This window comes from Sminthopsis crassicaudata, chromosome 4 (genome assembly GCF_048593235.1).
Source record: "Sminthopsis crassicaudata isolate SCR6 chromosome 4, ASM4859323v1, whole genome shotgun sequence".
Lineage (NCBI taxonomy): Eukaryota > Metazoa > Chordata > Mammalia > Dasyuromorphia > Dasyuridae > Sminthopsis > Sminthopsis crassicaudata.
Genome location: NC_133620.1, coordinates 211,451,883 through 211,523,971, shown reverse-complemented (window position 1 = coordinate 211,523,971; position 72,089 = coordinate 211,451,883). Strand labels below are relative to the sequence as shown.

The window sequence follows — 72,089 nt, the reverse complement described above, 5'->3', positions numbered from 1 at the left end:
AAACCAAGAAAAATTCAAAATGGTACCCTCTACATATGAAGCTCTTAGCTTGCTAGAACCCTAACCCCACCAAATTATCTTGTATTTATTTGCATATGTACGAATTTCCCCTGATCAGCTAGGGAGAAGGTTTCTTTCATTTTTATCACTCTCCTTCCAGCCTAGCCCAATGCTTATCATAGTAGACAATAAATGCTTATTATTTGTTTTCAGTGCTTAGATAGGTTGATCCTCAGACAATCTATCATTGGGACTTTTTCCGTTTGGTAACCTGCTGGAAATTGTCCTCAATTGGCACAGCAATCCAGAACTCTAGATCAGCTTCATATCCCATTTAGGCATTGATAATAGGACTTCTGTGGAGAAATACAGGAGAAAAGGGAAATGGACAGAAGTTTGGACTGAAAGGATACCCTTTTCCTCCATTAAAAAAAATTTTTTTTAAAAGTAAAAAACCCAGGCTAAGAATATAAAGACACTCTTGTCACATGTCATTGCTTACCCCCACACACACTGAACACCAATATATTTGGCTTCTATTTAATCTGTTACTTAAAATGTGCTTCATATCTTTATTCTGAATCATTCAATCTTCCTAACTATAATTCAGTTTCATCAAATGTTTTCAATATACCAAAGTTAAATTTCAGTGAAGCCCCACCATCCCAGTTTATTATAAACACAATTCCAGGATACTTGAATATTGTAATGCCAGAGAAACTGAGGCAAGACAGAGATTGGTTTTCAGTATTTTTAATGTGGAGAGTTTTTTTTAGGCTAGCCAGCTGAACAGAACTCATGTTCAAAAATCATTTGGCCTCAAGGAATTGAGGCAGACAACTTTTATAGCTAACTAGGGTTTGCAAACAGAATAATCTGAGTATACAATCTTATAGGGGAAACAAAAGCAGATAAGGGAGGCAAAGACACTGGCTGAACAGACAAGCCATAATTCCAGGAAAGGATCATAACTTAATCCTGACAGGATAAGTAAGGGTCAAGATAAGAAGACTGGGGTTCCTGGAGACAGAAAGGTGAGGAGCAATACTCAAACTGAGGAGGAATTATCCTAGAAAGGTTTGAGATAATGCACCAGGATTTTATTCTACAATGGAATGTAAAGTATCAGGAGCTTCAAGCTTTTTCCTAACTCATTTCTCAAAGTCTTAATGGCAAGGAAAAAGGCGGGGGTTATAATCTTATTCAGGGTATAAAAATATTTTTCTTTCATTAACTGTAAAGAAAGGACTTGCCTCATTCTTACTATATAGATGAGAAAATTGAGGCTAAGTGGTTATATTATATAGCCTCCTATCCTAAAGCCCAGTAGTATAGGAATCTTATCAATGGATTATAAAGCCTTTGCCCAGTGTGAAGGAGAATTGGTAAAAGGTGAGAGCTTCAGTTCTCAGCCAGTTCCCTTTTGAGGCCTTTTCAATCTGATATTCCTGCCTTCCAACTTTGAGAAAAGATGGAAGAGAACAATTCCTCTTGAGGTATCTGAAATATAAGACATAAGAGAAGTACGCTGTCTCCAACATGTCCCCAGTCCCAGATTGCAAACTTGGAGACTTGGGGGTGTTTGGGGTATTTTCCCATGGGTTAAATCTAGAATACTCTCTTTTGGTTCAGTTGTTTTCTCACTCCTTTTGGGAAAGCTTTTGGGAGAATTTCATCTGAAGAGGATAAAAGGAAATAGCCCAAGATACAAATAATTAATAGGAAATTCCTGTCTTAGGAGAGGTTAAAGGAGATAAATTGAGACACAAATGATTAATAAAATTTTATATCTTTAAGAGAAATTCCTGTCTTATTTACAAATATCTCCGGAACCTCTTGGATAACATCTCCATACAAACTTTGTTTTATGACCCTTATTATGTATAAAAAGAATCCCCAAAATTCTATTTCTGGCACTTGGTTTTTCCTTGTACCTGCCAACTTGTTCTGGCGTCCTGGCCCTTTCAGGCTAGTTTGACCTTTCTCAACCTAGAGGCCAAATACCTGTCTATTTCTTTACTATCAATAAAGATGTTTTAACATATTTTTGTTTTAACACAGTATTGAGTAGAGAATTCATTCACTAACCGGACCTGCCCTTTGGTACTTGGGAGAAGAAAGCATTGAACCATCTTTCCTTTTTGAGCCTCATTTTTTGTCCTCATCAATTCTATATTATTTAGCATTTATTCTCCTATGTATACTTCCTCTGGTTTCTGTTTTCCTATGATTTGGATAGAAAGGTTTTGGGTTTTTTGTTTTGTTTGGTATTAACCATGTATATTCCTTGTGGAACTAGTCTAAGATGACAAAAAGGGCTAAGCCTTATATATAAAAATTGTGATCCTCCTCCCAAAATGACAAAGTGGTCAAAAGTTAGATGTAATACAAACATATTCCCTAGACAAATATTTAAGGAAATAGATGCATATGCTTCCAGGGCTGGGACCCCTTCAATCTAAGAAGAGCCAGATCGTAGACCACAGCTCTGCTATGGGAGCAACCTGCTAGTGGCTGCTGGGGATCTAATTCTGACCAGCAGACTAGGTCCCTTCATATGAGAGGATAATAACAATACAAGGAAACTGAGAGGCAGTTACGTTCTCTGACCTCTCTGCTTTTCCCTCTTGCCTCCAATTGATTTCATTCCCAATTCACAAGCAACATCTGGGTCAGTAAAGGCTAATTTGCAATTCCTTCAAGTATATTATTGATGGGATGAACTCTGAAACTGTGTCCCCTTTGATCTGTAAAAGAAGGGAGATTTGGGGTCTTGGACTCCAGAGAGTCTGGGAGAGGGCATACTTTCCAGACAGGCCTTTTCTAAGATAAGCAACTCATTCAATTGGATCTTGAACAAATAACACCCCATTGATCTTTTGGGGTAGCCGGATCCCCATTCAGGAAATTCCAAATTCTGGAAAAAGCCTTCACAATGATTTCATTCAATTAGGAAATCTTGATCTGATGATCAGCTCAAACTGCCCTCAAACTGCCACGATTTGCTCATAAAATAAGTTTCTATTAACACATTCTTTGCAAATCTTCTCAAGAGATTTGTCTGCTAAGAGAGCTTCTTAAGCAAAAAAAAAATTAAAAGTTCCTTTTGCCATTCAGATTTTGGGTTCCTGAATTCTTTGATGTTGGACCTGAGCCTCCGACCGGTTTCTCACATCAATTCTCAACTACTAGAACTGCATTATTATGATTCACAGTTGTGGGGACTTTTAGAGAATCGTCCTGCCCCTTCACACTTAAGCATGGTCCTTAACATAGCTCCAACCTTTTGCTTCCCTTTCTGGCAAGAATGAAAGACTTCCTTTGAGAAGGGTGGAGGAAGGTTTTCTGCCTGCCTTCAAGCCCCACACAAGGACAGTCTCCTTGCAACATATGGATCTTTCCATACATGGGGACCACACATTTTTGCTAAAATTACAGTAGATACTCATACAATTAAAAGAAGTAGAACTAGAATCCAGACAACCTCACACAATGGAATAAAATAAGAAAAATCCTAGACTTAGAATAGGAATATATACATCTAAATATCTCTGTTTATATCTATCTACATATCTCTTAATGTCTATATCTGTCTTATCAGAGTGAACATGGTATATAGAGAGCTGTCTTTAAAACCAGGAAGATCAATGCTCAAGTTTTCCTTCTGACCTATGATGGTTTAAATCAGTCATATAAAATAGTCTTAAAGTCAGTTCTTTTAAGATTATTGAAGACAGCATTGGTAGAGGGAATTTCCTCACCTAGAAATTTGTTAAAACAATGAAATCACATTTGGTTTTCTCCTTTAGTTACTACCTTTATTCCATGCCTTATGTCAATATACAGTCATGGAATTCTTCAGTTCCCCAGGTGATGGGACTCCCCAAATTGTGGTAGGAGCCCTCAAAAGGATAATTTCCTGGGAGGACTCGTTTCTGGGCTCAAATGTCAAGATTTCCTTAGGACCTGCTGGAGAAGATGTAGGAAGTGAATAGTAGGGACAAATCCCCCAGTGGGGAGCCCCAGGTTGGATTCTTATCCTGAAGGAATTATTCTAGTATGACTGCCTAATGAGCAGTGTCACCTAATCAGCCAAATATTTCTATCACACAAGCAGAAAAGTAATTTAAAAAGCAATGTTGTACCGAAGAAGTCTCAAGATTTAGACCAGCGCATGCTACCTTTATTATTTTATGCTAGTTATGTATATGTAGGTGTGTGTGGGTATGTGGGTTTATGGTATATGGGTTTCTGGGTACAGGTGGATATGTGGGTAGTTTTCAGCCAAAACTTTTAATTTATCCATCTGGTTGAATTCTCCTTTAGGGATGTCCTACATGGGATTTGCTATTCACAGTGTGTAAATATATTTGGACAGGGAGTGGTTGTTCAGCTGCAGAGTGGGAGTTAGCTCTTTACATGTCACAAGACCTAAAGAAAACAAAGTGACGCTAAATTCATGTTTCTCCCACAGAGCTGAAGTTGGAGGATACCCTCAAACATCCCTGGCAGCCTGATCTGCTTCTTTTGGATTCAATGTATGTATTTGTTGGAGAAAGAAAAAAAATCATGGTATATAATATATTCCTAATCTTTCATCCTTTCGTAAGACACAGTGTGAAGCTGCTTGCATCAAATGTGAGTCTCTGGGTAAATTCTTTCCTCCCTTGTTTGTGGGGTACCTGAATTGCATAAATGTTGTTTAAAGTATCAGACATCTTCACGAGATTTCAAGAACCACTTGGCTGGTTAAAGAGGTATAAATCTGAAGTTTTCTATTGTAAAACTAAGTACAGTAAGACATTGTGACCAATAGCTGCTTGCTGGCATTTAGTGTACTCAAAAGAGATCTCTATGTGTGACTTTTATTGATTCTATGAGGATGGGACAGCATAGCTTATAAATAATGTTTTACAGTTGTATTCTGAGTTCCTGAAGTGGTCCAACATTCTAAAACATGCTATCTTTATCTAAAAATCAACAGGGATTTTGGATTTCTCTTTCATTTTCCTAAATGAATGAATCTATCTTCTAGTCAAATTGAAGTACCTCAGGGATAGTAGTTATTTTTTATTATTGTATTATCAAAAACCTAATGTGATATCTTGTATGTAGTAATGCTTAATACTTACTATAAATGTAACTTTCAAGACTCTTAGAAAATACAACAGATTTGAAAAAAAACCAAACAAACTTGTATGTGTCCTGTCTTAAAAAAAAAAAAAAAAAAAGTTATCCAGCATTCAGAAATTCAAAATAATGAAACTGTTAGTAAGCTTGAGTTATATTTCCAGAGAGGTTCTGTGATCTGATATTCCATGGCCCATAGAGACAAAAGCTACTCCTACAGTGATAATTCTTGAAGCAAAGAATAAAGCAACTTATGTGTGAAAAGATCCATACCACACATTTCAACTTCCTCCTCCACTCTTTGAATCATATACCTCTTTTCTATCTTATGATCCATCTTAAGGCCAAATATAACTATTTCTATTTGTGCTTTTAAAGTGTGGGAATAGCACAAACATTAATAAAATGTAGATTTGCCATAAATAACGAGAGTTATTTGAGGTATGAGTTGATACGCTACGATACTGGCATTTCCTTCATAGGCAAATCTACAGAAAGTAATTGACTACATAACTATTGTAAGTGTATGTATTAGGCAAGATAACAACATATTTGTTGTATGCTTAAAGCTAAAACCCAAATCCCTTGATTGAGAGGAAAAATTTGTATATCTATTCAAATTTAGGCAGAAACAAGGGACTGGTTTCTTAACGTAACATCACATCACTGACATTTCTGCCACCTCACTTTGTTAGCTCTGCCAACATTGTGGTAAGGCAACACTTTGTGTGTGGATTTTAAGTTTAGTAGGTTAACTTCCTAACATAACATCAAGAGTAATTCTGTTCAGGAGTATTGAAACAGAAAGAATAATGTTTTTCAGTCATTCTAAACTTATGGAAAATCATTTCTTTAGAGAGAGAAGAGCCAAATACTTTGTTGCACATTGGAGTGTCAAAGTCAGATGTCATTTAAATCAGCTTTCATTTCAGTGCCTTCAGTGATTTCCCCTCTTATTCCCCTCTCATTCTTTTTCCCAATATTTTTCTTAATTCTTATACTTGCTCTATGACTTTGCCTGGCTACTATAATATAAACTTAAGCCTTTGAGGACTTCCTATTCACCCTACAGTTAAATTCTCTCATATAGGTCATCTCTAAATGTGTGAGATCCTTGAGGAGCATAAATTTGTAAATTTGAGGACTCAGTTGGAGAACTTGCATGACTTTATGTAGTAGAATTCAGCAACGTGGGAGAAGAAGCCAAGAAAGTGGATCATATGAATGACCTGGGGTTTAGGATGGGCAATGGTAATAGAACAAAGAGTGCAGAAATGTCTATTTTAAGGAGAATTCACACACGGCAAGGATTCATGAGAAAGTTGGAAGAAGCAATGCAAGGACATTTTGGAGGGCTCTTTGAAAAACGTTGGAATCACTTCTATGACATAGGAGACATTGGTAAGAGATAATCCAGCATGGGATGCTCACATCAAAGAAGGCACTGTGCTCTATGAGTGAAGCAGAATTGTAGTAGCTCAAAAGAAATTAAATGTGAAAAGTTAGAGACATCTCTACACCAAATATTTATGTGGATTACATGTGCTCGATCTGTGTTATACATACATACCATTCTTCCAAGATGGTATTGATATGATCAGCCAATCTGAGGCTGTATCTTGACTCCAATACAATGACAAAGTGACAGTGATGTCATTTGGGTCCTCTTGGAGAACTAAGTACAGCAACCAACCAACTAACTATAGAACAATGGTTAAAAAAAAAAAAAAAATTAAAGGGCAAATGACCCCAGAAAATGATTGAATTCTTTGTTTTTCCTTTTTTTATTATAGCTTTTTATTTACAAGATATATGCATAGGTAATTTTCCAGCATTGACAATTGCAAAACCTTTTGTTCCAACTTTTCCCCTCTTTCCCCTCATCCCTTCCCCCAGATGCAGGTTGACCAATACATGCTAAATATGTTAAAATATAAATTAATACAATATATGTATACATGTCCAAACGACATCCAAAATGCAGGCAGACAAAAATAGAGGGATTGGCAATTCTATGTAGTGGTTCATAGTCATTTCCCAAAGTTCTTTCGCTGGGTGTAGCTGGTTCAGTTCATTACTGCTCTATTGGAACTGATTTGATTCAAATGATTAAATTCTTAATGATAGGTCAAGATCCTTTTAGAGACGAAAAAATTCTTTTCTTTGTTTGCAGCGTGTGCTGAAGTAGCTACATTTTTCAAATGTTTCTTTTACATATCAATTACCTTGAATCCATTAATGTTGTTTTCTCTGGAGAAAAAAAACTTTTAAAAGATTCATTTTGATATCAGAAGAAAGACTGAGAAACTGAGTGACAAATCAAGGGACAGGGATTTAAGTACTTTTACTATATCCTAAGCGCTTTAAGTACTGAAGATACAAAGAGAGGAAAAAAATTAGTTCTGCCCTCAAGAAACTCAATATTTAATGAGAAAAACAATATATAAGTAACTCTACAAACTAGGTACAATACGAATGAATTGGAGATAATCAGAAGAGTCAAAGGGGTGCAGGAGCTAGCTCAAAATCAGCCAATTGTTCATTTTGCAGTATAAGCATTTTACACGTTGGCAATCTGTAAACACTACAAATTAGAATTGGGTTTATTATTTGGTTGATGTCTAGATTTAACAAAAGTGATGGAGAAGATGTTAATATGCAATTAAATTTAAAACTGTCATGAGCACACTTTTTTTTTTCTGTAGAGCCAATTGTCAAACATTCACTGTTTACCAACACATACTTCTAAAAGGCATTAATGATAAAAACAAGACCAGAAAATCTTCTGGTTGAAGATAAGCTTTTAGTTGGTACTTGGAGGAATACAGAGAAGTAAAAAAAATAAAAAAAGTTATTGGAATAAATATACTATAGGCATAATATAAATATTAGATATAAACAGATAGAGGAAATAATTGGAATTAGGCATACAATGAAGAGACTTCAATTAAAAATAGGATATAAAGACCTGTTGGTCAGTCTGTAAATATATTGAGCAAAAAAAGATGATTTTTGTTGTGTACAACTTGACCTACATCATCTTAATGACTGGCAATTATTCAGCCCAGCTCACTTTGGAAAAGAGTTCCAATAAAGGAGATGGACATACATGCTTCATGTGATGTGAAGTTCAGGTTAAACCTTTATATATCCATCCTTTTGCCAACAGTTATTTGCCTACATTAAAAATAACATAAAGTATTACATTAAGTGTGTAAAGCTACACCCTGAATCAGCTCAAATCCAAATTTCATATATGTTAGCAATAAAATGTTTTGAATTCACCAAAGAGAGAAGACCAGAATCTCAAATGAAAGAGTAACCTCTTAGGAGGGCTTCATTTTCATTATGCTGACCTGGCACTAATCCATTTTGAACTCAACTTGGCTGCTACTTTAGCAATGCTTTGAGAAATTCATTTCTGCCTACACGTTGTTAAATTTCTACATACCAAAAAAAGGTCATGAGTTATGTTTTCAGCAGGGAGTTTTGTACTCATAATTTTAGAACTAGAAGGACCTTCAGAGATTGTCTAATCTTCGTGTCCCCAAGTTTCCACATCATATAATTCAACATCAAAATTATCTTTACTATTTGCATTTGCATTGTAACTACAATACTAAAGGGGAATCTAGGTGACAGAGTAGAGTGAGTGCCTGGCCTATAGTCAGAAGACTAATCTTAGTGTTCGAATTTGATCAGATATTTATTAGCTGTGTAACTCTGATAAGTCACTTAATCCTGTTTGACTCAAATTTCTTCATCTGTAAAATGAGCTAGGGAAAGAAAGGGCAAAGTAGTCCCTATCTTTGTTAAGGAGACTCTAGATAGGATCATGAAGACTTGTACATGTATGAAAAATGATTGAACAACAAAATTATCTACCCACATGGTTTAATCTTGAGCTTGTCCTCCATCAGCTAGGACTTGACACCTTCATATCTACTGGAAAAAAATCATCAAACACTAAAGAGAATCTGGACATTACTGGGTCTTCAGATGATTGATTAGTCACCAAGTCATGAACTTTCGTGCTTGTACTGATGACTCTAATAATTTTTCTGTATTCCTATAGTTAGAAGGAAAGTCAGATTCCCAGTGTAAAATCTTTACAACTCCATTTTATATCTCCTACATGAAATTGTCCTCATCTTTAAAAAAAAAATTGTGATCAGTTTCAACCATATGACCATGTATTTGTATCTTAACTGTTGTCTTATTGGCTAAAGTAAGTCTAGTTTTAATTCAAAGATTGATTTCTATTTATTCTAATTGCCTATTTTTCCTTCCCTTTCAATTCAATTCAATCTTAACAAGCTTTTATTAAACACCTACTGTGTAAAAGATACTGTATAAGGTGCTAGACATTCAAAACTAAACATCCTTAATGAGCTTTATATTTTGTTGAGGATGTAGTATATAAATAGATAAGCATATAGGTGTTAATTTGAAGAAAAAAAGAGGGTACTGACAACTCTAGTTCATATAAGAGACCCCATAGCATAGTCTCTGAATTGAGTCTTAAAGCCAGGACCTGTTAGAGACAGAGGTGAGGAGAAGAGAAGTGAGTACATTCTCGACTTCAAGGATACACCTAAAGGGAGTCAAAATTCAAATCAATGAGCATAGATCAGTTAGACCTTATCTTACAATTCGTTTTCCATCATTAAAGTAATACAAACTTGGACCTTTCATAAATTTAGGATTTACCTTCAATCTTTTTTAAAGCAACAATTTAGATAAAATCACATGGCTTATTTTTAAGGTAGAAATTGTTAAATTGTTTTAATAGTATTTTATTTTTCCAATTACATATATAGTTTTAAACATTCATTTTATAAAATTTTTAGTTCCAAATTTTTTCTGATATAAGTTATACATATATACTCATTTTGAAAATATTTCCATATTAGCCATGTTGTGAAAAATCAAAACAAAAAAGGGAAAAAAACATGAGAAAGAAAAAGTAAATAAACAAAAAAAGTCTCTATAGTTAACCATCTGGATGTGGATGGTATTTTTTGTCCCAGGCTATTTGTTTCTGTAGTCTTAGACCACTGAATTGCTGAGAAAAGCTGTCTATTATAGTTGATCATCACATAATGTTGCTGTTACTATATACAGTGTTCTACTGGATCTGCTCACCTCATTCAGCATTAGTTCATATAAGTCTTTTAAGGCTTTTTCTGAAATAAGCCTGCTCATTATTTCTTATAGAACAATAATATTCCACCATCTTATTTAGCCATTCCCCAACTGATGGGCATGAGAGGTCTTTTTTTTTTTTTTAAATAAAATAGAAGTTAGATAAAACTAATAATTCATTGACTGTAATAATAGTGTTTCTTCAAAGATCTCACAGGCAAATTCTCTCCTAATTTGCATATAGTTTCATTCTTTATATCTAAATCATATCATATTCTAAACAAATATGAGAATTTTTTGATGAATCCCCATGGGTAGGGATAGCAATCATGGTCTCAGAAAAAGCAAAAATAGACAAAAATTTTGCTGAACAATATCACAGACATTAAACTAATATCAGTACAAAATCTATATACACCAAATGGCATAGCATTGATTGTTTTTTTTTAATAACACTTTTTCCCAATTATACATAAAACAATTTTAACATTCATTTTTAAAAATTTTTGAGTTCCAAATTATCTCCTTCCCTTTTTCCTTCCTCTCCCCACTCAGAAACAATAGCAATCTTATATGTTTTATATGTGCAATCATGAAAAACATACATTAGTCATATTGTAAAAAAAAAACAAAAAAAACCCACAAATACCAAAAAAAAAAAGAAAAAAAGAAAGAAAAGAAAAGGAAACAGCATAAAAAATAAAGTGAAAAATTGTATGTTTTAACCTGCATTCAGTCAGTCTCTTGCCAGTTTTTGCTCTGGATACATAGGATTTTTAATCATGAGTCATTTGGATTTGTCTTAGATTATTATATTGATAAGAATAGAGAAGTCATTTATAGTTATCAGCATGCAGTATTGTTATTACTGTGTACAATGTTTTCCTGGTTGTATTTGCTTTAGTTTGTATTGGATCATGTGAGTCTTACTAGGTTTTGCAGAAATCTGCCTGTTCATCATTTCTTATAGCACAATAATATTCCATCACAATCATATACCACAGCTTATTCAGTCATCCCCAATTTATGGACATCCCCTCAATTTTCAGTTCTTTGGCACCACAAAACTGCTATAAATATTTCTGTATATATAAGTCCATTTCCTTTTGGTTTGATCTCTTTAGGAAGCAGACATAATAGTTCTATTGTTGGATCAAAGGGTATTCTCAATCTTAGAGCCCTTTGGATATAGTTCTAAATTGCTCCTAACCAGAATGGTTCAATCAGTTCACAACTCTTATCAGCAATGCCTTAGTGTCGCAATTTTCTCTTCCAATATTTATCATTTTCCTTTTCTGTCATATTAACCAATCTAATAGATATGAGGTGGTATTCCAGGGTTGCATTTTTCTAATCAATAGTGATTTAGAGCATGAACTATGAACTGTGCTAAGAAGAAGATATCCCCATAACATCTGGTCATAGCCAAGGATGACACAGCGCCTTTCATCTCACTAAGTCATGAAGTTTTCAAATGTTATCAGCTAGCATTATATTTCAACTATGAAAATTTGAGACATTTCAATATATAGACATTTCAAACATATTTCTAATAAGGGGGGAAAAGCAAACTTTTTATAGCTTTGAAATCAGAGAGGAAATAGAAAATGTTGACAGGCCCTTATCTCAATAGTCAGAATAAAATATAGATGAATACTTCTCTCATCAGCTTGTTTCATAAATTCAAAGAAGATGATCACAAAACAATAGCCTCCAGAATACACATCAGTGTCAGAATATATGAAATTCAATATATTATACTGTTAGACTTGACTGTGTTGTATCAGAGGAGAATTATGTGATATGTGAAATCCTAGTTTATCACTCCTATTTAAGTGAGAAAAATTTTCCTAACAAACTTGTTTAACTCAGGATGTCATATTTAGAGTTTTTGACAAAATGTAAATGCCCATCACTTCGCCTGTGTGTGTGTGTGTGTGTGTGTGTGTGTGTGTGTGTGTGTAGGGAATTCGTATCTAGGTATTGTCTTGCATTCTCATTGCCAACGACTGCTGAGGACCTTTTATCTCTGGGAAGGGAAACTTCTACATTAGTACATTTGAGGACAATTGAGCCATGGCTAGTCTTAATGCTGAACCTATGGCCTTGGATTTAGGCTTTACAAGGGAAATGAAAACAGACATAAAGAAAGCAGACAAAAACTAAGAGAACTGATAGAAGGATTACATATAGAAACTAAGACTTATGTATCAAACCTGTAGGAGGTTGTTCTAAAGAGTCATAACAGTATGATAATGATAACAGTAGAAACCTTAGAGCCCAGAAGGAAATAAGCTACACAGTTTTAAAGATGGTGACAGAATGAGTGGTAAGAAATTCCCAGATTATCCCAAAAACTGAAGTATGGTGGCAATAATGGAGTGACCATGAAGTATCAATAAAAATGAAGAAATTCCAGGATCAAGTCTCTGGGATCCAGAAGAGAAATTCCTAAACCTACCAAATTCCTAGACCAGCAGTTCTCTAAGCATGATTTTGGGAATTTGTAAGGTTCCCTAGAATCTTTTTTAGAGGTTCTAGAAGGCAAATGATTTTTTAATACCACCAAAACATTTTTAATTTCTAATATAGTAAATATCAATAGATATTAACCATTATTAACAAAACGTTTTTGGAGTCCTCAATAATTTGTAAGGGTTTTAAAGGGATTCTGAGGCCAAAAATTAGAACCACTGTTCTAGACCAAGCTTCTTAGAAATACTAGTATAATGTTGTCTAGAAACTGAGATAAAAGTCTTATAGATTATGAGCCTGAGGGACTTCTTAAAGGTCCTCATGCCTAAATGGATGAAGAAATTGAGGCCCAGAGAAGCTAAATAACTTTGGTAAGGTCATAATGATAGCAAAGTATGCAAGTTGAGAACTTGAAAGCAAGTCCTGAATATCTATATTCAGTACCTCCCCATGGTATTTTACTGCTTCTACAATTACCTATATTATACAACAGTAAAAGTTGTTCTTTAAAAAAAATAGGTCTTAAAGAAAGTCACTTTTATTTGATTTCTCAAATTTGAACCACCCAAAGCAAAGACTATCAGCTAAAATTATATTTGGTGTGTATGTGCTGGATTTTGACTTTCTATAATATAATTCAATGTGGCCTAAGCTATATATGTCTTCAAATCAAGGGGAAAATTAGATTTGTGTTGTTTTCTTGTTATAGAAGTGAATATGACCATTAGAATTTTAATTTTACCTAAACTATGTAGGAAAATTAACCTAAGTAAGCTGAGGATTTTTATTTCTTTTATTGTTCATTTTTGGGAGGTGATATTAATAACAGCTAGCAACTATGTAGTACTTTAAAGTTTGTAGAACTCTTTATATGTGTCATTTTATCCGTACAATAATCATGAAAAGGAGATGCTATTTTATTTCCAATTTTTGGATGAGAAAACTGAGGCCGCCAGAAGCTAAATGAATTGCTTCTGGGTCACATAGCTAAGAAGGTCAGATTTGAACATTGTTTTTCCTGACGCAATACCCATGGACCACCTGGTTGCCTCATAATAAATCATAAATAAGGATCCAATCAGTTGCCTTCTCTAAAGTCTAGATTTAGCTCTGTTCAGCTCCATTCCAAACTCAACTTTTTTTTTTGTGCTCTAAACTCAATCTTTTATCACTTTGCCCTAGCCTCCTCTTTTCACATTTCTCTCATTACTATTTAATACAGTTATTTGCACATATTTTCATAGTTATTTGCATGAATACCTATGACTTTACATAACTCTAATTTTCCATCTTATCTCATATTTTTAGACAGGGGATCTATATTTCAACCAAAATGAACTACTTGTCATCTTTCTTACACCTCTTATCTCCATTACATGCTTTTCTTCCTGTAAAGAATAGCACATGCTATTCCCTTTGCCTAGAATATCCTCTCTATTACCCTCCCATTCAACCAGTTAAATTTTTACCCCTCCTGTAAAGGCTATCTCAAACATTACCTTCTTAAAAGCCTTCTTTGATCTCCCCAGATCAGAAATAACTTTTCTACACTTAAATCTCACATTGTTTTTATGCACTTAAATATAATCATTATTTTTATAGATGCCATATCCACTTATCTAATTGTTAATTCAATAGCAGGCAGTGATATTCTGTCTCCTCCAATAACTAGCACAGTACTATATATAGTAGATATTTAAATACATGTTTGTTGAATTTAATTAGTGATTTTAGGAATACTCCATCTCAAAAAGATTGCATTGTCTCTGGTCTACATTTTGGATAACTGCTATTAAAAAAGATATAAGAATCAGTGAATTGCTCCAAAAAACAAACAACAAGAGTACGGAAATATAGAAGATATGATCTGGGAAATCCGAAAACTGGATAATACAAAATTAACTTCATCAATTAAACAATCCTTTACTTTATAAGCTTTATTGGAAAATTATCTTCTTATAAAAGAATCATAGTTGGTACAAGCCTCAAGTATTTTAAAAAAATTAAATAATCTTATTTTGTTGGTTTTAAAAATAAGAAACTTTTAAAAACATAAACATTACTTATGTATATTTTCATTAAGCATTTCCCTCTTGAATTTATTTCCAGTGCCAAGCAAGGTTAAAGCATATGGGAGGCACTTGAAAGGGAGGAAGATTAGCCCCATGATAAAAGCACTAGCTCTATACTCAAAGGATATATGAATAAATTCTTTCTGAATGTTTATTACCTTTATTATTTGTGTTACTTTGAGCAAATCACTTAACCTTCCTTAGGCTTCAGTTTCCTTATATGTAAAAGAAAGAGAATAAAATCAATTGGTCTCAAAAATCCCTTCTAGTTTTAGAGCTATGAATAAAATCTTGTTGACTGATTGAATTGCAATGTATCTTTATTCTCATAAGTTATTGTATCAATCTCTGCAAAGAGTATACCCTGTATTATTTCAGCATCCAGAGAACAAATTAACCCACTGGAAAGCCACAGTCAGCTGCATTATTTCATGGGAGAACTGTTTGTCAACTCCCCAGAGAATCTGGATTTGAATGTTCAACATAAGACATTCAGCTTCCAACAAAACGGGGCCAGTAAAATATATCCCTTGAGATTAATATCAAACATTCCACTCCAATTCTCTGATGCTTGTTTTAGGTTATTTTGATTGATGGTGGAATTAAAAACTCAAGTTATTTTTAAAAGAGGAAAACAGCCTTCTCTGTTAGTATGATAAATACAGATACAGAACCAAAAGTCAATATTCCAAAGGCTGCAGCATCTCAGAACAAGAAAAAAGGACCTGGGGACCATCTAATTCAACACACTTATTTTACAGGTAAGGAAAATGAGATCTGGGGATATAAAGTGATAGAGGCTACTAGATGGCATGGTAGGACTGGATCTGGGATCAGGAAGAAGTGAATTTGAATCTTGCTATGGATGCTTATTATCTGCTCCAGCTGGGTTTTAAGTCTCTCAGTATGTATACTGGTATCTTTCCTTATCTGTAAAATGGAAATGTAAACATCAGTTGTTGTGAAGATCAAATGTGATTATATATACAAAGTGTTTTACAAATCTTAAAGGGTTATATAAATGTTAGCTATTATTATTATTAATACCCAAGGTCATAGAACTAGTTATCAAAAGAACTTGAGTTAATATTCTTGTTTTCTGACCTCTAGTCTCTTTCTCTTTCTGATAGAACCAAATGATTATGGCTTAGAACCTAATTTATCTATGTATGGATACACTCATAATCACATTTGACCCTCACAACAATTCTGTGAAGGTAGGTAGAGTGCTATTCATGTCCTCACTTTACTGAAAAAAAAGCTCAATAATTTACTCAGAATTAACTAGGACTAGTAGTATTAATATCATTTTACAGTTGGGGAAACAGATCTAAAAAAGCTAAGTTATTTGTTCAGGGTTAGACAAAATAGTGTCAGACATTGGACTAGAATGCAAATTTTACTACTAATCTAGTGCTTTTAGCACTACACTTGCTTATTCTTGTCCTATTTTTTTTTCCCCATTTATAAGTGTGTAGGTTTAAAATGTTTCTCTTTGTGCAAAAGAAATCTTTGAAAGAATATGAAAACAATTTAAGGTCCTCCATAGATTTGAGAGAAGCAAACCACGGGAATTCTGTTGGATATGCATCCCAACTAACTGAATTCTCTTCAGTTTCACCAAATTTTCTTAAACTTTTTTTTTTCAAATTTCAAAGATCAAATCTTTATTTTGGATTTATAACGTTTCTAACATTGAGAGAGGGGAAGGAGGAAAAGGTAAAAGAGGAGAGAGAAAGCAAGAGGGGAGAGAGAATAAGGGGGAAGAAAGGGAGAAAAAGGAAGAAGGAAGAGAGAGAAACAAGGACAGTCAGAGACAGAAAAGAGAGAGAAAGATCTCTGAGAGAGAGAGATCTCTGAGAGAGAGACAGAGACAGGTCAAGGGGAACAGGAGAAGGAACAAACTTTCAGGGAAAGTGATACTGTATAAGGGATAGAGAAATGATCTCAGAATGTGGAAAACCTAGGTTCAAGCCCTACCTTTGAAAAACATAGTGGGTGTATGACCCTGAGAAAGAAAGTTATTTAAATTCCCCAAGGCAACTTTCTAAGACTTATTGCCAATCTTCTTTGGTAGAATGAGTTTCCTAATAGGGAATTCCCTATACCAGTGAATTCACAAGTCCAGACAAATGTAATATAAATGTAAGCCCACATATATGCACACAAGCATGTGACACATGTTATATACTGTATATTTTATGCATGCCTACATGGGCACATATATAGGGATGTGTGTGTGTGTGCGCCAAGTATATATGTGTGTGTGTGTGTATATATATATATATATATATATATATATGCATATGTATGTATATTTATGCTACTTGGTGACACAGTGGATGGAATATTGGGTCTAGAAGCAGGAAGAATCATCTTTCTGAATTCAAATCTGGCCTTAGATGTGTACTAACTGTGTGATCCTGAGTAAATCACTTAATCCCATTTATCTCAATTTCCTCATCTTTATGTAAAATGAGGTGGCAAATCAGTATAAAAATAAAGCCCAAATGGGGTCACAGAGACTCAGACCAGAGAAAAAAGCGAACAATAATGCATACACACACACACAAATACACTTAATAATTATACATATTATGTATATATGTGTATTTACATGGATTGTTGGACTTTATTTGGCTTTGAGACCCTTCTGCCATTTGACTCTTTCTAATCTTATCTTCTCACTGCACAGCAAGATGACTTGCTAGTTATTTCCTGAATCTGTTACATGGTTTCTCATCTCTATGACTTAGCTTACATTGTTTCCTCTGGCTAGAGTACTATATTCCTATAAGACAAGCTCTGCTTCTCAATTTATACCATCTTTTAAGAATTAGATAAATTCTTCCCACATCCTGCAGAGGAAAGATGCTTAACCTTTTTTGTGTGTTACATAGTCCTTATCACAGTCTAATGAAGCTCTCATCTGAGTAGTGTTTTTAAATAATTGAATTAAATAGCTAAAAAGTGTCAGTTAGGTATTAGTGAAAATAAAGATATATTTATTTCCCATTCTAACTCACAAAACTCTTGAAATCCATTCAGGGACTCCAAGAGGTCTTTGGTCCCCAGGCTAGGAACCCTTGCACTAAAGTAACTCTTGTTTTACTAGGCTCTTCCACAGAAACCATTTTATCTTTAAGATATAAATGGAATATTATAGAACGAATGATTTGGTTGGAGAGTTTTAGCTATTATTTCAGAGAGACTTGTCATGCCAGTGAGACAATTGAAAATACTTGTCATATTTGTGAGAAAGTGAAAAAGAAAGAGTAAGTAAATATTCTTTAAATTTATGAAAAAGCCTTATAAAGAAAATTATATGAAAAAGAGACTAGTGAAAACATTGTTTTCCTCTCAAGGATGGAGAGAAGTTAGGGAAGATAGAAAGATGATGGAGAAATTTTTCTGGTGAAGCTGTTTTGAATGTATGAATAAACAAAAGAATGAAAAATAACATTTAATAAACACTTAACTATGTTCCAAAAACCATAGATAGTTTCTGCTCTCTAGGAGCTCATACCAGTGAGGTGGGAGGGGACGGGAGAGAGACAAGATTAAAAAGGAATTTCAGCTGCCGGGCATATAGAAAGGCTCTGAAAACTCAAGGATTCAGCAACAAAACTGATAGAAAAACCAGATGATAATGCCCAGTAGATGATGGGCTTTTTGAGCACATTAGATTGCAATGGCAGGTGAGATAAGACCTTTTGGCTCTTCATCTTGTTCCACTGATATGAGCAGTAAAACACTTTTAGAGAAGAGATGGAGGGAAAGGAAAGGTAGAGGTGCTCCTAGTTGTTCTTTGTTGTTCTTTCTCAAAGAGGACCATGACATCAGAAAAATGATACCATAATCTGCAAGTGAATTGGATTTAAGTGAAGGGTGCAAAATTAACCTGCCTCACTTCCCCCTCCAAAGCCATCAGGATGGTTCAATGACCAGGTTTTCATTTTTACCTTTAAAAAAGATTCTTGAGGAAAGACACCAAGTAAATTTTTTGTTGTTGTTACTGTTGTTTTGTTTTGAGGAAGTAATTGGGATTAAGGGATTTGCCCAGGGTCATACAACTAGTGAGTGCTAAAGTACAAATTTGACCTCAGGTATTCCAGACTTCAGGAATGGTGCTCTATTGATTGAATCACCTAGTTGCCCCATATCTTGAGAGAAATTGAATGGTTTGGGATTATATTTTTATAAGTAAAGTTAGCTATATTTATTTTAATGGTTTGAGTTTATTCTGGCTATGACAGTTCTCACAGTTAAATCATTGCAGATAATGATTTGCCTTTGTGTTATCATTGGTTAACGTTGTTAATAAACTGTACAGCTAGTATTTTTGATGTTTATTTAAAACTTAGATTTTTAGGGGTTTAAAACACATAAAGATAAATGAGCAAATTACAAGAATAATTTTCTTCAGTGTATTAACTAAATATCATTTAATAAACATGGTAGTTTAGTTGATTGAATAATGGGAAAGATGTTGAAAATCAGTAGTTACTGTCAATGCTGTAAAATCACCCATGCATATATCTGGTAAATAAAAACTATTAAAAAAAGAAAAGAAAAGAAAATCAGCAGTTAGAGGCAGCTAGATGATGCAGTGGATAGATTATGGGGCTTCAAGTTAGGAGAACAACCTGAGTTGAAATTCAGCTTCAGACACAACATGTCCTAGCTGTGTGACCCTGAGCAAATCAATTTATCTCATTGCCTTGCAAAAGGGAAAAAAAAAAAAAAAAACAGAAATTAGCAAGATACTAATCCTTTTGAGATAAAAAGATAAAATGAATAAAATAAAATCACTCAGCTATTGTGGCAGAAAGCCATAATAAAGGATAGGAAAATATGTTTCTACTATAAAGATAGTTCATTAAAAAATACTTGCCAAATAGAGTAGAATTGAAACTTCACAAAAACACATTAAGTATGTTCTATATAGATTGTGATGATGTGGATGGAAAAGAATAACAACATGTTATTATATATGTAATTTTAGTTATTTAATTCACTTATTTAAAAACTACTCAGATGAGAGCTTCATTAGACTGTCTTAAGAACTATGTAACACCAAAAAAGTTAAACATCTTTCCTCTACAGGATGTCAGAAGAATTGAAAGATATAAATTGTGACAGAAGAGCTTGCTTTATAGGAATATATATAATATATAATAATATTTATAAATATAATTGCTAGCACTTAAATAATCCCTATTTTACTGTTCTCTTTACAATTTTTACAATTTACAATCTTTACAAATTTTACAATTATTATCTCATTTGATTCTCACAAAAACTCTGGGAAGTAAGTGCCATTATTATCCATATTTTACACACCAGGAACCTGAGACTGGCAAAGAGTGAATTGCTTTTCCAGGGCCACCCACTTAATAAATGTCAGAGGTTCTCTTTGAACTCAGTTCTTCCTGATGCCAATCCTTATCCATTGTGCAATCAGCTAGAAAGCTGACTTCAAAATCAATAATAATAACTTACCTTTACATAGCACTTACTATGTGCCAAGCATTGCACTAAAGACATTGCAATTATTATCTCACAACAATTCCTGAAAGGTAGGTCTCTATTTTACACAAAAGTGAGAACAGAGTTAAATGATTTGCTCAGGGTTACGCCACTAATTGATATCTGATGCTGGATTTGAACTCAGGTCTTCCTGACTTTAAGGTCACTGCACCATCAGTTAAGGAACTGACTTCCAGAGTTAAGAACAACTATATCAAAGTTCTATTTTTGACTCATTCTGATTGTGTAACTCTTGACAAATCTAAACTGTTGAACTAGAAAATTCTCTTAAGACAATATACTTCAGAACATTTACCAATCTGCATTTATTAGGAATTTCTGAACTCTCTACCAATGAAATCACACCTCTGAACTGAAAATAAAATATTCAGGTCCAGGTTCCCTTTTTTTCTCCTAAACTCACATTAAAGTAATAGAACTTTTCCTGCCCATTCTCTGGGCATTCCTTTCTAAAATGCCTCATATTTATTATATTCACTCCTGCTTAGAGTATAATCCAGGGGTTTTCAAACTATAGCCGGCAGGCCAGATGCTGCCCGCCCACGAAGGACGTTTATGCGGCCCACTAGGTTATGGCAAATTGGCTGAGGGGCGGAGACAGAGTGTGAGTTTTTGTTTTTACTATAGTCCGGCCCTCCAACAGTCTGAGGGACAGCAAATTGACCCCCTATTTAAAAAGTTTGAGAACCACTACGAAGTATAGTGATTGTTTTTAAAAATAAAACAAGTATTTCCATAACATAGTAGGAGGAAAAAAATAATTATATGTGCAAATCTATTATGTACAACTTGCTATGCCTTTTAAATATATAATAAAAGTTATCATGTAACTTTCTTTTTCCCTTTTTTCTCCCTTCTCTCCCCCCACAATTGATGATGGCCTACCATTAGACATAAATATATGTATATACACACACATGTAAAACTATTCTATACTTACTTCTATTTACCACTTCTTTCTCTGGGTAGTGTCTTCTTTCATATGTTCTTTATTATTAATTTAGGTGTTTATAATAATCAAAATGATTTGGTCATTCAAAGTAGTTCTTAATATCTTTAGCACTTAAAATAGTGCTTGACACTAAGAGCTAAATCAATGCTTGTTCCATTTTAAAGATATTCTTCATAATCTGGCCCCATTTTATCCTTATCATATATCATACCCCATAAGGTTTCTATATTCTAACCAAACTAGATTATTCACTATTTTTTAAATATGTCCCATGCTTCCTTATAGCTGGAATGATTGTCTGCCTCAATCTTTCCATGCTAAAATCCTTCCTAGCTTTTAAGGGACAATTACTATATTATCTTCTCTATGAAGTCTTCTTAGAGCTTTCTTCATCTGGCAAGTAGACTTATCTATCACCTAAACTCATAAGGATACTGTTTATATTCTATCTGAAGTTGCCTCAGACAACTCTGTTAGCTTGTGTAGTTGTTTTGTTGGGTTTTGCATTTTTCTGTTAATTTTTTTTTATTTTAAAATTACATACAAATGCTAAAGAAAACAATTGCCATCCATACAACAGAACTTAAGAAAGGATTCAATATAAAACAATGAATCTCCATGTCAAAAAAGCCTATATGATAAATACTGCACATTATTTTCAAAACTGCCCAACTTCTCTTTGCTTTCTTTTTGGTTTTCTTTTGTTCTCTGCTGTGCACTTTTTACTTTATTTTTTCCCTTCTTCCTCCCTCTACCAGCCTAAAGAGGGCTACAATTAAGTGTGGATACATACATATATACACACATATATATGCATACACATACATAATATTTAAACACACACACAGACATATATATTCATATAAATATAGATAGATAAATAGATAGATGTGGAAAATATTAGCAGTACTCATAATTGTCATCATTATTTGGGTAGTTTAAAAGAAATATGTGGGGCCGACTGACCGTGATGAGATGGTAAAAGTTAAATGCAAAACCATTTTTCCTGGAGATTTATATCAAATAATAAGTTCTTTTCCCAAAAGTTTGGATCTTGGGTTGTCAAACAGTAGATCACTATGCCCATTTACTACTCTTTCTTGTATACCCAATGTAACTCACTGATCCAACACTATTTCTTTGCCAGTATCATATTGTTTCAATGATATTCATTTTATAATACAGTTTGAGACTCAGTTACTTCTACTCTACCTTTGGTCTTATTTTTTTCATTAGTTCTCTTGATATTCTTGACCTTTTGTTCTTTCAGATGAATTATGTTTTTTTTTTTTTTTCTAGTTCTATAAAATGATTTTTGGGTAATGACACTGAATAAGTAAATTAAGGGAAAATTGGCATTTTTATTATGCTGTCTCAGTCTCAGTTCCATAAGCAATAAATGTTTAAATCTGTTTTTATATATATATAACATGCTTTGTAATCATGTTCATATAGTTACTGGGTTTATCTTGACAGATAGACTCCCAAGTATTTTATATTGTCAGCAGTCATTTTAAGTGGAATTTCTCTTTCTATCTTTTGCTGCTGGATTTTGTTAGTAATATATAGAAATGTTGTCCATTTATATGGTTTACTTTACATCTTACAACTTTGCTGATATTTGCAATAGTTTTTTAGTTAATTCTTTAGGATTCTTTAGGTTTACTGTCATATTATCTGTGAAGAGTGATTGCCTATTACAATCCCTTCATTTTTTCTTCTTTTAATATGATGGTATTTTCAGTACTATGCTGAATAATAATGATGATAATGGGCCTACTTGCTTCACCTCAAATCTTATTGGGAAGGCTTCTAGCTTAACTTCATTATAGATAATGCTTTCACATAGTTTTAGATAAATACTACTTATATTAAGAAATGGTTTTTTTTTTTTTTGGGGGGGGGGCAGCACAGCGACCCAGGATGGTATGACATCTGCATGCATTAGAATCTATTGGGAGGCAAAATACAGCAGTATTAGCTACTCTATCCTAGTTACAAACCAGTGCATCGGCAGATTAGCAATGAGACATCCAATGCAAATACTATAAGCAAACAGTGAGCCTCTGAATTCCAGAATAATGGTGGATCCAGCACAAGTATAAAGTCAGCAGCACTGACCCACAGCGGTTACTGTTGCTTATACAGGAAGTTTGGGACAATCTCCCCTTTGCCCTAAGAGCTGACCTCAACCTTTAAATAAGAGCAAAAAAGCAAAAAGAACTCTGATCATAGATAGCTTTTATGGAGAAAGAGAAGAACAGATCTCATACCCTAAGGATCTTAAAGGCAAATCATCTCCAAATGAATCCCCAAAGAGTGATACATGTTGGTTCTTATCTCACAAGGCTCTTTCGGAAGAATTCAAAAAAGTCTTAAAAGAAAATTAAAAGAAAAACAAGGAAAGGAAATAGAACTTTTCAAGAGAGTTTGGAAAAGAAATATGGAAATTATCTGAAGAAAACTCTTTAAAATATATTTAGTGAAATGGAAAAAATCATATAGCTCCTTACAAAATAGATTTGATGAAATGAAAAAAGCAAATAACTCCTTACAAAATAGATTTGATGAGATGGAAAAAGAAAACAACTCCTAGAAAAACAGATTTTGTGAAATGGGAAAAAAAAAATCTAATGAACAAAACAATGCACTTAAAAGTACAATTGGCCAAATGAAAAAGGAGATAAAAAAGCTAATTGAAGAAAATAATTCACTAAAAATTAGAATTGAACAAGTGGAAGTGAATGACTCAATGAGACTTCAAAAATCAAACAAAACTAAAAAAAAAAAAAAAAAAATAGAAGAAAATGTAAAAGACTTCATTGAAAAAACATACCTTACCTGGAAAATAGATCTAGGAAAGACAATTTAAGAATTATTGGACTTCCTGAAAACTATAATGAAAAAAGTCTAGACAACATCTTTCAGGAAATCATCAAGGAAAACTGTGCTGATATTCTAAAACCAAATCATTACCTGAAAGAGACCCCCAAAATAAAAACTCCAAAGAACATCATAGCTAAGTTTCAGAATTATCAGATGGAAAAAAATATTTTGAGCAGCCAGAAAGAAACAATTCAAATACTAAGGAACCACAATCAGAATTATCTTTCACTCAATGAAACAGGTGAATTTCATTCATTTCTGATGAAAAGACCAGAGCTGAAGAGAAAATTTGATCTTCAAATACAGAACTCAAGGGAGGCATAAAAATGTAAAGAGGAAAGAAAAAATGTTTCTTTTAAAAGTTAAAAAGCTTATATTCCTATATGTGAAAATAACATCTTTAATTCTTGAGATCTGTATCTCTGTTATGGGTATACTTAGAGTTTTGCAGGTATAATCTTATTTTATTGTAATGATATAAAAAGAAACTAGAGGAAGAAAGGGGATTTTACTGGAAAAGAAGGAAAATTGAGTTAAAATGGGGTAAATTACATCTCATAGAGAGGGATAAAAAGACCTGTTATAATTGAGGGAAAGAAGGGGAAGGGGGGATGAATTGTGTGAAACCTTACTCTCATCAGATTTGACTCAAAAGGAGAATATCAAATATATTTAGCTTCACAGAGAAACTTGTCTCACCCTATAGGGAAGTAGGAGGGGAAAGGAGAAGGGAAAGGAGGAGACTAATAGAAGGGAGAACAGAAATAGAAGGGGGAAAGATATAAGAAATGGGGAAAGGCTGTAAAAGGGGAAAGCTATTTAAGGGAGATATAGTAGTCAGAAGCAAAATACTAGGATAGAGGGAAAAGGGGAAAGGAAAAAAAAGTATGACTTGGGGAAAACAAGATGGCAAAAAATACAGACTTAATAATTTTAACTGTGAATGAGATGAATTCTCCCATAAAAAGGAAGCAAATAACAGACTGGATTAAAAGCCAGAATCCTACAATTGTTATTTTCAAGAAATACATTTAAAGCAGAGTGATACCTTCAGAGTAAAGGTAAAAGGCTGGAGCAGATCTATTATGCTTCAGGTGAAGTAGAAAAAGTAGGGGTAAAGATCTCAGATCAAGAAAAATCAAAAATAGAGCTAATTAAGACAAAAAAAAGGAAACTACATCTTGCTAAAGGGGTACCATAGATAATGAAGTAATAACAATACTAAACATATATGCATCAAATGGTATAACATCCAAATTCTTAGAGAAGTTAAGAGAACTGTAAGAAGAAACAGAGAGCAAAACTATAATAGTGGGAGATCTCAACCTTGCTCTCTCAGAACTAGATAAATATAACCACAAAATAAATAAGAAATTAAGAAGGTAAATAGAATTCCAGAAAAGTTAGGTATGATAAACTTTTGGAGAAAATTGAATAGAGACAGAAAGGAATATGCTTTTTTTCTTGGCAGTATATGGAACCTATGCAAAACATGATCATGTATTAGGGCATAAGATCTCAAAATCTCAAAATCAAATGCAGAACATCAGAAATAGTAAATGAATTTACATGTGAATTCTACCAAACATTTAAAGAATGATTAATTCCAATATTATACAAACTATTTGAAAAAATAGAGAAAGAAGGAGTCCTACCAAATTCCTTATAGTGCTGATACCTAAACCATTAGGGTCAGAACAGAGAAAGAAAATTATAGATCAATTTCCCTAATGAATATTGATGCCAAAATCATTAATAAAAATATTAACAAAGAGATTATATAGCAAGTTATCCTCAGGATAATACACTATGACTAAGTAGGATTTATACTAGGAATGCAGAGCTGGTTCAAGATTAGGAAAACTATTAGAATAATTGACTTTATCAATGATTAAACTACCAAAAATCATGTTATTATCTCAATAGATGCAGAAGAAAGCATTTGATAAAATTCAACACCCATTCCTATTAAAAAGACTAATATGAATAAATGTAGTTTTCCTTAAAATGAACAGTAGCATTCATTTAGAACTGTCAACAAGCATCATATGTAAAGGGGATAAACAAACTAGAACATTCTCAATAAGATCAGAGGTAAAACAAGGTTGCCCACTGTCACTACTATTCAATATTGTATTAGAAATGTTAGCTTTTTCAATAAGAGAAGAAAAAGAGATTATAGGAATGAGAGTAAGTAATGAGGAAACCAAATTATCACTCTTTGCAGTTGCAGTATGATGGTATACTTAGAGAACCCTAGGGAATCAAATAAAAAATTACTAGAAACAATTCACAGCTTTTCGCAAAGTTGCAGGATACAAAATAAATCCACATAATCAGCATTTTTATATGTTACTAACACAGTCTAGCAGCAAAAGATGCAAAGAAAAATTCTATTTAAAATAATTATAGATAATAAAAAATATTTGGGAGTATACCTGCCAAGAAAAAGTCAGGAACTATATGAACACAATTACAAAACACTTTCCACACAAATAAAGTCAGATCTATTCAATTGGAAAAATATCAAGTGTTCATGGGTAAGCCAAGCTAATATAATAAAAATGACAATACTATCTAAATCAATCCTCTTATTCAGTGCCATGCCAATCAAACTCCCAAGAAATCATTTTACAGAGCTAGAAATAATAATAGCACAGTTCATCTGGAAGAATAAAAGGTCAAGAATTTCAAAGGAATTAATGAAAAAATGCAAATGAAGGTGGCCTATTTGTACTAGATCTAAAACTATATTATAAAGCAGCAGTCATCAAAACCATTTGATGTACTGACTAAGAAATAGAATTGTTGATCAGTGGAATAGGTTAGGTTCACAGGACAAAATAGTCAATGACTATGGTAATCTACTGTTTGGCAAACCTAAAGATCCAGTTTTTGGAATAAGAAGTCACTATTTGACAAAAATTACTGGGAAAAATTAGAAATTAGTATGGCAGAAACTAGGCATTGACCCAAACCTAACACCCTATCCCAAGATAAGATTGAAATGGTATAGATTAATTAAATTTTTCCTTTTTGATCTGATTTTTCTCATGTGGCATGATATTTTTGGAAATATGTATAGAATAATTGTACATGATTAACATATATTGAATTACTTGCTATTTAGAGAAGGGGTGGAGGGAAGGAAAAGAAAAAAAAATTGGAACACAAGGTTTTGCAAAGGTGAATATTGAAGATTATTCATGCATATATTTTGAAAATAAAAAGCTTTATGCTTTTTAAAGAAATGATCCCTTTATTCCTATGCTTCTGGTGGTTTTTTTTTTTTTTTTTTTTTAATTAGGGATAAGTATTATATTTTGAGAAAGGTTTCCTTGGTCTTTATTCTTGGTCTTTAGGGGTAGAAATGAAAAGGATGGACGCAGGATCTCCACAACCTTCCTTCTCCTCATCTACGCCAAAGTGACCGTGGCTTATCTTACTCCACCCCCTAATCCCTCCTACAATTATCTGTATTCACCAAAAGATTGAGCCAGCACAGAATAGTGGGAAGGGCCATATTCCAAGCATATGCTAATAGAGTATTGTCCAATCGGTAATTAGCCTTACACGCTTGGTTGTCTGATTCCAGTGCATCAACTAGAGTTTCAGCCCTTTACAATGGAGTAAGGTATTTATGCCCTTGGTCAATTTTCATGAAGGTGTCATATACAACTAAGTAAAAATTATGCTCCATTCTAAAGTTATTCCATTTTCTCCAGATATTTATTATATCTAAATTTTTTCTCTTTTCTCTTCTTTCTTGTTTATTTTATGCTTAGATTTATCTAGTTCTGAGAGGGTTCCCTTCTATTGTGGGTCCACACTATTATAGTTTTATTGTCTCTTTCCTATTTTAACTCATTTAAATTTTCCTTTAAGAATTTGGGTACTATGCATTTGGGTACATATATATATGATACCAATATTATTTCAAAATGTACCTTCCTTCCTTATCTTTTTTAATTAAGTCAATCTTTTGCTTCTGCTTTGTCTGAGATCATGATTTCTACACATGCTTTTTTTTTTTTTTTTAACCTCAGCTGAAGTATATAATAGATCCTGCTCTAGTACCTTATTTTAACTCTGTGTTTGTGTCTCTGTTTCAAGTGTTTTTCTTATAAACAACATATTTTTAGATTCTGGTTTTTAATCTGTTCTGCAATCCACTTCTGTTTTGTTAGTGAGTTCAGCCCATTCATGTTTATGATTTGTCATTGTTGAGTCATGTTCTTTTGTGTCCAACTCTTTGTGACCATTTTTGGGTCTTCTTGGCAAAATACCGGTTTGTCATTTCATTCTCTAACTCATTTTACAGATGAGCAAACTGAGGCCAAAAGGATTAAGTGACTTAGTCACATAGAGTTTCTAACTTCTGATCACTGCCTCCCTTAATTTGTCCTCTGTTTCATCAGCTCCCCTTTCTTAAATCTCTTTCCTATTCTCCTTTCTTGTAGAGTAAGGTAGATTGCAATTGTGTAAATTATTCCTTCATTGAGCCAATTCCAATGAGAGTAAAGTTCAAGTATTACCTACCATGACCTTTTTCCCCTCCACTATAAAAAGTCTTCCTTTAATGCCATTTTTATGTGAGATAATTTCCTCTGATCCTTTCCACCCTTTTCCTTCTCCAAGTGAATCCCTCTTTCTGTTGAGGATTTGCAGGCTTTTGATGAGACAAGGCACGGGTGAAGTAAAAGAATTTACTAAATTAAAAGTAAAATTAGAAGTAAAAGTTTATTATAAATCATCAAGAGATGTCAGTGGAGCAGAACTCTTGGATGGAATTAGAGTTCTGTCGTTTCTGCCCACCTGCCCATTCTTCCCACCCTCATATATATGATTTAAGACAATACAGAGCTATTGGGTTTGAATAGGCTTTAGTAAGGCTATAGAAAGTTTGATTAGTGATAGTTCAAATTATATAGAGCTTAAGTGGTGGTACTTAACATTAATTCAGTTCTATTGAAAATTAAAGTTTGATTAGTGATAGTTCAAATTATATAGAGCTTAAGTGGTGGTACTTAACATTAATTCAGTTCTATTGAAAGTTAAGTAGACTTTTTTAGGATCTCCAGCCTCAGTTTCCCTCATCATTTCTACCCTTTAATTTTATTTATTTTTTAAGTCAACCCATCCTAGCCAACTCTCACTCATGTGCCCTCTGTGTTTGTATACTTTTTCTAATTGCCCTAATGTAAAGTTCTTATTACAATTAGCATCTTCCCATGTATGAATGTAAATAGTTTAATCTTAGTGAATATTTTGTGATTTTTCTTTCATGCTTACCTTTTTGTGCTTCTCTTGAATCTTGTATTTTTTAAAAGTCTAATTTTCTATTCAGCTCAGGTCTTTTTTATCAAATAATGTTTCACCACAATCTTGAGAGTAGACACTATAAATCCTATTTACAGATGAGGGAACTGAGGCTCAGAGAGAGGTATAAAATGAGAACTTCTAGTTTGGAGGAAGGGAGGGATAAAGATAGTTTCAGAAAGAAGGTGGAATTTGGATGAGGATTTACCAAAATACAGAATTGGAAATGGCCTCAGAAGTTATTCAGCCTACATAGCAGAAAAAAAGAAAAGAATACTTCTACAATATGAAAGTCTATATTCATATCCAGACTTTGCTTAAAGAGATCCAAAGAGGGAGAATTCACTTATCCCCTGAGGCAGCCTATTCCATTTTAGGGATACCTATAATTGCTTGAAAGATTTTTTGATATATTCAGCCTAAAACTGTCAATGCCTCCATATATTAAAGGTTACTATGTCTATCCATAACTCCTAATTCTGTTTTCTGATGCCAAATGGAATAAATTTAATATCAGAAGAAAGACTTTTACTAGGAAGAGATGAAGGTGAGAATTCTCAGAAAAGGGAAAATAGCATTAAGAAAAGATTCAGGGGAAAGAAGGCATGGGGATATATTCAAGGAAGAATTTACTCTGGGGGGGGAATTAGTGGGACAATTGTACATTGTAAACCAAATGTAAAGTATATTGAAACCAAAACAATGAAGGACCTCAAAGTTTCACAGCATCTAGATTTAATTCAATAAGTGAACCTTAGAAAGTATCTGAGCAGAAAAGTAACATGACAAGAGATTAATGTTATAATATAGTACACAAAATGGATAAGACCATGGGTGAAAGAAGAGGAGAGAGACTGGAAGTAGTGAGACAAGTTAGGAAGCTATTGCCATAAGTCACATCAGGGGCACTGAGGATACAAATTGGGAAGGAAATGTGGATACAGATTTCAGAAAGGATGATAATACTGATAATTTTAAAAATTCTAAATATACAAGTTATGTGAAAGCTATCAGTATAACTTTGGAAAAGTGAATTAGCCACTCTGAGCCTAACTTCTAAAGTCCCCTTTAATTCTTTAGATTTGATTTATTAACAATTAGCAATGAAATAGTAAGTGGCATTTTGGGGGTGAGTGGTATAGAAAGGGGAAGGAGAGGAACCTTGATGACATGTATTTTTAAACATTTCAAGAGAACAAAATATTTTCCTCCTGTATAACCTTTTCCTCCTCTATAACCTTTTGAGAGGGCTTCTATTAATTGGAAAAATGACATTTCTGTTACAATAATCAAATATGGAATTCAGTGATCCTTGTAAAGAGTTTTGGATATATGTCACTGGGAACTTTCTGGTCTAAATTTCTTTTTATCCTTCTGACCTCAGAGAAGTATTGACAAAAATCTATAGCTTGAAACTCCTAGTAGTAAAGGATAATACAATAATACCTTTATTAATAAAGAACATGTTAGAAACTCTTTTTTTTTTTTTTTTACCAGAGGTAAAAATAAGAGGCGGCTAGGGAATAGACTATATAAAGAGATAAAGAGAGTCAAAGGGATGGAATTATAGTGTGAAAATTTAAAACTAAAAAAATAAAACATTCAGCATTGAATGGTAAGAATTTTTAAATTAAAAAAAATCATCATTATACCCACATGACTTTAAGCTCTTGAAGTCTGAAGATTCTACCAAGTTGGAAAGAGCTTAAGTATATGACTAATGACAGCTTGCATGTCTGTCAATCCATGGACTAGCCCAGGTTGAATTTGAAGAAGTTCAATATCAGGTTAACCATAGAGTGATGACTTTTTTGACCTAAAACCTATTGTAAACCATCTACTTAAAGTGGAGAGGTAATGCAATGTCAAAGGAAGTGAAAATAAAGTATGCTTCCTTAAAATTTTGAACTATATCATGTACTAAGATAACCCAACATTCATAGACTTTAGAAATGGTTCCCACTTATGATTATTAAGTGCTTGCTCTAGGTAAAACGACACCAATATTTGCCCTCTCTACCTGCTATTAACTTAGTGTTTCTCTATAATGAGTTCTAAGAATAAAAAAAAAAATTGTATTTTGATAATTCCTTGAAAATAAACAGTCGATAATGTTCCTCAATAATCAACCCCCTATCCCTGATCTAACTTTATAATTAAAAGAGAGAAACCTCTTTTCCCATATATGAGTAATCTCTTCCTCTCCCTTCCCTCTGATTCTATCTTTCCTCCTCCTCTCTCCCTTTAATTTTCCCTAATTTCTTAGGCTTAGACAAACATCATTGTTACTGGCTAAATAATTAATTAACATTGTAAAAATAGCACAAACACATAATTTAAATGTTTCTAGAATGTATCTTTTATGAGAAAGATCATAGCCAGAATCCCTTCTATTAGCTACCATTGCTCATGCCTCCTTACTATAGAAACCAGTAATCTCTCAGAATGGAAGTCAAAGTACCTCAGGAATTCTTGGCTAACTTCTCTACAAAGTAAGAATTAAACTTCTCTCAAAATATCTCTCCAAATTTTTTCTCCATGACAATTCATTCACTCAGTCTCAAGAAAAAAGTTTTTAGTCTTTTTTACCCAATGAAATAATAGATTTTTCAAATATTCACATATATCCTACTTATCTTAGGAAAGTATCCTCAAGACAAAAATTAGAAGTATTTTCATATTCATGTTAAGAAGACCTAGATTTGATCTCCATTTGTAGTGAATTGTCCAAATTTGAATAAGTAATTTGGGCTTCCTAAAACTGGTTTATAAAATGGAGATTTTTAAAAAATACATGCACTGTCTGATTCCCAAGGTTTCTGAAAAGAATTAATAGGGAAAAAGTACACAAATGTTTCATAACAGTAAAGTCAAATTATATCAGCAGCTATAATTGTATTGTCATTGTCATGTGCATTGTGTCCCATAGTTGGTAGTGGGGAAAGAGACATGGTACAGTCAAAAGAGCATTGAATTTGAAATCAGAGGACTGGGCTTTCCCTAGATCAATCCCTTTCTACCACAACCTCTTCAGCTTTCAATTCTTCATCCAAAATGATGGTGCTACAGACTAAAAAATCTCTAATGTCCTTTCAAATGCTAAATCCATGATCCTACAAACCAGCACAATACTGAGCACTGAGGGAGGTGCATTCATTTATGAAATGAATAAATGAAGTGGTTTATGACAGTGTACATAAATTATTTCATTTTAAGTTGGAAAAGCATTCCCATAGAATTCAATTCTTTTCCCACAAATGATAACAAAATCAGGGAAATGTTATATATTTATTCCCTTGTGCTAAACTTCCTCATTCCAACACAAACAGAACTCTCCACTGATTGATGGAGCTTCTGTGCATGGCAAGTACAAGACCCCTGTCATCATTTGGCTGTTGATTTGATGCATTTTGTCAACTGCTCTTATGAAACAGAATGTGTAGGCAGGATACATGAACTTCCTTTAGTTGATCTAAGTGCCACCATGACTTGTCTATTTTTTTCTGAATTTGACTTGTTTCTTTTAGAAAATGTGCTGAGATGAAGAGACCTTGAAAATTCCTAAATTTTATTGTGCTCAGAGCTTCCTATGAAAGGCAATATATATCTCCATCCATATAATTTATTCACGACATTTTTCATTTCTTCCTTAACAGAATCATCTCCAAAATGACAAATAATCAAACTGAGTGTCGACACTGCATGAAATTACTTTATGGAAAGAAGTATACACTAAAGGACAATGATGCTTACTGCATCCCGTGTTATGATCAGCTCTTTTCTAACACCTGTGAAGCATGCAAGCAGACCATAGGGTGTGATTCAAAGGTAAGTTTTTGCCTGCCCCACTGGCATCTTATTCCTAGATCGTAGAACTCACTAAACTGCCTAAAATGAATGTCTGAAACTAACACATTGAACAGAATCTTTTGCATTTCTGTTTCCTTTCAAGATCAGAGTGAGTTAAAATCATCATTACTAAGATGTGAACCTTGAATACATAACATCATTGACTCTTTAAATGACTTCTGTGTTCACAAATGTCAAAGAAACATTAAATTGTACTAGATTCAAATAGTCAAATTTGTCCAGTATTTAAGCCCTTTTCAACTTCATTCATGCACTCTATGGTCCCACCAAACCGACCACCTTTGTATTCCTGACAATGTCCTTCATGCCTGGGATGTATTTCTTCCTCATGGAATAACTAATTTTTCTTTAAACATTAACCTAAACACCAATATCTAATTGAAGTTTTTTCTAATTTTCCTAGATATAGGAAATATATATATATATATTTCTTAGACATTCCCTCCCCAACTACCTTATATTTATTTTGAATGTATTTTTATATATGCAAATATATATTTCTATATTCAAATATAGATATTTAGATGTCAGTGAGTGTGGAAAGGCAGTGTGATGCAGTGAATAGAAAGTTAGCCTAGAAGCCAAGAAAGCCTTGGTTTAGGTCCCATCTCTGATACATATTAAATAGATGAAACTGAGTAAGATTAAGTAGTTTTCAATACCCTAAGCAACTCTCAAAGACTAAGCTCCAGAGAAGACACTGACTCATGTTAAGGAATTTTCTTACCTGTAGTGAAGAACCAAAAGTCCTATCTCCTAAACTTTTATGTGCCTCTGAGGACAGAGATGATTTAATTCTGTCTTTGTGTTCCTAGGACCTAGCACACACTTTGTTTTCTATTGTTGGTCTGTTAGGTTCTTACTAAGTGCTAAGTTGGTACTTAACAATTCTCTAGCTCAAAGTTCACACCTTTAGTTCAAACAAGCAAGTTCATTGGTTGAAGTATTTCTCCCACAAGCCCCTGAGTTATCCCACGCCAATTCTCTGGGAGGATAAAGGGAGAAGTTAGAGTCTGGGAAGGGAGTTCTGTATTGGGTCAAGGAGAAGACGTCCCATGGATTTGCAAGTCCAGCAATCCCATACTTTTGAAGAGGAAGAAGAAGACAGAGAAAAAGATTCACAGAGAAAAAAAACCTCCTCCCAGAGAAGGATTACAATTGAGAAACAACAGTACCTTTACAAAGTGGCACCCAACATGGGCCTTGAACCCACGACCCTGAGATTAAGAGTCTCATGCTCTACCGAACATGGCACAGACAAGATCCTGATTCCAGTGGAAAAGTCTCTCTGACCCAGAAGCGTGAGTAACAAGACTACTTTGTTAGAGCTAAAGTAGAATTTTAGTGAAATGGGGCAAAGGCCTTCTGTTCAAGGAAAATGTTTAGAGAGCATTATTAAGGTTATAAAAAGCCAAGGATTGATTATAATTTTGGAGGAGATTACTGAACTTTTAAAATCTGTGCAGGTCATATGTCCTTGTTTTTCTCTGGAAAAAGAATTGGCTCCAGATGAGTGGAAATTAATAGGAGAGCAATTAGGTGAACACTACAATTCCAAACCAAACTTAATTTCCAAAGATATACTTCATACCTACAATTTAATCCAAATGGCTTTAAAAATTGTTATTCTAAAGGAAAAGGAGCAAAATGGGGAGGTGTCAACTAAACTAGGTGAAAAAGATGAATCAGAAAACAATGAAGTTAAGTACAATTCTGAGCAACAGGAGCATTTCCCATCTCATCCCTCAATTAACCCTTCAGGGGTGGAGCAAGAAGGGAGAAGGGGAAGAGGCAGAAATACAAACAGAATCGACTGTTAAGCAGCCTATGGCAAGATTAGAAAAAACATTGATTAAGGCTAAGAGAGAAGGACAGGATATAAGTGATTTTATACATGCATATCCTGTGATTGAAGATATTGATTCTATAGGTCAAAAAAGGAGAAGATATATACCTTTAGATTTGAATAAAATTAAAGATTTGAAAAAAGGTTGTACCCTTTATGGGGCTACATCAGCTTATGTTAAAATGCTACTAGATGGTTTGTGTTATGAAGTCTTAACCCTGAATGATTGGAAATCCATAGCAAGGACATGTCTAGAACCTGGACAAAACTTATTGTGGCTTGCAGAGTTTCATGAATTATGTAAAATTCAAGTCAGATGCAATTTGGAAATAGGAGTTAACACACAATTCACTTTTGAGCAATTAGCTGGTGAAGGTCAGTATGGAGAGAATTCCTAACAGATTAATTATTCTATGACAGTGTATGAGCAAATTGATAAGGCTGCAATAAAAGCTTGGGGTGCCCTCCTTGGAAAGAAAGATCGGGGGGAGGCTTTCACTAAAATAGAGCAAGGTCCCAATGAACCTTTTGCAGATTTTGTAGGACGTTTGCAAACTGCTGTCAAAAGAACTATTGGAGAAAATGCAGTTACAGAAATAATGACCAGACATCTGGCTAAGGAAAATGCCAATGAGATTTGCAAAAGAATTATATGGGGATTAAACAAAGATGCTCCTTTAGAGGAGATCATAAGACGATGTTCCACAGTGGGAACAAATGCTTTTTACACCCGGACAATGATGAACGTGGAAAGACAGGGTCCCTCCTGGCAAGGGACTTCTAGAGAAACTCGGCGATGTTTTCAATGTGGAAAAATTGGACATCTAAGAGCTCAGTGTAGATATGGAGATAGAATGAGAAGACAGGGTGAGAGACCTAAAACTCCATGTCCAAAATGTTACAATGGTCTCCACTGGGCCTCTGAATGTAGATTGACCCAGGGAAATGAGAGGCGGGGCCCAGCTTCAGCCCCCCAAGTGGGGCATGATGGCAGCCGAGGTTATATCCATAGAAATTTAAGACATGATCAATCAGCCAAAAGGTAATCAGATGGAACAAAGGGATTGAAATTAGGAAAAATAGAATTGTGTTCAGCAGAGACTACTGAGATACTCCCAGGAGAAGTGAAATCTGTTCCTGTTGAGCCTATGGATCCTTTGCCTCTAGGTGGGTGGCACAATAGGCTTGACCATTTCACCTTCTGAGAGTGCTTAAAAAACAGTATCCATCCATACACTGATGTGGGAAACTGGAGAACGTGTAGCTAATATCCCAGTCACTAACACAGGCAGACAAATGTGTGAATTATCAACCAGGAGAAGTAGTACATCAGGCTTATTGTTACATACCCCTAATAAGCAATCTGGTGACAGTCGCCCAGATTCTGACTCCAATGAACAAAATCCAGGAATATATTGGACAGCAGCTGTGACAGCTGACGAACCTATGCTTACTATTTATATAAATGGAATACCATTTGAAGGATTGGTAGACATGGGTGCAGATTGTACCGTTATTAGAGGTGCCAATTGGCCCAGTCACTGGCCAAAGATTAAGGCAGACACCTACATGTCTGGGGTAGGAGGATCAATAGCAGCAGAAGTTAGTGCTATGCCTTTGAGATGAATATTTGAAGGTGAAACAGGAGTTTTTACTCCTTTTGTGGTTGAAAAAATCCCCATCAATCTGTGGGGAAGAGACATTTTACAGCAGATAGGATTACAAATAAGCACTTCGGCTTTTTAGGCAGGGCTGCTGTTGAAGGCCTACCTGCACTTTCACCCGTTCCTATTCAGTGGAAGACTGATTCACCAGTGTGGGTAGAACAGTGGCCCTTAAGAAGTGATAAAATTCAGGCCTTATTAGACATAGTGAATGAACAACTTGACCAAGGACACTTGCGGCCTTCTCTAAGTCCTTGGAATTCCCCAGTATTTGTGGTGAAAAAGAAATCTGGAAAATGGAGGATGTTAACTGATCTAAGAAGAGTAAATGAACAGATGGAAACTATGGGAACTCTTCAGCCTGACTTCCATCTCCTACTCAGTTGTCAAGAGAATGGCCTCTTTGGGTTATAGACATTAAGGATTGTTTCTATTCTATCCCTCTAGATAAGGAGGATTGAGAAGATTTGCTTTTTCAGTGCTTAGTGTTAATTTGTCTGAGCCTTATAAAAGATATGAATGGACGGTTTTGCCACAGGGAATGAAAAACAGCCTTACTATGTGCCAAATGTGTGTTGCTGCTGCTCGTGCTCCAGTAAGAAAAGCATTTCCAAAAGAAATATTGTTACATTATATGGATGATATTTTGGGATGTGCACCTTAGGAACAAATGTTAGAAGCATGTTTACAAAAAAACATGGAAACACTAAAGTACTACAAACTGCATATAGCTACAGAAAAAATTCAAAGACATGCTCCTTTTCAATATTTAGGATATGAAGCATATCCTAAGACACTCACAGTACAAAAGCTTTCTTTAAGAACAGAGAAGTTGAACACCTTAAATGATTTCCAAAAATTAATAGGAGACATCCAATGGATGCATTCAAGTGTTAGGCTTGACTACCTGTCAACTGCAGCCTCTATATGATATTTTAAGGGGAGACAGTGCTTTAAATTCACCACGCCAGCTAACAAAAGAAGCATAAGAGGCTTTGAGAGAAGTTGAACTGGCTTTATCCAATGTGGTTGAAAGAGTCACTCAAAAACCCTTGGAAATATCAGTTTTTGCTACAAAAGAGGCACCCACAGTAGTCCTTCATCAAGGAGACAGTGTGATTGAATGGGTGAACCTCCCAGCACAACCAGAACAAAGCTTTACTCCTTACCCTGTGGTTGTGGCTAGAATTTTATTAAAGGCTATTAGGAGAGAGTAGTACAATTATCTGGGATAAGTCCTGAAAAAATATACACATTCTATACAAATGCACAAATTAATGCTGTGAGATCATTCCAGAATGGCAAATTTTATTGGTCACAGCTCCAAATTTTGCACATGGATCTCCATTAAAGATAACCCGGCTACTACATAATTGGTGATGGGTTTTTGAAGAAAAGGTTTCTAAGGTTCCTCTCAAAGGACCAACAATCTTTACAGACATCTCCAAAGAAAATATTTGTGCTATATACTCTCATGATTTAACCATAAAGAGAGTAGTCAGGACTCCTGTTCAGTCCACTCAACAAAATGAATTATTTGCTATCATGCTAGCTCTTACTTATTACCCAGGAGATGTAAATATAATTACTGATTCAGCCTATTCAGTAGGTGTAGTACAAAGAATTGCCACAGCCCAAATAAAATTTGCAGCCTCTAATATTTATCAACTCTTTAAGGAACTTCAAGAGCAAGTGAGAAAGCATCCAGGCAAGATTTATATCTTGCATGTCCATTCACATGTGGACTTCCAGGTCCTATTTTTGATGGAAATTCAAAGGCAGATAGATAGCCTTTTAACTGTGTTAGCCAGTACTCCTTTATTTCAGGAAGCACAAGAATCTCATTCTAAATATCATCAGGCTGCTCGGACTTTACGTTTACAATTTGGAATAACAAGAGAGGAAGCTAGGAGCTGTACAGCTTGCCTTCCTTTCTATGCTCCTACACTCCCTCCAGGGAAGAATCCTCGTGGCTTGAGACCCAATGAAATCTGGCAAATGGATGTGACCCATTATAAATCTTTGGTCTTCTGTCTTTTATCCATGTGGTGGTAGATACCTTTTCAGGATTCACTTTTGCAGTGCCAACAGCAAAAGAGACAGCCCGAGTGGTCACTGAATTCCTTATCCAAGCATTTGCAATTATGGGTGTGCCACAAGAAATAAAAACAGATAATGGACCTGCATATAGTTCTAAACATTTTGCACACTTTTGTGCGCAGTATAAGATTTTACATATCACTGGCATACCTTTTAATCTGCAAGGTCAGGCAATAGTAGAGAGAAGAAACAGAGACATTAAGACACTCCTCCAAAAACAAAAGAAAGGGGGAGCCACAAGTAACCCTAGAGAACTTCTAAATTTAGTTCTCTATACCATTAATTTTCTAATTTTTGACAAAGATGTACTGGCTCCGGCAGACAGGTTTTATACCTCACCAGAAGGGCAGTGTCCAGTGTGAGAAGCTCCACTGCCCTTAGATAATCGCCAGGTGAAGTGGAAAGACCCAGAAAGTGGTGAATGGAAGGGACCAGATAGGTTAACTGCCTGGGGGAGAGGGTTTGCTTGTATTTCTTCAGATGCAGAAGGAATCAGATGGGTGCCAACGAGTCATATTCGCCTTGTCCATCAGAGAGAGATAGAAAAAGAAAAAGACCTCAAAACAAAGGAGAAGATCTAAGAAACATCTGACACTGAAAGAGCATGACTAATAAGAAGACTGTTAAAGAACTTTAAAACCAGCAGGAATCATTGGATTTCATAACACAAGATGAGACTAATGGACAATGGACATATGGATATTTATAAATTCTCAATTAATGATTATTTGATCATGTTATTTGTTACATACTTCTAGCATGTGCTATGTTACTATGTGTTTATGTAATTTATGTAATTATGTGTAATACCTCCCATATTGATGGATTTATGTTTCAAGGTCATGACCACCCTATTTTCTAAATCGAAAGAAAGGGGGAGATGTTAGGTTCTTACTAAGTGCTAAATTGGTACTTAACAATTCTCTAGCTCAAAGTTCACATCTTTAGTTTAAACAAGCAAGTTCATTGGTTGAAGTATTTTTGCCACAAGCCCCTGAGTTATTCCATGCCCATTCTCTGAGAGGATAAAGGGAGAAGTTGAGTCTGGGAAGGGAGTTCTGGATTGGGTCAAGGAGAAGACGTCCCGTGGATTCGCAAGTCCAGCAATCCCATACTTTTGGAGGGGAAGAAGAGGACAGAGAAAAAGATTCACAGAGAAAAGAAACCTCTTCCCAGAGAAGGATTACAATTGAGAGACAACAGGACCTTTACATTGGTCCTTCACACTCTTAAAAGAATCAAAATGACATCATGATATCAAGATCAGCTACAGAATGTGTATATCTGTGGCTGATCATATCAATATGGCTTAGGAAGACTCTTCCAGCATTTGGACCCAAATAGTTTATTATTATGTGACCAAATGGTCACATTTGGGAGGGTGGTGTCTCTAAATTTACACATTGCACATTTCTTTTGAGCTATCTCAATTCTGCTTTGCTATAAAGCACAACACCTCCTTTGCACAGGAGCAGTCCTATGCCAGTATCTCCCATCTCTCATGATTGATAGCAAAGTTCTTCAGAGAGACATTGAGAATGTCCTTGAATTATGGCTTCTTCTTATGTCCTGTGAGTGCCTGCTTTGTAAGCATTCTCCATAAAACAGTCTTTTAAGCAATTTGGCATTTGAAGAATGTGGCTAAGTCCAATCAGAGGTGTCCCCTATGCAACCGAATGTCTGTCAGTTCAGTTCAAGAAAGGATCCCAGTCTCAGTGTTCAGTTCCCTTATTTTGCCAGGTGACTGCATTAAGTTGCATGGTCATCTGTGAACAAAAAGGTGCACACCAACTTTCCCTCCACTTTAGTCTTGGCTTTTGTAGCCTTTTCAAATTAAATAATTTATTGTTATTACAATAGTCGAACTTGATGCCATTTTCATCTTCACTGCAGTATTTGACAGCATCACTGAAAATATTATTCTAAAAACATATGCTTGGTTGAGCAAGCACATAACTCTGCTTCACTCCACTGGTGACTGGAAAAGCACAAGAGCATGGTTCATTATCCAAAACTTGTACAAGTATATTATCATTAATTGGCATATACAATAATAATGAACAGATTTTCCAGGAAATCAAACTTTACCATGGGGTGTTTAGAGAGTACTAGTACCTCTGGTGTGAAAGCTGCCAAACTCTTTTCAAGGTTTCTCAACCACATTCCACCTAACTTTCACCTATAGCTCCAAGAAGCTGTAGCATAACATTCAGCCATATTCTTGTAAAACCATTTCAGTTGGGTATAACCAACAGAGTTCAAATCCAATTTGTAAGTTGGGGAGTGAGGGGGTGTCTACCCCAAGCAGGCAGAATAGGTGGATATAATAAACATGTTGTTCCAACAGGCAATGAAGGTGGTGGGAGCAGTTGCTGTGGAGCCCTGAGTGCTTGATCAATCACCAAAGATTCCAAGGTTACCTACCCACTGCATTCAGAGATATCACCAGTGGTCTTTTGACTGTCTCACCACTGGGCTCTGATACTCTGGAAGATAGGGTGAAGCTGACAACCTTGAGTAATCCTACCTAACTTAAATCCAATTTATATTCAAGTCAAAATGAATCATTTATGCCATTTTACCTAGCACAGCACTGACACATAGTAGATACATGGTAAATTCCAATAATTGAATTAAAATTTTAAAATATATATTTAAAACATACATAATAATTGATGTCATGTTTCTTGCCTTCATAGTGGGTACGATTGAGATGGGAGGGAAAGAATCTGGAAATCAACATTTTAAAAAAATATTAAAAATAAATAATAAAATATTAAAAAAAAGAAACCTCCATATGGTAAATGAGAGAAAGCATTTAGAAATAAAGTCAGGAAGGACTTGGGTTCAGGTCCTCCCTCTTACCATGCAGATGTGCAATCCTGGACAAGGCACTTAATCTCAGCAAATCCCTACACTAGCAAATGTTCTCAGCAAATCCCTAAATTAGAAGTTACAGATGAGATGTTTGTCCACATTGATGACAGTTTTCCAAAGCAGTGGAATCTCAAGTCTGAATCAAAACATGTGAGCTACTACTACAGATATATATAGATGCAAAATATGAATTAGGGTCTATAGAGGGCAATCTCTACCCTTGAGTAGTTTACACTTTAATAGAGGAAATAGTCATATAAACAAATTAGTATGAAAGGGAGAGGTGATTGAGGCAAAGGCACCATTCAAAATCCCATTGGAGAAATATAACAGGAGAGAAATGATTTTCATCTGAGAGGATCAGGTAAGGGTCCATAGAGAGGATTCATGGGTTTTGCCTAAACTGAAAGATTTAAACAGAGATTATACAGGAGTACGTTTCAGGAATGGAGAAAAAATAGACTGGGTGAAAAAGCAAGAGAGAAAGCCAGCATGAGATTAAAGGAGAAAAAATAGTTTGATTGGAATTTAGAATAAAGGGGATTGACATAAGATTGAAGAGTAGGCTCAAAAGAGACTTTGGAAGGTCTTAAATACCAGGTTAAGGATTCTGTACTTTATTCATTAGTTCAGGAAGCCTTATATTCTTTTGTGTTACTGTATCCCTTTGGGAAGTTCACACTCTCTCAGAATGATGTCAATGTGGAAATCTCAGAATACTGCTTTTAAATGCAAAAAATAAAACCAATTGTATTCCAAAGGAAATCAATTATGCTGAAATATAGTTATATTAAAAAAACAATTAACAGAATCTAGATTAAGAACTCCTGCTGAAGAAAAATAATGGGAAATAAATAAATGTTGATAAATAATGCTGTTTATTGTATTGTTTTGATTTTAATTTAGGAATAAGAAGGTTAGATGATCTATTTATTCATGAGGAAGATTCAAGAATTCAGTAAAGGAGTTTTACAGAATAATTTTAATTAATTCTCTCTGAACATATTTTGCTACTTAAAGTCTTCAAAAGAAAATTACCTTAAGGGAAGAGGTAGATAATTGTGAAGACATTACATCAAATGAATTACCATTGATGAAATCACAAATTGGGGCAACTAGGTGGCACAGTGGAGAGAGTACACCAGCCCTGAAGTCAGGAGGACCTGTGTTCAAACATGATCTCAGACACTTAACACTTCCTAGCCGTGTGACCCTGGGCAAATCACTTAATCCCAATTGCCTCAGCAAAAAAAAAAAAAAAGAAAAAAAAAAGAAAAAAGAAAGAAAGAAAGATGAAATCATAGATCTTTTGGGATATTGAAGCATTATTTTATGTTTGAAAATAGTGATTTTATTGATGCATTCAATTCAATTTAGCAAATATTTATTAAGTGGCTATTATGTACAAGGTGGTATGGTCTAGGGATAGTGTATTGTTTGAGGTCAAACCTGTGTTCAGATTCTACCTCTAACATGAGTTTTATGACCTTGGTCAAGTCACAGAACTTCTTTGTACCTCAAGCATTCAATCTAGTATTTCTCTACTAAATCCTAAAGAAATAATCAACATACATATGTTTTCTGTGGGGATGTTACTTCTGGTAACTAGAAGGAAACACATATTTCCATATTTATATAGCTCCTAGGATTAAGATGTAAAGTTAAAAGGGATGTTGTATGTCATTTATAGGACCTGGGTTCAAATCCCATATGTGATGGGGTCCTACCTATATGATCTTGAATAATTTATTTTACTTTGGTGAGCTTCAGGTTTCACATATCTTTAAAATGAAGTATTGGACTAGATGATTTCTGAGATAACCCTTCCAACTTTAAATGTGTCAATTTGTGATCCTGATTAGCTGCCCTAAGATTATTTAGGCATGAAATTTTGGTGTTTAATATTTTTAAAAAAATATTTCTCTTTTTTCTTTAAAATTCTCAGTTTTGCGATATATTACTATGACATAATTTCTGATCATTCTTTTGTTTTTTTCTCTAATATTATTTCATTTTCTTCTACTTGTTTTGATAATTTTTTTTCCTCCCTCTTCACTTTACTTAGATTCACTAAAGATTTAATAGTTTTGTTATTTCAAAGAACCATTTTATCCGTTCTTAGACATTTTGTTTTTAATTTTAACTACTACTATTACTTTAGTTTTCAAGATTTCCCCTTTTGTGCTTGTTATAGAATTACTTATTTTTCAAACTTACAATGATATATTCAGATCATGGATCATTTAAAGATATACATTAACAAAACAAAAAAAGGTTGATAAGTGGAATACCAAAATATCTTTTCCATTAAGGAATGCCTACCTGAAAATGCAGAAATTTACAATTCTGCCTCATCATTATCATCTATTAATATAGTTTGTTCTTTGATACACTCATTATTCTGTATAATATATACTCATTATTCATTTTATCAGTTTTCTGCTTAGGTCTATATCTTTTGCTTGTGCTCACTATTTTAATTGTTATTAATTTTTTTAGTAAAATAGAATATGTAGCATTTCTTCATGTTTGCATTTGTTATTATAATGTACATTCCTTAAATTTCACATTCAAAAGCCACCTTGAATATTTTAGCTTGGAATTCTTTACTTAGCTTGTTACGTGTTCATATTTACTTATCTTTTTTTCATATTTATCCATCTCTGAGAGAAATATTAAACTTCTACTACTATAATTGTGTTACCATTTTATTACTTTCTTTTAAAGCACAATTAGCTTTTTTGTTAGATATTTAGACACTTGTCATTTTTTGAATGTGTTTAGTATTTAAATGAATTCATTGTCAATGGTTCTTTAAAGTATAATACAATTTCTTTGGGTTTTAATTACTTTTTGTCTACATCTTGCTTCAATTGTTATATGAAGCTCACAGAAAGTAAGTCCTTCTAGTAATGCAATTAGCCCCTGAACTTCAATTTATAAACTTAGAGAGTTTCCTGGGGCACTAAGAAATTGGGTCACACAGGGCCAAGATCACATAATCAAAATGTGTCAGAATGCTTGGGATGCCAGTTTAAAGCATTTGGATTTTGTTTACCAGAAAATAGGGAGCCTTTGATGCATTTTTAACAGGAGACTGACACAATCAAATTTGAATAGTTAATCTGGGAGCAGTTGTGAAGATTGTTTTCAAGGAGGAGAAAAACTAAGCTGGGAGATCAATTAGGAAACAAAATAGTCTTTTAGAGCAGAAATAAGGTGTCCTGGACATAGGGTAGTGTCACAGATGATGGAAAGAAAAGGATAGATCCATGATTATTATGTATTTAAAGTAGAATCAATTGTATTTGGTAATAAGTAAACTTGTAGGTCTGTGTAAGAGAGTATTTCTTACTAATCAACTAAGAAAAAAAAAAGATATACTTTATACATTTTGGTAAATTTTCCTTTATGTTGTTTAACTTTCTATTTTTCAAAGAAAATGAAATGATCTGCTTTATTTTGGGTATCTATAAATGAATATGGAATAGTTTAACAATATAATATTTGCATAGAAATAACAAGGCATAAAAAGTAAAGTATAGGGCCAAGAGTCAGGAAAAAAAAAAAGGGCTCAAATGACATTCATGACAATTGACTCATGTCTAAAAGTGAAATGTGCTAATTTGGGAGATAATGAGTTTGTTCAATTAGAAATCTTTAAAGAGTAATTATATGATAACTTGTGAATGGGGATTTCTTTGGTGTATAGGCTAGGCTAAGTGACTGCTAAGGTCCTCCCAACTCTAAAGATTATGAATCTCTGATCTCCCCAAAATTTACCTACTATAAATCATGGATGGGTTTTAATCCACATTACAGATATAATTTTCATACTGGGAATTCCTGACTTTGCTGAAATCATAGCTCCTTCATGTTTTCATTAAATAGTAGTGTGCTATTTCCTTCATGGCTCTTACTGTTGTAAACATTAAGGGCCAACTTTTAATCATGATTGCAAACATACTTTCTACCTTAATTTACCTGTTGGCAGCAATTAATGGGAAGGGCACAATCCAGAGGCACTAATACTATCCTCACCCCTCTTTAGAACTTGCCCCAACTTTCTATGAAAAAAATCTCTCAATGATGATAATAATAACAAAAACTAATATTACTGTAGCATTTTAAGGTTTGCATAAAGACTTTATATATGTTAATTCATTTGAATGCTCACAACTCTGAAATGAGTGCTATTATTATCCCTACCTTACAGATGAGGAATATGAGAGAGAGGGAGAGAGAGAAAGAGAGAGAGAGAGAGAGAGGAGAGAGAGAGAGAGATATTAAGGGATTTGCCCAGATATATGAGCTAGTAAGTGTTTGATTTAGGATTTGAATTCAGGTGTTCTTGAGGTGCAAGTCCTGTGCTCCTTCCACTGTACCATTTAATTGCAAACAAAATAGTGATGAATTTGAAGGACAATGTAAAGCTTCAGCTCGTTCTGCCTCATCCTTTAGGTGATCCACCAAGAAGGCTTCAGGCTTTGGCCCCTACTGAACTCATAGATTTCTTCTCCCTGTAGGTAATAGAATCACTGACAACTTTCCCTCAAGCAACCAGCACAATCTACCGGTACCTAGGTCCTGAGAGTATTTGGTTTTTGTCTTATAAAATGGCCTATTTTGCAGCAAATTCTTTTAATTAACATTTATTTACTGTCTCAAAGGATCTTTCCTACAAAGACCGACATTGGCATGAAGAATGCTTCAACTGTGCCAAGTGTAATAACTCTTTGGTGGAAAAGCCTTTTGCTGCCAAGGATGAAACCTTGCTGTGTACTGAGTGTTATTCTAATGAGTATTCCTCCAAGTGCTTCCAATGTAAGAAGAACATTTTGCCTGGTAAGATAACAAGGACTCTTCACTCATTAAATAAAAGTGTTGTCATATTACAGTTTTTAATTAAATTCAGGCACTTGAGTAGATGAGCAGCTGACAAAGAATTACCCCTTAGTTTGAAGTGAGGCATCTTTCCAAAGATCATCTTGTGTTGCTTCTCCATTTAAAACAAAACCAAAAAAAAACAACCTGAAAACTGCTCTCTCCTCTTGGTACATCAGTAAGCTCCACTACATGTGCTTCTCTCTAAAACCAGTTTTTATGGTCATGGGAAGACTTCAAAAAGCAGCAATAAGATAAATGTGAAGTCTCCCCAGAGTAACTGACCATATGCCAAGTTACCTAGGACATGAGGGAATAGGATCAGAAAAAAAGTTGTTTAAACAGTCTCATTTGGCTCATCTCCAGTTTTTTGGAGCAAAGTTTTGAGACTTTTATATACATCCATTTTCATAAGGACAAAAGACCAGGAGGAACAGAATTATAAGATTAATCCCTGCATTGAGAGATATATACAATCTTTCTTATTCTGCTAGTGATGCTCTTTAGGCTCCAATATTCTTTATAAAAGAGTATGTCCTGTTGGTTCTCAGAAAATAATTGGTTTTGGGACATGTCAATGTTCTAATCTACAGTATGTTCCTGACATTGACCCCATGAACATTTTGTGGGAGGGCAGGTATTTATTCTCAAAAAGATAGGGATGGATTCAGAATATCCTTAGCCTTGGAATAGGTCTAAGATTCACAAATTTATCTAGACCACTTGAAACTATTCATGCACTCCACTAATGTCACTTGTTGAAGGATAATGTTTCCACGTCAATGGTATATATACTACTTGGAGAGTGTTTTCAAGAAAAACACTGTGTAATTTAGTAGTGGTATATGATATATTTTCAAGAAACAATACCAATTTAAATAATCCACCATCCTTCTCCCTGTCTACTTCTCTCTAACTTGAAAAAAATACTCTCTAAAAAATTGACATATGGCTGGATAAGATGGTACAGATTTGCTTAAACTGTTTTTAGAATATTCTGATTTTTATATTTTACAGGCTCCCGTAAAATGGAATTCAAGGGAAATGTATGGCATGAAACTTGTTTCGTTTGTCAGTCTTGCCAAAAACCTATAGGAACAGACCCTTTAATCTCCAGAGAGAATAAAAACTACTGTGTGCCCTGTTTTGAGAAGCAGTTTGCTCCACGCTGCAGTGGTTGCCAGAAGGTAATTATCTTTAAAAATTTAGACAACATGGAATCTTGTAAGCTTACAAATTTTATATTTATACATATACAAGGGCACAGATGAGGTCATTGGCTACTTTTGATTGCAAATTCAAACCTTTTCAGAAAAATATGCTCTTGCTGTAACAGTGGACACAAATTGGTTATTTCATCCTTCCCAAATCAGCTTAGGACTTTTGATATTCAGTTCCATTGACTGCTATGAAACATGAATTCCTGTTTTCAAGGAGATAGCCAAAAGCATTTTGAATACAAAATAGTTCTTAGAAAACAAAGTTTGATCTATTGAGTGTAACTGATTCAGAGAAATATGACTTTGGATCAGAAAGTGTTGAAGGAAGCCAATTTAAACAGGATGCTTGACTCCTCACATTATACTCTGGTAATGCTAATGATTCCTTGGTTTAAAGCTTTTATATTTCCAAGTTATTTGCCACTGGGCACTAGGCCCAAGGGAATTAAATGATCATTAGAAAAACTTTAGTCTTGACAGCAGGAAGGAAGAACACACAAAAAGGGGATTTTCTTTGTCCTGAGCTTAGAATCCCAGAGATGGTCAAAGCATCATGTGACCTAGTAGTCTCCTGAGTTATTGGTCCAAGAAAAGTCCATTTTGAAGAGTATAAACTTCTCTCAATTCCATTTTTTTCTCTTCGTTTTTTTGTGTGAAAAAAAAGTCTACTGTTTTATTAATTCAATGAAACTGGTCTCCATACTATTAATGATTGTCACAATGCTTTAACATCCATTTAACCTGTGAAGTATTTATTTGGGAATAAAACAATAAACACTATGCACAGAAGAGTAAGACATGACAACTCACTGGTTTAAGATAGTGATTTTCAAAAGAAAAATTATGTAGTAGGGCAAAATATATATGGATTTCTCCCCTATCTGTTTTCACTCTCATCTACTTACTGTATGTCTATGTCTACATTTCAAAATATGTATTGGCCAAGACCTATGATTTATCTAGTGAATGAAGTTTTATAGTGAAGAAATTCTCTGTATCAATGAATATCTGAACAGTTTCTGAAGCCTTAAAGCCTTAGATGGTTGCCTGGGTCACTGAAAGAAAGAAGGTACAAAAACCATGAATAGGAATGGAATATCCAGTCTATGTTTTATGAATATCCATGTTAGGAACTTACATAATTCTAGGATATCACAAAACCAGAATATGTTGGAGCATGGACTTCAACTCATGTGCTTCTGACTCCAAAATATACATTCATTATATTCAGTATCCATTATGTATCATCCTATAAACAAATACACACATGTATGTGTATGTGTTTATGATAAATACATACAACATATACTCATGACATAACATATATATAATATATGTATATATGGGTGTATATAAATATGCATAGTATACATGTATGTATGTATATATATATATATATACATATATATATACACACACACATATATATTCTTTAGAGAAGGAATTGTTTCATTCTCTGTAATTTTATAACATCACCAACTTGACTTGATAAATTTTTTTAAATTTATTTTTTGGCAAGGCAATAGTTGTTAAATGACTTGCCCAGGGTGACAGAATTAGTAAATATCAAGTATCTGAGACTAGATTTGAACTCAGGTCCTCCTGACTCCAAGACCAGTGCTCTATCATTGTACTACCTAGCTGCCCATACCTGATAAAGTCTTACTGACAGATTCTATACCTATGTCTAATCATTTCTTCATTAATATCCTGCCCTTATGACTCATTGTAACATGGAGGTCACATAGAGCTCTTGAAGACTATGCAGAAGGACACTAATTCAATCACATCTTCCTATGCTGGAGTGGGGCAACTAGGTTCTACAGTAGGATAAAACAGTAGACCCAAAGTCAAAAATAACTGAGTTTAAATCTACCTTCAGACATCTACTAGCTGTGTGAACTTGGACAAGTCACTTAATCCTGCTTGCCTCAGTTTCTTCCTGTTTAAAAAAAAAAAAAACCTGGAAAAGGAAATGGCAAACTACTCTAGTATCTTGCCAAGAAAACCCCAAATGGGGAGCCACAAAGAGTCCAGTATGACTGAACAACATCATGCTAAAAAGGCTTCAATTATGAACCTGGTAATGGACCATATGTCTGCCAGCCAAAGATCAGTCTAAATAAGTTTTAAAGAGATTCATCATAAGATTAGTTGTAGAGAAATGACTCTTAAAGACTTTTAAAAACATTTCTTAAATTGACCACATTACAGAAAAAAAATTTCCATCTGTAGGGAGATTCTCCATGCTGGCCCTTCAAATATTAAAGTGTAAGAGCATATGTACACTGCTTATGGTGAGATACCAATGAGATTTCCCCAACATAAATGATAATACAGCCATAAATAAAAGGCATATCAAGGTTATTAGAATGCATATAAATAGGAAATTAGACTTTGAGTAAACTAGAGGAATACTTAGGAAGCATGGCACTGATTTAGAGAACTGTTTCACTCATTGAGAAATGGGGCTCCTGATATAACAGACTCATATATAGTTTTTAAAATATTCATTCAAGTCCAAGGTATAATTTTATTTCAGAAACAAGGTTCTGTACCTGGGATCCATGTATAAATTTCAGGAGGTTTGTGACTTCAGTTGGGGGAAAAATTTACATCTTTATTTTCATTAATTTTTCATAGAAATTTAGTTTTTCCTCCTATTTTGAATATAGGCAACAAACTATTATTCTGAAAGGGGCTGACTTTATCAGCCTGCCAAAAAGGTTTTTAACACATGAAAAAATGTTAAGAACTTGTGGTCTAAAAGAAAAAAAAAAAGATTTGACATTCCTCAGCTAAATGTCCTGTGTACTTAGGTCAAGATATAGATAGAGCATGGGAATGATAGAAAAATACTAAACACACAGAACAGTTTGTCTTCATACTAAAGAGAGCCTGAGGTGGGGGCTTCCCTGCTTAATCAAAGGAGAAGTATGACCTGGGTGCAAAAAACTAACATTTTGGCAGAGCCAGGGGCCTCATGGCTATATATAGGACTTTTTTTTTTTTTTTTTTAAGGATAATCAAGAATTTTTGAAATGTTTACATTGGATAAGAAACAGGGTAAACCTTGCCAGGTCCCCCCCATTACCACCACCCACTCCCAAAAGGCTTCCTTTGAACTTAGAATTCACATATCTTCTAAGGCAAACTGAGTAATAAATATGTATCTGGCCAATGTGAGCCAAACTTAAGAAAATGTTTTGCAGGCAAAGGTCTTTGACATCTAGAACTTTTTTTAAAAAAGTTTGTTATTGTTATCAGTGTTAACCATGAGTTTTTATTTTGGAAAGTAGAAATTTGTTTTTCTGAAAAACCCAAAATATTCTGAATCTCAAATCTCTTGGATTAAAATGAAATCAAAACTTGAGTTAAAATATGCATATGTGTGTTTTATATATATAATATGTATGTATATATATATATATATTATATATGTATATGTACATATATATATATGTATATATATATATAATTCCCTGCTCCATCACGTAATTATCCATCATCTACAGAGTTGGAAAAGCCTTATTACATTTATTTTATTAAAGATGAAACTTGTAACAAAAGCCACAAGATCATTCAGGCAAAACCAAACTGAGAAATGAGAAGGTAGAAATCCTTGGCCTAATCTTACACCACTCTACCTCCCACTAAAGGCCAGAATTCAATCCAAATGATTCTAAATGCAAGAGAGTTTCTTTTTTTTTTTTCTTTTTATTTTAACACACTTTGCTTTATGAATCATATTGGCAAAGAAAAATTAGAGCAAAAGTTAAAAACCATGGGAAAAATAAAAAAGCACATACAAAAAAAAAAAAATATATATATATATATATATATGAAGAAGTGAACATTGATTTACATTCAGTATCTTTACTTCTCTTTCTGGATGCAGATGGCATTTTCTGTCCAAAGTCTTGTTAGGATTACTTTGAATCAGTGAACTGCTGAGAAGATCCAGTCTTTCATAGTTAATTGTGGAACATTCATGCTGTTATTGTGTACAATGCATTCTTGGTTCTGCTTGTTTAGCTTGGCATCAGTTCATGTAAATCTTTCCAGGCCTTGCTAAAATCATCTTATTCATTTTTTATAGAAGAATATCCCATTACCTTCATATACACAATTTGTTCAGCCATTCTGCAATTGATGGACATCATTTTTTTTTTCAATTCTTTGTTACCACAAAATGAGCTGTTGCAAAAATTTTTGAACAAGATTTCCTTGGAATCCTAATTCAGAAATGGCACTGCTGGGTCAAAGGGTACACACAATTTTTTTTAGTCTTTTGAGCATAGTTTCAGGTTACTCTCCAGAATGGTTAGATCATTTCATAACTCCAAGAACTATGCCTTAGTATCTCAGTTTTCCCAGATTCCTCCAACATACATTCCTGTTATATCCTTTGACCAGTTATTAACTGGGGAATGACTTGTATTCTTACAAATTTGACACAGTTCTTTATATATTTTAGAAATGAGACCTCTGTCAGAAATATTGGCTGAAAAGATTTTTTTCCAGCTTTGTATTTCCCTTTTAATCTTGTTTCTATTAGTATGGTTTCTGCAAAATCTTTTTGGTTTAATGTAATCAAAGTTGTCCACTTTTACCTTTCCTAATGTTCTTTAGTTCTTTGGTCATAAATTCCTCCCATCTCCAAAGATCTTACTGGAAAGTTATTCTTTATTCTCCTGATTTGCTTATAGTATCCTCCTTTATGCCCAAATCATTACCCATGCTAACCTTATCTTAATATAGGGTGGGAGATGTAGTTTTATACCAATTTTTATCAGTGAGTTCTTATTCCAGAAGCTGGAGTTTGGGGGTTTATCAAATACTAGATTACTTTAGGCCTTGATTATTTTGTCAAATTTTGTATATTTAATCTATTCCACTGATCCACCACTCTATTTCTTAGCCAGTACCAGTAGTTTTGATGCCTACTGTTTTATAATATAGTTTTAGGTTTGGTACTGCTAACTCACCAATCTTTGTATTTTCCCCTGATATTCTTGACCTTTTGTTCTTTCAGATATATTTTTCCTAGTTTTATAAAATAATGTATTGGCATTTTGATTGGGTATGGCACTGAACAAGAAGACCAATTTAGCCAGAATTATAATTTTTATATTAACTTGGCCTAGCAGTGAAGAATTGATATTTTCCCAGTTATTTAGATCTGTTTTATCTGTATGAGAGAAGTGTTTTGTAATTGTGTTCATATAGTTCTTGGGTTTGTCTTAGCAAGCATACCCCCAACTATTTTATTTTGTCTACCATAATTTTAAATGGAATTTCTCTTTCTATCTTTTGCTAATGGACTTTTTCAGTAATATATAGAAACGCTGATAATCTGTGTGAGTTTATTTTATACCTTTTAAGTCTGCTAAAGCTATTAATTGTTTTGAGTAGATTTTTGGATGATCATCTAGGATTTTCTAAGTATATCATCATATCATCTGCAAAGAGTGTGCAAGAGAGTTTCTTATTCCTAATTAAAGTCTCTGGTGTGTGTGTCTGATTCTGATTTGCTATGAATGCTACTTTTATTTGAGTCTTCAATCTATTAATCTTTGCTTACTAGTTATTTTATGGAGATATTAAAAGAAACCCTGAATTCTGCCTTGGTTGTCACTAAAAAGCCAGCTTTTTTTTTTTTTTTTGAAGCTTGTGAGAATTAATTTATATTGCTTTATTTCTTACCATAAAACATCCCATTTACTTATGCTGAGCAGCTTTTTAAAGTTGTTTTGTTTAAATCAGAGAAAAATCCAAGCCTCCTCTTTCTTTACATTCCAAAAGAAAAAAAGAAAATCTTAAAACTAACATAATAGAAATAATTTTCTACAGAAGAATACACCCAGGGGAAATCAACCCATGGATTGATTGTATAATAGATGTCCTCTACAGAGGTCTTATAGAGTAATTTGCATAAATTCACAGGAGCAATCTAAGATGTCACACTGCTCCATGTATCATATGAGGTTTGCATGGGCTCACTCCAGAGTAGGCAACTTCAAACCACTGGCTTAATAGTCTCTATCACATTAAGAAAAAATATCTGAAGTATGATTTCCTTGATGCAGACAGCTCCTAGTGCAGAAAGGTATCTGCCCTTCAACGTTATAGTCTTAGAAAGTTGTTAAAAGGTCACATTAAAACTTATGATTATTTGGGTGTACTGCACTTTGGCCTTAACCTACTCACAAGATCATGAATTGTTTTGTTGTAGATAGTGGGTGCTTAAACAAGCTTTGCACAAATCCCCAGATTTCCCATTAATTGGATGTTATGGAATTTATAAGACCTGACTCTCCACCCTCTCATTACATAGCCAGTCCCTGTCCCAGAGCTTACATTCTAGAAAGGGAAAATAGCTGAGGGCAAGGGACAGGCCACCAGGACATTGGATTTTTGAAGGAAGGCAATATCCTGTTGCAAATTGATATAATTACTATATAATATAATACTATATACTACATTATAATAATAAATAATAACTAGCATTTCTATAGTGCTTAAAGATTTTCAAAGCATTTTACATACCCTCACTTAATTCTCTCAACAACCCTGTAAAGCAAGTAGTAATTTTTACTTTCATATTATAGATGAAGAAACTGAGTCTGAAAGAAGTTTAATAATCTGTCCAGTTTAATAACATAGCTAAAATATGAGTGAAACAAAATTAACATCATGGCTTTTTGACACTCAAGTCCAGCAGTCTGCCCAATAGGCCATCCAGCTACCTGAATTAGTATGGAGAGGGGTTAGAAAGGGGAAAGGGATAAGCATTTCTGTTTCTCATGATGTGCCAGGCAGGCACTAGAATGACCCATTTGCCCAGAGCATCAAGGAGTAAAACATTCTGCTCTAACGGGATCAGCATGTTCATCTCGTTTTGTTTTCCTAAACTAGGTGATAACTACTGGAGGAATGACTTACCGTGATGAGCCCTGGCACAAGGAATGCTTTCTGTGTACTGGATGCAATAAGCAGCTATTTGGAGAAAGTTTCGTTTCCAAAGATGATCATCCATATTGCCAAGATTGCTATGCCACCCTCTATGCCCAGAGATGTGAAGGCTGCACCAAACCCATTACTGGTGAGTTTCCTCATAATTTTTTGTAGCCCTTTCACAGACAAGCTATGATTTCACTTTAGAGAGTTGAATGCAAAAGAAAAATTTAATTGATCTTATTTATACATCAGAAAATATTCTAATAACATCATTCAATAATAATATTTAATATGTAGCACTTCAATCTAGCTCTCAATAGGTATTTACTGAGTACAAGAAAACACCCAGAAAAAAGATATGGTCCTTCCCTACAAGGAACCTTTTAGACTAGCTGGGGAAAAATGATCAGCAGAATATAAGCTTCGTGAGGGGCAAGGACTGTTTTGTGTTTATCTTTTTCTTCTCAGGACCTAACACAGTATTTTGTCCATAGTAGTTACCTATTGAAGTGAAAGGCAGTTAAGGAATCAACAGTCGTCAATAAGCGTTTAATAAGTGCTTATTATGTGCCAGGGAAGGGAATAAACATTTATATAGAACCTAGGTACTAAGCACTTTTTTCTTTTCTTTTTTTTTTTTTTCCCAAAATATCTCATTTGAACCTCACAAGAAACCTCTGAGGTAGGTGCTCTTATTATCACCATTTTACACTTGAGGAAACTTAGGCAAAGAGACGTTAAATAACTTGTCCAGGGTTACACAGCTAGTATTTGAGGTTAAAGTTGAACTTCAGGTGCAGTGCTGGTACTAAGCTTGGGATACAAAAAGGGGCAAAAATAGGTGTGACCTATAGATATTAGGGAGGATTTCATAAATGAAATGGGCTTTTAGAGTTAGGTCCTAAGGATCCTATATCTCATACTTGAAACAGATCTCTAGATCATTTAGGTCAATCACCCCATTCTATAGATAAGGAAGCTTATCTATAGAAAAAAGATTGAGTTACTTGCCCAAGATACACATTAAGTATCAGTGGCAAAATTAGAATTCAAGTCTTCTGATTCCAGACCTGGGCATTTTCTGCTCTATCATACTACTTTCCAGAATTCTTTTAGAATATCCTAGCTCAGCTAAAATGTCCATCCTACAGAAGCCTAATCTGATTCCTTTGTTTACTAAGACCATACTCTAGAAATTACTTTTGTATTTACTTTGTATTTCATATTTACTTTTGATGTATAAAGTATTTTTTCTTCCAATACAAGATAAACTCTTCTGGGGTGGGAACTGCTTTTTTTTTTTTTTTTTTTTTTTTTTTTGGCCTTTGTATTCTAGCAGTTACTACAGTGTTTGGCAATTAATGCTTGCTGAATAAATGAATGAATGAGAGAGGCAGTATTTATAAATGAGAATCTAAAATGATTGTCTACTAGGTCTATAGGACCTTCAAAAAATGCAAGAGTTTAATTAAATGCAAGTATTGATATGAATAGCCCAACATGGTATTCATGTGGTTTGCACAGGTCAGACATTCATTAATCAGAATTTAAAATCCTGCTAACAAGTTTGGTATTCTATTTTCTCTCTGTTCACTTGAAATGAGTTTTAATTAAGAACTGGCCAGAAAGCCAAAAGATAGTGTACTACTAAAGGAACAAAACACCTGTAAAAATGATCTGAAAATAAAACAAATTGTAAATTGATCCATGATGAATAAATTTCCATGAATAAAATAAACATTACCTTTCCCTCAGAGACCCTGCTGAAATGTTAATCATAGACAGGAGAAACACAGCTTGCCAGACACCTGTTCAGGTACACACAAAGCAGCAGCTCATCTTACAAGCAATTTATGGACACATTTAGCAGTGTGGCAGAACCATATTTTTATCCCCACTCCCTCTCTACACAGGCTCCTGGAGCCTACTACCATTTCCAAGATTAATATTTGTATATTATACTCAATTTTCTTCACTCTGCTTTGGCGAGGGGATTAATATTTGTATATTACACTCAATTTTCTTCACTCTGCTTTGGTGACATGATTAAAGAATCATAGTCCCTACACTTTCCTATTTTTTCCCTCCATCTCCAATCTCAAGGGCATGAGGAAATACCAAGCAGATATTCCACCATCCCCCACTGAGAAAGAAAGAAGGGCCATGTAACTTGTCTGGTGTTCACTTTTGAATGTAAAATGGAGTGGACCAGATAGATTCTAAGATCTCTTTTAGGTCTAAATCTATGAATGTATGATTCTAAAGTACCACTCTCTTTGGACTGGAAAAGAGAGTGAGAAACCTACCTTTACATATATGTTTGATTCATCCCAGGCTTCAAAGTAGAAACCTAACATCCAGCCTCAAAATTGGAGGACAATTGGATGGAAGCTAAAGCCTGCAAGGAGGCAAGCCTAAAAGTCTTCCCAAGCTGCTTGATAAACCTTTTCTAACTACTTGCCACCAGGGAAATCCTTCTTAACCAGTAGATTTACTTTGTACTTTATACATTTTGAAGGGTGGGGAGAGTACTGTTAGTGCCTTCCAACTGTAAAAGGAAGAATAACTTAGATTGCTCCTTATTTCTAATTAGGAGCACTAAATTGGTCCCAAGACAGGTACTTTATTTGTTTATTTAAATTCTTAGCCTTGTTATGGTTTAACAATCCTTAGACATCCGGTTAAGAAAAAAAATTAGTTAAATATTTTCCATCTATTCCTAAATATACAGATGTTTGAAATGATACAAATTAAATACCAGATGTTTGATTTTTTATTCTATCTGAATTAGTAGTAGTTACAGCAAGATGACCTGGAGTCACATTATAATCACCATTAACCAAAATAACTGGGCACCTGTTTATTCTGTTGTATGGTAATGTTCTAATACAAAAAATAAATAAATAAATAAATAAGTTTTACATAGAAGAATCACATGTGAATTGAGAGCCAAAGTATGATAATAGTTCATTTATCATCTGTCTGAAAAGTTTGAAAATATACACATAAAATCCAAATTAGAAAGAGCTTGATCCCTGGGTATGGATAGGAGATACACTAAATAACACAACCAATTCACATATTAAGGGAGAGTCACCATTGCAGATATATGTTTTAAAAGGTTATGTACATAAATTCATATATTCACACAGATTTGGACATAACATGTACATATATTCACATATATGTCTATGATATATATATATATATACATATATATGTATATTATTTAAAACATAAGTTACTTTCCCTGGATATTGGCAAATTAGCAAAGAATTGTGTAACAAGTAGCAAGTGCCAGACTCTTTAGACTAATAAAATAATATGCAAAATTGGCAAAAATAATCATTTACTTGGAATCCAAAAAATCTTGTGTTCAAAAAACTGAATTTTTATATTCTCCACTTACTTTTAGGATTTTAAGTAAAAAGGGGAAAATAAGTGTATATGAGAGTGAGAGACAGAGAACACAAAAAAGAGAGGAGAGGAACATATGCTTACATGATTTTTGTGTGAGCTCTAAGAAGTATCTATCAGTTTTCTCAACCAGGTTATTTGTCACAGAAAACAGCAATGGTTGTGAAGAACTCTGGGGGAAAAATACTTTCTCCCAACTTATATCCATTGAGTTGTAACTTATAATCTTAAGAACTGGCTAAAGTACTAAGAGGTTAAGTGTGTCAAAGTCACACAGCCAATGTTTGTATATGTGTGTCAATATCAGACTTTGAACTGAGGCTATCCTAACTCACTTTGCCTCATTTTAACCATTATTATGCCCATTGTCAGTCAAGGTGATCTTTGGGATTTTTTTTGAAAAGCTATCTTCAAAGTTAATTGTCAAAAAAGAATTCAGTCCAACTCTATATCTTTTTTTATTTTTACATACTATAAAATAAGAAACCATCTTCATGTGGTGGGTTGAAGGCCTGAATTAGCTAATACATCAAATAAATGTTAAATCATGTTCATTTTAACTTTAGTCTTTTTTTTTAATTAGCCATCCATGTTGTATGCCTCTGTATGTATGTGAAAGCAGAATGTATGTATATATACAAATATACACACATTCATATAGTAGATAATATATGAGAGAAAGCATAATGTGTGTATAATATATATATATATAGTGTTATACATAGATGTATAATATATTATATATACATTATATATTATATACATACATATATGTGTGTCTTTTCTGTTTTGCCCTGTATTGAAATTAGCATTGTGTCTGCCCTTAGCAAAATTCAGTGTTACACACACTGTATTCATATCTTGTTGCCCTCTGGGTCAATATATTCTGTATCTATTGAAATCCTTGAGGAAGGTCCTTAAGTGTGAACCCAAGATCAGAGTTGTTTCCTGGTGGGTTTTGCCACATCCTTTATTCAATGAAATTTTTTAAATGGAATCTCCAAAGCCAAGGGATATTTCAGCTGTAGGGAGAGACTAATTGAGTCTGGAATTTTTTCCCTTTTTGTTTAATTAATGAATTTGTTTGTTTAACAAATTGTTTGAACTGACCAAGAATCCAGAAAGCTAAAAGAACATATGATGGAATTTTAAAGATATTCTGAAGGTTCTAACTAATAACTTACTCTGCACTTTGTCTCCTATAATTCTACCACTTTAGCATCAATCTACTTTAGAGGGGAACTCCACCTTATACGTAAAATAAATAGACATATACCTAAGCTTCCACATGGCAGCTCACCATGTGGTACAGTGTGCACAGTGCCAGGCCTGGAGTCAAGAAGATTCATCTTTGTGAATTCAAAAATGTCTTCAGACACTTACTAGCTATTACCCTGGCCAAAGTTACATAACCCTTTTGCCTCAGTTTCCTCATCTATAAAACGAGCTGGAGAAGGAAATGGCAAATCACTCTAGTTTCTAATGCCAAGAAAACTCCAAATAGGATCATGAGGAGTCGGAAATGAATGGAATAACTAAAAAAGAACAAGAAAGCTTCCATGTGTTTCCCTGTACAAATGGGGACACTGAAAAACCTATTAGTTCTTGATTTGTTCTAAAACAGTCATAGGCTAAGATTGTTTAAGTGGGGTTGTCCACTAATCACTGAGTCATTTTTTTCATCATTAAAACAACTGAACTAGAAGACCATCAAGGAGAACTCAAGAACAATACATTTAACCACCTCACATGGTTAAGTATTGACATCAAGCAAAAAGTGCTATAAAAATAATTATTATTCTAGAAGCAACTTCCAGGGATCATGTCATTTAACCCAATCTTCCTCCAAATATGAGATAGAGAGAGAGATAAGGGAGATTAAACTAGCTACAGAAATTTTATCGACAATTCATCTTACATTAAGCAAAAGAAAACAAAAGTCATTTAATTATGAAATATGATTGTCAGGATAAAGAAGCCAATCTTGAAAACTTTAAGTAGTTTAAAGTATTGATGCAATATAAAGAAACATGTGCTTTATATACTTCAAAAGAAACTCAAGTAAAAATTGTTTTTCCCTTATCAAAAAATGTTCTACCACAATTTTATATATTTTTAGAGTAAGGAAAGTCCAGAAAAATGCTACAGTGAGAAAAGCATTGACAGGACACCTGGATTCTAATCCTTTCTCTTTTGCTTATTACCTAAATAACCTTAAATAAATCACTTAATCTCTTAATACCTCAGTTTCTGCATATATAAAGTGAGGAATTTGGATCCCAGCTCTAAATCTATGAGCCTTATAAACCTGTGATTTCTAATCCCTTTCAGTTCTGACATGCTATAAGTCTATAGAAAGACAAAGGCTTATGGTCTCTTCAAAAGGAATCACTAATGTCATAGCATTGTGTTCTGTGCAAATGAAATCTGACTTGTCTGTCATGCAAGGAGGAAATCGTTCTCTTATGGTATCCAGTTAATAGATGATCTCATTTTCTATAAAGAAGTCTTCCTGACAGAGAGTAAATGAAAATTTGAGAACTGAGCGATTTGATACTCTCTTAAAAGTTAGGTCAGGCCTATTTCAAATCACTGCTACCAGCTGCTTCTGTTTTAATGTTCAAATTTAATTTGAGATGAACTACCTTGATGTCTCTCTGCTACATGAATAAGGCATATTTATGAACTTGAGAAATACTCCTGCATATGGAAACCCTGAAGAGATTGAGCATGATGTGCTGTTTGTGAATAACTTGAATATAATTAGCACACTAAGGAAAAATTCAATGTTTTTTAGAGATTTTTTTAAACTTCATTTGAACCAATTAGCACAAAATTGATTTACCTTTGCTTCATGGATTTTTGCTATATATCTATATATGCATATATATAGATATAGATATAGATCTTTATATTTAAAGCATTAGGTACAGTGTAGAGAATTGGAATTAGGAATTAGGAAGACTCCTCTTCCGGAGTTCAAATCTGGCCTCAGAACTTACTAGCTGAGCGTGACCCTGGGTTAAGTTATTTAACCCTATTTGCCTCAGTTCCTCATCCATAAAAATGAGTTGGAGAAGGAAATAGCAAGCCAATCTAGTATGTTTGTTGAGAAAACTTTCAAATAGAGTTAGGAAGAGTCAGACATGATTGAAAAGGATGCAAAGAATTGTAAAACTAGTTTAAGAAACATGAGGAAATGTTGATATAAATTCTCTTTAAAATGTGAAATGCTTACCAAGAAAAAAAAAATACTAGAAATAAATGTGTTGGAAATCAATCCCCTATTATGCAAATATGCACCATCATGCTTTAAAAAAAGTTATGGGAAGCAAAGCTATTAATATTGGCACCTACATTTGGGGCTTAGGTGACTGGGAAGGATGGTGATATTGTTCACAGTAATAGGGAGTTGGGAAGAAGGAGGAAAGTTTGGGAGAAGGAAGATAAAGAACCTAGTCTTAGACATTTTGAGTTTAAGATGTATAAGAGACATCTAGTTCTACATGCCCAATAGGCATTTAAATATTTCATGGAATCATAAAATATTTTAGCTGATAGGAACATTAGCAATCACCTAGTTTATTCCCTGACTCCTCATTAGACATTTGAGGAAATTGAAGCACAAAGAAGAGACGTCAACCCACTTCAAGTCACATAGCTAGTGAATGGTAGAACCCGAGAATGAATCCAGCCCTATGATCCTTCTGTGTAGTATTCTTCCAAAAACAGCAAGGTGCAATATTCTTACAAATGAGAAATGTGGAAATATGAAAAAGTTCCTAAGGAATAAAGCAAAGCAAAATAAGTATTTCAGTTCTGGCCAGAAATGATGGTCTTCCCTTCCCAGACTGATCTTTCTCTCTTTCTCGTTTTTTTTTTTTTTTTTTTTTTTTTTTTTGGAGTAGGTAAAAGAGGCCATTCTTTGCCTCATTTTTTATCTAGCTTTAATCACTGAATAATGTTGTCTCAGACAAACTGAGACCTAAGAAAGAATCCTAACTTAAAAAGGCCAATGTCTCCCATTGTATCTGGGCCCATTTCCAGTGGTCCTAATCTGTCTTGTCCTGGAAGCAGTGAGGGTAGTAACTTTGGAAGTAAATCCAATTCACTTACAAGTCAAGATAACACTTTCCTGATGTTATTGGTCCTTTTTGTGAAAAGACATTATTCCTAAAGCAAAGTGTCCAGTAACTCTTGAGAGTTTCTTTTTCTTCACTTATAAAAAGATGAAAGAGATTACTACAAGGATCTAAGCATCTCAATTGGTATGTTTGGGAACACTCAGCTATCTCTGCTCCTAAACACAAGAATGCCTCATGAAGTTCAATGGAAGGAAAACAAAATGCCATAATAAGTCTTCATGCAGAAGTTGGATGATCATTTGTGGGGGTGCTATTGAGGAATATGCATAGAATTAAGTGATTTCCAAGGTTACTTTTATAGTTCATAGAATTGGGCTTCAGTTTGCCCATCTGTAAGATGAATTCAACACATCCAAAATTCACTCTTTCCTATAAAAAGGCTCCCTTCTTCCTAATTTCCCCATTCCTTTTGATGATACCACCATTCACCTAGATGATTTCTAAGGTAACTTCTACTCTTCATCTATTATCCTCTGAATATAATATTTAATATTCATCATTAGGTGAAATACAAATGAAGGACCATGTAGATCACATTATGGAGATAAGATTTTTGCCCACAAAAATTCATGTCCTTGGCTCCTTTTAAAGCTTTCATAATCCCATTAAATCATTGCCAAACACCCTTGATGAGTACAACTGAATTCAACATTCTTGGCAAGACTGGGAAATGGGCAGGGTCATGTGGAAGTGTGACTGTGTATACCTTATATCACTTACTGGAAAGGAGGGTTTAGGTAGCATACCCCTAAGGTGGTCTGCTTAGCAGGCCTCAGTAATCATGCCCCAAAACAACTTGGTATCAGTAAGGGTGCCATTGTGCAGGAAAAACATATGGAAGCATGGAATATCAGGAAATATAGATCTTTTTAAAAGACAAATTTTAATTTTTATTGGTATCTTTTGTTTTTACATCACTTGCATTTCTAAATTTATTCCTCCTCTAATCAATGAGCTTTCCCTTGTAAGAGAATATATTAAAGCGATAGAATAGGAAAAAAGAAAGCAATAAAGGAAAACCAATCAATATATCACACAACACAGTATTCCTTATAGCACCTCACTTCTCCAGTAATAGAATAGCATAAAAATCATAGATTTAGAGCCGAGAGGGACTTCAAAGACCCTCTGGTCCAAAACTTTCTTTTCACAGTTAAGAATGCTGAGATTCAGGAATGTTAACTTATTGGACCACCATCACAGAAATAATATCGGGGGTTAGGTTCAAATACAGGTCTTCTTAGTCCAGAACCTGTGCATTTCCCCCATCCCGACCTGTACCACATGGTACCACATTTCTTTTCTCTATTTGTTTATTCTGTGTGTAATGGAAGAAACTTGGTCTGCAAATACAGTTGATGAATTCAGGAATCTTTCTCTAGAACAGATTATGGGGCTTAAAAGTAGATAATACTGCATTTATGTTACTTGCCTACATGTGGAAAAAAATGTGTTTTCTTCTAAATTCCTTCCTAGCTCTCGGAAGCCCCCAGTACATCTCATTCCAAGAACGACAATGGCACAGCGACTGCTTCAAATGTGGAAAATGCAATGCCTCGTTAGTGGGCCAAGGCTTCCTGACTCATCAGGAAGCCATTCTCTGCAGGGAATGTGGTTCCAACACAGAATCTGAGATCTGAGTGGCGCAACATACCTTTCACTTGTGTTTCTTGAGGGTTTCTCGTTCACTAAATTTAGAACTCACTCAAAGTCAAAGTAAGATCTTGTTATTGTTCAGTTGTTGCAGGCATATTTGACTTTTCATAATCCCCATTTGAAGTTTTCTTGGCAAAGGTACTGGAATGTGACTTCCTTTTCCAACTCACTTTACATATGAAGAAACTGAGGCAAGCAGGATTAATTTGCCCAGGGTCAGCTACTAAATTTCTGGGACTGCATTTGACTCCAGTCCTGATGTGCCATCTAGCTACCTTGAATTCAAGATATTGATGTTAATTTCTAAAAAAGTCTTAGGGAGAAAAATTGTATACTTTTCTTGTACACTTTATTTGCAACCATTTTAACAGGCTGAGAAAAAGAAGGCTTATCTAGCTCCTCAATCTAAAATGTACCTTTTCTTATATCACACTGCACTCTACTGTTAGATCCTAAAGACAGTATCACTTCACTGAAATTGAATGTGTAATTTCTATCTAGGAGTCCTAAATGATTTAACTATTAAGAGGAGAATGATCTCACCAAAACTTCAAGGAGAAGGAATTATATACATATATACAATTAAAACAAATCATTTTCCACTAATTAAAAAGATATGCTTATGCTTCAAAATTGGGTTCTTTGTGAATTACAGAAAAAATATCAGGCAAGGCTGATTGACAATGACCACATCACACATTGGATTTTTATCACCTGTTTCTCAATCTTGTTCACACATACTGACTCAGGAGCTGAAACCATTTCCCAAGCAAGCTGATTCCTACTTATAAACAAGAAAATTTTGAAATCTCCTCCCCTAAAACTAAAGTATACTGTTAAAGTACAAAGGATATCCCATACTTCTAATACAATCTAATCACAGGTTCCGCATATTCCATAGGTTTTTTATTGTACATTTTAAAAAGAAACACTACAGATACCATGAAAATGAAAGCTTGCTCTTTCACCAGGATTATCCTTATCCTTAAAGAAACAAATTTAAAATAAACATGTCTTTTTAGTTGTCTCTTTGTGGAAATGAAATGTCAGGGAAGGGGTTGAGTGTTTTTGCATTTTAAAAAATGATAATACTGTAATAGAATCTGACTGCATTATAAGAACCATTAAAATATATACACTGTCTCAGGATTTGATCAGTAACTAATTTCATGGACCAAAGAGCGTCTGAAGTCGTTGGAAAGGAGTTAGAAAGAAGAAAGGATGATAGAAGAAAGGATGATACTAGTGAAAATGACAGTTATGAGATGTTTTCCATCTTGATGTCTTGCAAACCCATTAGAAAGTTCATTCAGTGGAGCTTAGGGGCACAGATATTTTTCTTTGCACATCTAGATTAAGGAGGATACCATCTCTCACTCTCTTGGCTTCCTTTTTTTTTTCTCCTTCCTCATATCCTTTAGGAATGCTTCCAGAGACTCCCTCCTGTGCCCCCTATTTCTCCATTTATGACATCAGTCATTAAGAGAATGCTAAGATAGTATTTCCATCTCTATGATATCTTTAATACTTAATATCTTTAATACACCAAAATTCTTGGGAATTACAGTGGCAAATGACTCACAAAGTTAAAAAAAGAAAAGATGCATATTGGTCGCAAGTTACTTTAACTTCCTGACATTATGAATTTGTGCTTGAGAATATATAAAAGACATAGAGTAATAGTCTCAGATTTGGAAGGCACCTCTGAGACTATCTAACCCAACTCATACTTGAATTAGCATCTGTTTTGTAATATATGCTGAAATGATCATCCAGGTTTTGATTAAAGACTTCTGGGAGAATGTACTTCTCCCAAGGCAGGTCTAATTGCTAGAAAGTTTTTCTATATGCTGAAGTGAAATCACTTTCTCCAAAACAGTCTTATCTTCTAGGAGAAAACAGAATAAATATAATTTATCTTCCCTACAACAGCCTTTCAAATATTTGAAGAGAGCTATTGCATGCATTGTACATCATATTTTTCCCAGGCCAAACATCTCCAGTACCTTCAATCGATGCTAATATCACTTGAATTGAAGACCCTTCATCAAGGGTATGTATGGCAGGAAGATGAGCAGGCTGGTCATATTCATCAAGAGTTATGGATAGAAAATGGGAAGCCTAAACATTGTCCTGATAGCTGCAAAATATTAAAAGGATAAGGTGCATCCTCTATTTCATTGGAATATAATTTATGCCAGATTTATAGAAACACATGGATAAGGATTGCACAGAATTGCAGTTATGATCTACACTGGAAGCATTCAATTTTTATTTTATTCAGTATAATCTGAACTAAACCTAAAACCTCTCAGTGATTGTACCATAGATCTGCCAAAGAACTCAAAGTATCAAAGACATATTGGTTTACTAGATAGAATGCTACACTGGTAGGAGGGAATCCACAAGAGGTGTTTAAATCCCATATCAAACACTTAATAGCTTTATGACCTTGGCCAAGGCATTTAAACCCTCTGTGACTCAGTTTACTCATTCATAAAATACCCCTTTTCAGCTCTAAATCTATGATTCCATAATTTTGTGATACCCTACTGTCCAAGGACAGTCATACTTCTTGATTTCTAGGCCTCCCAGCTAAGAAGATAGAAAATGGATGAATACATATACACAAACACATATATGTTTTTTTAAAAAAGCTATTCACAGAGTGGTTAATCATACATATTAAAAACAATGATGGGGCTCAATTACATCCTTTCACTGGTTGGAATAGCATCAAAAGAGATTAGATTTAAATTGTTATGGAATTTTGGAAAACAATTTTGGAAACAATTTAAGTACAAAGACATTTTAAAATGTTGATAAAAATGTCAAATTGCTTGGAAATTTTGATAAAAGTTGCTCAAGGTGTTTTTTTAAATGAATAGTGCCTGGACATCTCCATAGGCACATAGTAGAATACCAAGAATAATCTCCAATATTATATGTTTTGAGTATTATTCTAAAATTATATATCTAAAATTGAACACAATGGATGTGCCTTTAAGATCTCAACGGTGACATTGCATCATAAATTTTAAAGAGTAGAGACATGTCAAGTGGAATACAGAGTATAGTAGACATAGTCAGGTATACTTAAGTTCAAATTCTCCTTTTATCACTCATGACTTACATGATCACAAAGAAGTCACTTCATTCCTCTCAACTTCAAGAAGTTCTCTTATGTTATAGATAACTTATAGAAGTTTCTGTCCCACTTTAAAGAAATCATAATTCTTCAACATATCAAGAAAACTACTGAAAGCAGAGCTGTCTGTCCAGTTTGAATTGTGTCCAATTGTGTCCAATTGAATATGACATTCAATTCACTCACAAGTAATTTTTAAGAGTTTGGCATTTCTTGGAGACTTGTTCAATTAAAATGCCACAGATCTATATCACAAAAAATCACTTCTTATTGTGATAATAAATTCTAAATAAGTTCTAAACTTAGATAATCAATACAAATCATTCCCCTTACACTTTATTTCTGACCTTTGAATGTAAAATATCACACTACCACATTTGAAAATAAGTTCATATCTATTAAAAGCAAAATTTTTTCTATATATTCATGTTCTAATTGGAAGAGTCATCTATTGTACACTGAAATTAGAATGTCATAAACACATACATAGTCAGCTAGGTGGCACCGTGGATAGAGCACCAGTCCTGGAGTCAGGAGGATCTAAGTTCAAATCCAAGTCTGGACACAACAGCAGTCTGGCCCTGGGCAAGTCACTTTAATCTGATTGTCTGCTCTCCTCCCCCTCTTAGCCCCCACGCCCCCACAAAAAAAAAAAAAAAAAATCCTGCCCCCAAGGAGCTTAAGAGAAAGATCTAGGATTTGACATACACATAAGAAAATAATTGAATATATGCACAGAATAACATGATCAAGAAAGGTAAATTAATAAAGTCTAAATATCTAAGGAATGAGATAATGCCAAGTAGAAAAGTAAATAGAATCAGATGGGAATCACAGAATCACAGTTTCAGAGAGACCACAGTCCCATATAGTCTATACTGTACCTGAAAATTCCTCCTTGGTAAGTGGATTTCTGGCCTGTATTTGATTCTCCATTACTGAAGAATTTACAGTCTTTTAATCCACACTATTATACTTTTGGGGAAATTCCAATTATTAAGATTATTTTTCCTTGTCTTAAACTGAAATCTAGTTCCTTATAATTTCCACTTACTGGTTCTAATCCTATCCTTCAAGTCAATTGATAATAATAATTAAGTCAAATCCCTCTTCCACAGAACAATCTTTCACCCGATTGAAGAAAATATATATTACATTCTCTTTTCCAAGCTAAACTTCCCCAGTCCCTTCCACTGATTCTAGCATGATAAACTTGAGACACTTTACCATCAAATTACCTCTTCTAGATATTGCCCAGTTTATCAAAGTCCTTCCTGATGTAGTGCCTGGATCCAAATACAACATTCTGAATGTTATCCGACCAGGACAAAATATAGTGGAACTATTATTTCCAAATATAAAAGACTTCTCAGATGTATGATGTGAGTGACATAGATTTAGTGCAGTAGAATTGGAAGGGGATTAGGTGAAAGAATGACATACTCAATGATGAGGGCAGGAATAAATAAGTCATGTGGATTTGAGCAACCCAATGATTCAGAAACAAAAAATCTGTTATAAAGGATAATAAGAAATGAGGCTGATAAACGAGCAAATGGTCAATTGTTATGGTGTCAAATGTTTGATAAGTTGAGATTTGATAAAAATTGGTGATATAGAGCCATCGAGGGGTTCTTGAATGAATCATTGATCATTTAATGAAGATAGCATTTTAGGAAGATTATTCAAGCAAATAATTTTAGGATGAGTTGAGATTATAAGAGATTGGAACATTAGAGAGAAAGCTATTATAAAATTATAAGAGCAAAGTCATGAGGCCCTATGCTAAAATAATGGCTGAGGAAAGAGGAAGCATCTCTAAGATAATTGTTATGAGTACAGAAAAGAACTTAAAATTACTCCAAAGCTAAAATATTGGGTATTAAGATAATATGGAATCAGAGAGGGGAAAAATGACAGAAAAAAATAAAATGTTGGATAGTTGAAAACTTTTCTTAAGTCACTCAGAAATATTTAAAATGTTATACTTGGAACATCCACTCTCAGTTAGACAATGGCTAAAAGTAATAATAAACTCAAGCATTTATTTTCTCTAGAGGTTAAATGAATTTACAAAAAAACAACAAAAAAAGTGCTATCATAGCCTGAGCATATATTTTGGTAGCTATACTAAAAAGGAATGACATTGATAATGGCAGAAATCAAATCTCAACTTGATAAAAATTGGTGATATAGAGCCATCGAGGGGTTCTTGAATGAATCATTGATCATTTAATGAAGATAGCATTTTAGGAAGATTATTCAAGCAAATAATTTTAGGATGAGTTGAGATTATAAGAGATTGGAACATTAGAGAGAAAGCTATTATAAAATTATAAGAGCAAAGTCATGAGGCCCTATGCTAAAATAATGGCTGAGGAAAGAGGAAGCATCTCTAAGATAATTGTTATGAGTACAGAAAAGAACTTAAAATTACTCCAAAGCTAAAATATTGGGTATTAAGATAATATGGAATCAGAGAGGGGAAAAATGACAGAAAAAAATAAAATGTTGGATAGTTGAAAACTTTTCTTAAGTCACTCAGAAATATTTAAAATGTTATACTTGGAACATCCACTCTCAGTTAGACAATGGCTAAAAGTAATAATAAACTCAAGCATTTATTTTCTCTAGAGGTTAAATGAATTTACAAAAAAACAACAAAAAAAGTGCTATCATAGCCTGAGCATATATTTTGGTAGCTATACTAAAAAGGAATGACATTGATAATGGCAGAAATCAAGTGAGTCACTACAAATCCATCCCTATTATCAATCAATCAACTATTTACTAAACACCAGTGGCTGGCATTATATTAGGCATTGAGGATACAGGTACAAAAGAAATGAAATAATCCCAATTAGGAGCTTACATTATGATGGGAGAAGACAAGTAGTATAGAGGGAGAGCACAGATCAAGTTGGGAGTTTCAGGAAAAGTTTATGCAAAAGATGCTACTCAAACTGTACTTTTATGGAAGAGGGGATCTAACTCTGAAGGTGGAATAAGAGAGCACAATCTGGGGATGTCAAATGGTTAACATTTGTGTGACAATGATAAGTCAGTATCATTGTGTGAATATTATATGAATAGAAGTGAAAATGTAAAAAAGTTACATTTGCTTTTTAAACATCATCCTTTTGATTAAATGATTAGTAGTTTTAATTTTTGTAAGAAAAAAAATTACTTCACAAGTCACATCATTTCTTGGTAAAATGTACTTTAGAGATATTTAAATAGTACAAACAAAATACCGACATATATAGTCACTGATAGATGTTTATTAATGCAGCAAAAGTTTTGTCTCTCTTGTAAGTTATTTTAAGTAAATTTGAGTCTTATGCAGTTTCCTGAACAGGTTTTTAGAAATTTCTTTTTCATTGCTACCTAATTCTTTTAAAATTAGCTGTGTATGTTTTAAGTAGATAAGAAATAACAATTGTGATTTATTTTTACTTCCATTTTCTAGGAGCTCATGAACTATTTTCTCTAGATATTTCTTCCAAGCCAAAAGTTACTTATCTACTAAGATGTTATGAGACAAGCACTATGCTATTAAGTCACTCTTTTTTGATGTGCCCTCAAATAGTAATCATTCCTGTCATGTTAACCAGAAAAATTCACAATTTCTGATCTTTTTAATATTTTAAGCTTTTTAGTAAATTAGTTTCTCAAGGACCACCACAGTTATGTGATCAAATAAAAATTGATAAATGATGATGGACTATTATATTTCCAATTTCCACTTCTATAATATTAAATAAAATACTTTAACAGAAACAGCCTATTTCAGTGTTCATTTTTGTGCTTTGATATTGACTTGGACCATTTCTATAACCAGTAGGATTATACTAAACCTGTCCTCTTAAACCATGTGATACTCCATTATCTGCTCTTCCTATTGATCCTGATTCTTCATCAATAACTCCCAGGACTCAGTTCACCATTTTCCTTTCTCAATATAGCTGCTACTTCTCTCTAAAATAAGCTACTCAGATTGTCATCAAAAAGAATACAAGGACTTTTCTTTTTTCATACCTTGCAAATTACACACAATACTGCAAGTTAATTTTTATAGGATATATACATAGGCTCTACTAGGGGAATAATATAAGGAAAGCTAAGGTACGAGGCACCTCTTCAGAGCTCCCTTGTGGTACTGTCAGTAAACCTTTATTATATCCCCCTTGATCCTCTAATTGAGCTCTTCTTCCATGAGTCAACCCATCCAAAGGATGTCCTTTCCAGGACTTTTTTCTCCAGATATTATGCCTCTTTTTGTAATATGAATCAACACCCCTTTTTTGTTTCCATATACCTCAAAGTCTTGGATGTCTATTTAAAACACCAGAGTGGGACATACTATACATAGTGATTAGATATCTCTAACTTTGAGTAAAAATTATACTATACATAGTGATTAGATATCTCTAACTTTGAGTAAAAATTTCTCATATTTCAGAGGGCAAGATTTCCCTCAAATCTGTAACTTAGAATCTCTTTTTACATGAAGAAATATTTGGAAAAAAAATTTTCTCCGAAGATTTGGGCTATTTCCTAAGGATAAAAAGTTTTATAAAGGAGAATATTCCCTAAAAGTTACTCAAAATAATGAAAAAGTATACAAGAATCATGCTTCTTATTTAATCTTAGAGGCCACGGGCAGTTAGTTGCTAAAGGGTTACCTCCACAGTCTGAACATATTTCTCCTGGTATACAATGGGTAGCACTGCTCAAAGACTAGAAGCCTTATTTTAGGCACATATACATTAT

General features: G+C 34.0%; 1 protein-coding gene across 1 annotated transcript; it reads left to right on the top strand.

Annotated features, from left to right (window-relative positions):
• Positions 1 to 15,459: 15,459 nt before the first annotated feature.
• FHL5 (four and a half LIM domains 5) lies at positions 15,460 to 64,222 on the top strand. Its single transcript, XM_074310260.1, is given in 7 exon segments — positions 15,460 to 15,543; positions 15,546 to 15,583; positions 33,186 to 33,357; positions 46,557 to 46,731; positions 47,788 to 47,957; positions 54,909 to 55,095; positions 63,989 to 64,222. Coding segments are annotated over 7 exon segments (975 nt in total). The 5' UTR covers positions 15,460 to 15,474; the 3' UTR covers positions 64,153 to 64,222.
• The last annotated feature ends 7,867 nt before the right edge of the window (positions 64,223 to 72,089 follow it).